We start from the raw sequence: 72,089 nt of genomic DNA on the forward strand, positions 1-72,089 counted from the left end.
GACCAAAATCGTTAAGATCAAACACAACCAATATAGCTAAAACCAAACGAAAAAGACAGCACTATATCTGAAAGCAGCTAAATTCTCCTAAAAATAAACAAATATGATCAACTATGATCGCTACTATTCTTGATCCACAAACACCATTAAAAAATTGACTAACAAAAAATTTAAATTATTACTAAAATATATTACGTTTAAAATAAATGTCTAATTATTACCAGTTACTATAATTTTTGCTACTATTCTTGATGGTCAAACCCTGTCAAGTCAATTAATGACTTGACTACTTCCAACAGAACAAGAATCATTTTCTTCTCTGTTCTTGTTATCATTAAATTTTAACATATGTTGATACGTATTCCATGTGGTTGAAAATGATATTATAAATTTGGCAGCTCATATTCCAACTATAAATAAAATTGATGCTGTTTGGATTTTATAACTTTTAAAAATTGAACCTTACATTCTGGACTTACCCTTGTTCTTCCAAATTTTAAAACCAATGTATGTTAAATCACCAAGAATAACACAAGAATTGAAATATTTTTACTAGAGAATTATTAATGTAACACAAAATCTAAATATTCTAGATTTTTTTGTTGTCTTGACTTGATGTACCGCAATTAGAAAATGAAGACAATACAGTTTATTCTTTTCTATGGTTTATTCCATGCAAATCCTGAGATAAATGTGGAGTAATGTGGCCTATACATCTTGCATTAGATACACTTACTTCAATCTCGATTTACAAATTAATTTATTACAACTGTTCTGTTGTACTTTCATCAACAAGCAAGAAAAGTGCGGGATCAAACTTGAGTATGCATTGAAAAAAATTAAAATTAAATTATATATTTAAAATAATACATCATACTAGTTGATGTGGTTGGATTCGCTTGAATATTCTGATTTCCTGTGCACTGTTCAGTAACTCTATTGGTTTCACACTTCCAAGATTTAGTAACTTTCTGTAATGTGTTAAGATGAAATCTTGAATAACTTAGATTAGATTCATTTGATTTCGAAGTTATCTTGAAGTTTTCGTTGGTTATGTAGTAATAAGCATTAGTGACTATTCGAAGGACTTCGTTTTAGAAGTAATCTATTTTTGCTAACAAATTTACTTAGCATCAAGATACTAAAATCGATATTTTGAGGAAAATTTACAAAATATACTCTAGAAATAACAAAACAACTATTATTTAAACAAAGTATATCAAATACTAATATCATATAAAATTAACATTATCATAATATATTTGTATTTAATCTTTTTATTAATTAACTTGATATTAAACCCTTTCTTAAACATATCTATTGTTTACATTCAAATAATTAGTTGTATTTTATATGAGATTAAACTCACTAACACTTTCTCAGGCATTTCTGTAAAGAGATGAATTTCCAATTAAATCTTCAGAAACAATTCAAGTTCTTCTCATTATCTAAACTTGTAATGATGCGCTATCCATTTTTCTTCTTTTCGAAGCGATTTCGTAGATATCTTTTGACATATACTTTATCTCTGATTCCAGCAAAAGCACGGGGCTATGACATAATGATCGGACAAATACAGAGAATTCTACCCAAGAAAAGCAATTATAAAGCTCATCAATAATTATTATTGATTAATGCAATATACTGATTAAAACATATCCCGGATGAAAAGGGCTGAAGTTATGACTGCAAGTCTTACCGACCAATTACACTATTACTAGTAATATCCAAACCATATGAAAACTCCTATTAAAAAAGTTAAAACCAGTCATAGAAAAGATCTAATAACTGTGCCCATTTATATTCTTATATAGGAAAATGTACTGGCTAATTGGAAGAAAATCACAATTATCAGTACATAATAAATTGCTATTATATAAGCAAATATTGAAACCTATATAGACATACGGAGTTCAATTATGGGGATGTTCTGCAAAGAGTAACATTAAAAAAATACAAATTTTTCAGAACAATGTCCTGAGAGGTATTGTGGATGCACCCAAATACTATAAGACTGATTACCTACATCGAGACCTTCAGATACCCACAGTCAGTCAAGAAATCAAGGGAATTGCAAGGGGGAATGAGGAAAGACTACATTCTCATACTAATATTGAAATATTGCAACTTTTGGATACCACCAGAACAGAACACAGACTCAAAGGAATCAAACCATCTGATCTTATGTAGTGTTGTGTAGTGAGGTGCATATATTAAAAAATTCAGCAGTGACATGTATAAACATTATTTCACCAGAGACTGAGATATGGCCAATGGGTCCTCCTAGTTATATACCTAGATTTAAGTTAGCATAAAAACATATTGTAGGTCAGACGGAAACGACTAGTAACAATATATTAATTAAATAATAATAAAATCTATATTCTTGAACGTGATGCAAGCTTTCCATATAGTCTGTCATAAGAGACTTATGAATAATTTCATAAAATGTTGCCGAAGCAACACACTGAACTTTTAAGCTCCAACATCTCAGCCAGGATCATTAGAGTTGAACAAGAAGAACCTTACTCGACAATGAAAGAAATAAAAACAGATGTTCTGCAAGGCAGTATTATGGGTCCTGTTCTCTACCAAATATGTAGATACTATGATATTGGATATAATACCTAAGTATTAACAGTCAACGAGGGTATATCAGCATACTAAATTCACCTAGAACCAAACTGTTCATATACAAATAAATATATTATATTATCTAAACTAGTATATTATCCCATACAGTAACAATTTTTCTTGCTAATTATTTGAAAGGAACATATCAAACAGAAAATAACTTGAACAAATTGTTTGGACCATGAAATTCAGTTATAGGGATATTCTGCGAAAAGTAATATCAACATGATATTTATTTCATATTATAGTTTTGAGATGTATTGTGGATACATTCAGAAACTATCACTTACACCAAAACCTTCAGGTTCCAATTATTATAGAGGATATTAACATATTAACTCCCATATGAACACTAAAGTGATACAACTTTTGGAAAACAGTAAAATAGGACACAGGCTCAAGAAAGTCAAACCGTATTATCTTGTGTAGTTGTTTAGTGAAGTGTATTAAAGAATTAAACACTGAAAAATGATACTAACCTTTACTTTATTAGAGACCAAGTAACAGCCAATGGGTGTTCCTAGACAAGTATCTAATTGGTAGCTAAGTCACTCTAGGGACCAATTATGAGTACGACTAGTAATAATATATTATAATAGTATATATATATATATATATATATATATATATATATATATATATATATATATAATAGCTTCATTTTATTTATTATAACTTTGATAAAATATAAATATTATTAACAATGTTATCAATTTTACCTGAAAATTTTTATTAAAAAAATTCTTAATATTGACGCAAAATTAAATTTTTTTTATTTTTAATAGTCTGTCAAACCATAAATTGATAACTAAACTAACTTTAATCTAGTTGAATATTCCTCAGGTTTCTATTTTATATTACTTCAACTTTTATTGCTTCCGTGGCAGTTTACAAACACAAAAACATTATTTGAGTCATTATTCCGTACGCCTACCCGTACGTAATGATAGGTAATTTAAAAGTCCCCACGGCCTACTGTCAATTCGACGGTAACCTTTACCTGCACATTAGCTCCCGACTTGTTTGTCAAAATCACGCAATGGGGGCGCTCTTGCGCCCAGGATCGTGACCGGCAAAGGAAACTCTCTCTCTGACTGACAGGTGTCAAGGATTCATGTATTATTCAGCCCGCGATATTTTATATCGGTTTTACGCATCTATTACGCTCGGCGAAGGGATTTGGGGATTTTTTGCTCGCCAAAGTGATTTTGGTTTTGTTTCGTACATTTCGGGTGTGCTGGGCCGGTATTTGTTTACATTTCGGGAAGTTTTAAACTGTCAAATGTCATGTTCATAGAGTAATTTCAACAATGTTAACAACATTTTTAGGAGAACGTCATTTCATTGAATTTCATTGGTTAGTTTAAATTACCATTACAGGCACCTGTAATGAAAATACTCTATAAGGAGAGCATTTTATTGGTAGACCATTCTATACCCATCACGTGACCTCTGGCGTCACATATTACTGTCCAATTAAATTACAAATCAAAACAAAATGTAATTTTTCAAAATTATTTATTGATATAAAATTCTATATAAATACAAATATTATACAATATCATAAAACAAAAGAATATATATAAAATGTATATAAATAAAAAATAATGAAATATAAATATATAAATAAAAAATAATTAAATGTGGACATAAAAATGGCTGCAACCTAATTGAAAACATAACATATCTTGTGGCAAGTATAATCAAACTTGTCTATAGATCTTTTTCTCTTTTTTTATATTTTTTTAGTGTTATCAATTCAAATAAGATGTATTAAAGTTTCTATTTTTTTGTTCCCTTAGACTGAAAACAAAGCAGCACAACTGAAAGTCTGTGTCTATTAATATTTTAGGCAAGTTATTATTATTTTTACAATGTTATTGTGAAAATTTTGAGACGGATAATTAAAACAGTTAAATCGTATGATATATGTCAGAATGGAGAAAGCACACCAAAAAGCAATACTTTAAAAAACAGCAACAAAGCCTTAAAACATTCGATATATTACAAAATTACTGCTGTGCTCTTAATCGAGGAGTTAAAAAACAGCTTAAGCTAGATGCTGTGAATACAAACAATATAATAAAACAAGCATGATAATCTCTTTTCCATAAAATCAAGCTCATCTTGTTTGTTTGCAAATTGTATTATATTATTTTGTATTAATTTGTTCTATTAACATCCTTGTTGAACATCAAAAAAATGAAAATCTCTGTTAAGGAACCTACAGCCAAAATATTAATTATTAGTATTTTAACCTATATACATTTGTTTCGAGTAAATGAACCCCTTTAAAATAATTAAGTTTTAAATTGTTAAATTAAAAAGAACTTTTTAAAGGGTAACAAAAACAGTCATGTAGTATAATTACATTTACCTTCAATGCAATTTTATCATTGCCTCATTTGGACATATTTTGGTTTTAAAGTGTGGGTAATATTTTCATGATTTCTTCTGTTGTATTCCTGTAAATAATAATATATATGAACACAAATGCTTTATATAAATAATTGTATACACACATTCTTAATCTAGCTAACTTGGGATGTTTCTTCCAAGGAAAACTACGTCAGGTTTTTTTATTTCCACACATAAAGTGGATACACAGCACTTTTTAGGATGAAGAGACATTATGTCAAATAATAGTAATTATATTTAAGACACAAGAATGCTGATGGTACTTTATGACAGACACACAAAAATAACATCGTGAACAAACTGAAACAAACAATCGCGTTATAGAAATGAGCCAAATAAATGCCTTTATAGGCCAATTCAAATGAACCAATCAAAAAAGTGGTCTCAGAGCCAGCATTAGTTGGACCAGGCAAAACATTTCCTCGGTTTTCCCTATTTAAGTAAAACCTCTATATATACTCTATGGTCATGTTATGTCATAATATTTACAATATCAATATTATTAGAATTCTGTATCAGAATTATGAATTTAATTTTTCAACGAAATACAGCGACTATTTTTCATCAAATACTTATCATGAGGAAGGCGCTAACACAAACCAAAAAGCAACTGACTGAAGACTCTTATTTTAGTTACTAAAATTCATATATTATATCTGATTTGGTGAATTGTTTTTTACGATTTTGCGATTAAATCATTTCCATCAACTTTTGTTGATAGAAAAAGCTAAAAGTTCACAAATGGTGTAATAATGAACAAGTGCTTGATATATTATCAGAGATAGGAAAGTAACAGCTTAGTTTTTGACTCTTACTGAATAATGATACTCTATGATACTCTCTTACTCTATGATAATGACTCAGAAAGTGACAGCGACTAAATTAAGCTTTTCGGATATAGTAGAAAGTAGAAAACTCATGTTTATAGCATACAATTAATATACGATAACTGTAGAAAATTATGTTGCAGATATTGTCTAATTTTAATAAGAAAAATATATACAGAGAGTAACAAAATAAATTAAGGAGAAATACAGTGATATCAAAATGACTTGGCAAAGGAAATACAGCAAAGAAGGAAACAATAATTAAACGTAGAAAGAGAAATATGCTCACTAATAAAAGTAAAACATATTACTTGAATATATAATTGTTCACTAACTGGATTAGGTCTCCAGGAGTTACCACTACATAAAACATTCTTCACGACCAGAATTCTACTTCACAAATAGTGTGGAAAGAGTTCAATTAAGTATAATAAAACATTTTATGTGTTATAATATTATTTATTTATTTAGGAACTGTTATAAGATGGATATACGAGGGTCACTATTTATATTTCGGGAATAGGCAACACTGTTGTCATGTGAGCCCTTCTGACGGCTCCATCGTAAAATTTGATATTTTTGACGATATACGTACTCAGAACATTTCGTCGCACAGCCACTATTTATTTAGTTTATATTTAGTTGAAAGTTTCGTGTCGGCAAAAAATGGAACTGAATCGTGTACCTTTTTGTGCGATGATTTTTTACGTTTTTGACGTGGATTATCACAAAAAGAGTGCATCAATCAACTTAATTTGACTTTTAGCGATGAAGCTCCATCAAAAACCACCGTGTATCGCTGATTTAGTGAATTCAATCGTGGTCGTAGTTCGCTGTCCGACAAAAATATATACAGAGAGTAACAAAATAAATTAAGGAGAAATACAGTGATATCAAAATGACTTGGCAAAGGAAATACAGCAAAGAAGGAAACAATAATTAAACGTAGAAAGAGAAATATGCTCACTAATAAAAGTAAAATATATTACTTGAATATATAATTGTTAACTAACTGGATTAGGTCTCCAGGAGTTACCACTACATAAAACATTCTTCACGACCAGAATTCTACTTCACAAATAGTGTGGAAAGGGTTCAGTTAAGTATAATAAAACATTATATGTGTTATAATCTTAAAATAAATTAATTTTCAATAAATCCTTTCCATTAATTGATTAAACAGATATACATACTACTTCAAAGCCTTATCCAGATTTAAACTTTTATTGTAATTCAACGCTGATTTAAAATATAATATAAATTAATAACAACACAAAAATGTCGCACAAAAGAGCCCATTTCATTTGTTCCGATGGAACAACCAAGATTTAAAAGGAAATCCTACCGATGACGACGAACGCAAATAAAAGAAAACGGACCGGATCTCTTGCTATCGGCATACGAGACAAAACAATACCCCAACATAACGAATCGCGTTTTTCCTCCGAACGATTTTCCATCTATGCTAAACGGTCCTTAGCGCGCAAACTATTTCCAATCACAAATACCCCTTCCGTTTCGTGCGTTTTTTTTTTCGCCAACCGCCTCCACCCCTCCCTCTCCTTCCCCCCCGACGCCGTCCCCAAAAAAACAAAATTCAACATCGTACACACCGGCACAGCGCGATCCCGCGCCCGTTGCCCTCGCTTGTCGCCCGGACTGTACTATGATTGAATTCTGCTTTTGCCGGCGACTGTACAAAATAGACATCGGGCGCGGGGCTCGTTAATCTGCGTTTCCACAGCAACGGGGGATAGCTATCAACAATACCGGCCCGGGGCGGCGTCCCCCCGCGCCCCCCGCCTCGCCCGGGGGATCCTCAAGACGGTGTACGTACACTGCCACCGATCAGAGACGGAGAAAAGATGATATCGACGCGCGACTTTTTTTTTCCTCCTTCCTCCTCTTGTGTTTTTCGTCTTCGTCCTGTGTGTGGGTTTTTTTCTTTGTTTTTCGCTTTTCGCGTTCGTTTTCCCGTTAGGACCGCGCCGATTTGCATCTGATATTTATGAATAGTGAATGACGGGTCGAGGTCGCGGGGGGTAGGTAGATCTTGTCGATGATGAAGTGATAAGTTTTGTCGTGCGATGGGTACGAACTGGGAGCTCGGTCGATTTCTCAGATCGCAGTTTTACATTGGAATTAACGTCATATTTTATTTTTCTTGTATCTCAATCACTTAGAATCTTCGCAATGTGATGAAATATACGAATATCTCCATATTTAGTGCCTACTGCCGTTTGTACAATCCTATATCACGAAGTACCATCAATTGAATTGTTTCTAATTTTCAATAAAATTCCATGATAAGGCGGAAGGTTACAGATATGCAATTTACTTTTTTATTTAAAATATTTTATTGAAAATATTCTTAACATTTGTCCTGTATTTAAACGAAATATACTGAAATCTCATTAAAACTCGAACGACAATAATAACCAGTTTACATTTTTGACAGAAACAACAGATTTATTGCATTACTAGATGCTTAAATATATATTTATATCATTGGTATACTGACGCTAGTCATGGAATGCCTAAAATATCATTTTTCGCATTCACTGTTGTTTGATTTGATGATATCTGCTCTAGAAACTTAGGGTGATGTTGCCCTGACAATTTAAATATGGTCATTTTGATATCAATGACAAATAGCGGCTGGAGAGACCAAAAAACTCCAAAGACAATGGAAGGAAAGACTAAGACAGAGATTATATAAACCCACCTCAAGATGTCGTTATTAATAAAAGTTATCAGATAGCTTAGAAGTGAAGCAAATCTTTCCGGACCTTTGTATACGATGGGAAAGATTGAAAGAAAGGAAGATGGCAACCACGCATATCAACTTGACAGTTTTTCAATTTAAACATCCCAGTTTCATTATTGGCAATACAAAAAAAGAAGAGTTTACGGTGGAGTATTGTGACCTGTGTTGAAAAATTGTTGAAAAAGTCCTGGGGTAGTCCAGGAGGGTATATGAGGCAGCATCTTGCTGTGCGTATGATAACACCAGCAAGGTGTATTACGAGATAAGGTATCACCATGTTGCTAGTTAGAAAAATTAATTGAAGAATAAAATACTTTTAACAAACAAATTGAACTTAGATTTTAGACACAAAAAAACTAGTACATTATTCGTTGCCGGCTAATATACAATTTGCTTTGCAGTAACATAAAATATAAATCAATGTGCTGAAGAAGATGCCCTTCATCATGTTTTAGTATGTTTTTCTTGATTTTCTGCAGTATAGCATTTAGATATATCTACGATCTCTCTAACACATAAGACATTATTCCTGTAAATATTAATTTTGTAAGTCTTAAATTTGTAATATATTTGAATTGATTTTCTCGAAACTTCCCCATAATTGGATTTTTATACATTTTAATTCATTTCAATTACAGTTCTTTTCATTTGTTGTCTGCGTGCTTCATAATTGAACTAAAGAAGGAAGTTCTCTCAGACAAAAAACGACCATTATACCATTATTATTCAAATAATTGATAAAAGAATTATGCTCTTTGAAGCACCACATCACTATTGTCTATATGACAGTCTTGATATTCATACTGATATAATATATTTACATTTTCTAAAAGGTTTTTTTTAATATATACTGTTTCGTTCGATATATATAAATAACACTCGTTTCCAAATATATTCATAAAAGTTTAACAGAGAACATTCTTCGTACTAACATCTGTCGAATTGGTAACACTACAGTGGTAAAGGCGAATGGACTATCTTAATATTGCGATAATCCCTGGTTCAAATCCTAACGGAGCATGGATATGAATTTATGTTAGGTAGAGTCCTTAGGTGAGAGTGTAAAACTCAACCTGGAAACCAGAATTCAGACGCGTCATTGAAAAAATTACTCAGTTCTAAGCTTCCTTATACTATTTAGGTTAACGTTATGTATAAGGCAATATATTTCTTTAAAATAACGAAACTGACAAGATTTCTAAAAACTGCATCAAAATATTAGTTACGTTTAAGTTTAAGTGCGGACTTCATAGTTAATTATTTTGCATAATAACTAATAAATTAATAAGCTAATTGTCTCTCACTAAGAACCATTCTATTATAACCAGAACTACACAATTGTAATGTAATACCTTAGCCTATTGTATATTTTTATAACATTTTGTTTCTGTTGAAAGGTACTCTATTTTATTCAAATTATTCATTGTAATTCAGTTATAATATACTTCATAACACAAAATCGTGGTTTTCTTATCAAGCAACAACAACTATTGAACACTGTAATTCTTATGTAAAACTATACAATGAGCTTGTAATGTTCATTCATTTGATATAGGACCAGCAACTAAAGATAGTTGCATCCAAAAATAAGAAAATGTACTGTTAGAAAAAATAAGAGACCATTAATAACAAAAACATATTAATAACTACCGAAATTATAATTACGAACCGTTTTATAGTGACGACGCTGACACCATCCATCACCCGATGTTGCTCACTAAATTCCCTTCCGTCATCCCGTCCATGACTGAAGACGTGCCTTTCCAACGTGCGGTCGGGTCGGTGCATTCCAACGGGAACAGAATTATTGTCCTGGTGCCGGTGTTGGATGGTCTCGGATAGATGTGGTGACAGCGACACATTGGAATAAATGTTTTCTTTCTACCGACTGCGCAATCTAATCAACCCTTCTCTGACCTCTAATGAAAATAGGTCTCGGCCCAATGTATCTTCATTTGCAACGTCAGACGCTTTCGAAACTCGAGAGTTTTTACGTGTGATCCTTCCACTAGGGTATACGAATGTGGCTCGATTTTTATCATAGCCGGTGGAATTGCTATAGTCGTCTGAATTAACAACATAAAAGAATAATAAATATAACTAAGTTATATATACATTTTTACTACTCTTACCAGTTCCACAATATATATATATATATATATATATATATATATATATGTAAAATGTAAAAAATCACTTCATAAAGTGATCTGTATAAAATACTATTTTAATTAATTACTCTTATTCTAAAGCTTATTCCAAAGTTTTAGTCTACGCACTTCACTGTCACTTCGCATATTTAGCTGATTAGAGATTACATTCGGATGCACTGACACTCTTTCGAAACACTTCAGACAGACACATTGAATTACAATCGTTATTGGTTCTAGAGAAATATCGCGTTGTATCACCTCATTTGAAACATAGTCCGGTGCATCGACAATGGCACGTCACACTTTATTTAGGAACTGTTATAAGATGGATATACGAGGGTCACTATTTATATTTCAGGAATAGGCAACACTGTTGTCATGTGAGCCCTTCTGACGGCTCCATCGTAAAATTTGATATTTTTGACGATATACGTACTCAGAACATTTCGTCGCACAGCCGCTATTTGTTTAGTTTATATTTAGTTGAAAGTTTCGTGTCGGCAAAAAATGGAACTGAATCGTGTACATTTTCGTGCGATGATTTTTTACGTTTTCGACGTGGATTATCACAACAAGAGTGCATCAATCAACTTAATTTGACTTTTAGCGATGAAGCTCCATCAAAAACCACCGTGTATCGCTGATTTAGTGAATTCAATCGTGGTCGTAGTTCGCTGTCCGACAAGTTTCGCGAAGGTCATCCAAAATCGACTGTTGTGCCAGAAAACATCGATGCTGTCTGCGAAATGATTAAGCAAGATCGTCATGTCACCTATTTTGAAATATCTCACTATCGCATCCTCCTATTGTGAGGCATCTTTAAGCATTAGTTCCACCAGCATATATCCGATTCTACATGGACACTTAGATATGCGAAAGTTATGTTCGCGTTGGATCCCACTCAACTGGAAAATCGCTCAAAAAAGGCTCGTGTCGATTGGTGCAAAGCAACGGTTAAGAAATTCAATGGCGGTGCGTCGAAAGACGTTTATAAAATCGTGGCAGGTGGCGAATCATGGATATATTCGTATTCGATGTCGAATGTATGGATGTTCCAAGATGAACCAAATCCAACAAAAGTTGTTCGCGCACGAAGAACTTCAAAGAAAATGGTGGCGTGTTTCTTCGGGAGTGTATCGATCATCGTGGCGAGTACTTTGAAAAACAATAAAAATATATTCGCAGCTTAACTGTTTGTTTTTTTTCCTATTCCCAAAATATAAATAGTGACCCTCGTATTAAACTTGCTAGCGGTTCCCCATAGTTGGATTCCATATGACCAAATAGGCTTGAGTATAAATTTATACAATAATATCTTGTTATCTAATAATAACTTGGATATGCGCCCTATATGCCAATACATTTGGTAGAATCTAAGACCAGGTTGTTTCCGTTTAGCGGGTATGTGCTTCTTCCAAGTTAGGCATCGATCTAGGTGCATACCAATATATTCATCATCCTCCCCTTGCGGGAGTTGACAATTATTGATATAGATTGGTGGATATATTCTTCCACGGAGCGTAAAAGTTATATGACTGGATTATGTTTCGTTAGCTTTTATACGCCATCTTTTCAGCCACATTTATATTTGATTTAGGTGTGCTTGTAGGTTAATTGATGCTATGGCTGGATCTTCATGAGAGGCTAAGATTGCCGTGTCGTCTGCGTATGTTGCCACAGTAGTTATTTCTGTGGTAGGTAGATCGGTTGTGTACAGAAGATATAGTACTGGACTCAGTACTCTAGCTTGCGGAATATATTGCATGTAATTCAGTATGTTTATCGCCTTGTTTTACAGTAAAATGACTATCTGTGAGGTAATATTTTAGTAGCTCGTAATCCGGATGAGGAAGAAGTTTCTTTAATTTAACCTGCAATCCCGTATGCTATACTTTATCAAATTCCTATATATACATAATAATAATAATTTTTCTCAGAAACACCAATAAAGCTACTTTTATTAATATCTTAGAACGTCAACAATCAGCCTTTGGGCAATAAGTATTATCATATGATTTCCGTTATATAATATAACCATCCTAACATGTAGAAGATCACTTCAGTAAGTAACTTATTTTAAAGTTTATCCTAACTTATTCTAAAGGCAATTCTAAGTTATTCTAGAGATTATTAAATTTCAGTTCAATGGTTCTCTAATCAGTTCGTATGGTAGTTTGCGTTTGCACTTCACTGTCATCGCGCACATTTCACTATTTGCCCAGTGCATTAAGATGCACTAATAATCTTTCACAGTACTTCGCACTAGCACTTCGAATTACACTCCTTATGGGTGCTTCATGTTATGGGTTCTAAGGGGTTATCGAGCTGAATCCGTTTATTAGACACGCAATATGGGGCATCGACGATGACTCGTAACACTTTATTCTGATTTTTAACTAATAAAATGACTTCTTCATCTCTAGACACAACTTTTGATCTATGTGAGCATAATATGACCAGTCACAAATACAAGGTCAGAAATATTTTCTTTTCTTTTTCCCTCTATCTCAATCATAAATACTTGAGCCGGGTCTAATACATTGATGTACAATTTTGAGGGAAATGTGAAAAACATTGACCTTCAAAAACACCTTTTCAATTTAGCCTGCTGTCCAGTGTGCCACCCATGTTGAAAGCTTGAGATATATACATTTATCGTTCAAGTTTTTGTTAATTTGTTTTAGTTGACTAATCTGTATATTTGTTCTGTTATTCCGTGTTTATTACGGAAGCCAAATTGATGGTCTGGAATAATATTTCTCTCTTTTGTGATTATTTTGAGTCTCTTCATATATAGTTTTTCAAAAACTTTGGAGCTCACAGGCAAGAGGCTTATAGAATGATAGGAGGAGCTGCCAATTGATGATCAATTGATGTTTTCTACAAAGGATGGAGTTTATACATGGAGAACCACAAAAGAAGCCTACGAGCAATACTTCCTGCATCCCATCGTCAAGCACTGAGGATGTTTCATTATGATTTAAGCGGTATATCGTAATACTAAATTGAATATTGATATTGAATATATGGACACCCTCGGATGGTAATGTAACCATATAAACAGCCAAAAAGGCTCAGTCTTGGTTTGAGGAGCCTCATAACAACATCCAATATTTTCCTCAGGCATCACAATTACCGAAACTCATTATAATTGAACCGATATGGAGAGTTTTCGAACAAAAACCGAAAACTATACTCCCATCTACAACATTATTCAAGGAATTGGCGGATATTTGAGTACAAGAATGAGACAACATTCCATTGGAAACTATTCAGACATTCTACGAATCTATTTTGCAAAGAACTACTGTTAATTTAAAAGCAACTGGTGGCTCTACACCTTATTAGTGATCAAATATTCTGAATCAATCAGGTGTTCATATTATTTAGTCCATCCCATGTATATCGAAATACATTCCCGACTTTCCACCTTCTGATTATTACTGAGTTTAATCAATATAGCACACACGTTCCTTGAAACACTTCAACAGTTATAAGGCTTTCTAGAAAACGGTCTGCGTTATTGTATGACATTAAACGTGCTTAGTCAGAAATAAAATCGTATGACGAAATGACAGCTCTCGAGGAAAACACAACGAAGCCAAACGAAAAGGAAAAAAAAACGAACACCGTGAAAAAATCATAGACCATCTCCGAACTACCGCTTATTAAATTACAACCTTCCGCCGAGATGTTCGCCGAGGAAGGCCTCGAGGTCCTTCGAGCCTCTCTCGAAAATATAATTACGAAGTGGGCGTGCAAAAACACGAAGCAATTACGGCGCCCGGCGAACTGTTATTATGCGGTGGCAGGGCTCGCAGCGCTTTCCAGTACGGCCCTGCTACCGTAGAGAAAGCAACAGCGTTAGAAATATAATAATTTGCGGAAAAACACGGCACCGGAGCCGAGGGAGAAGATTTAAATCGGTAGTGGCGGGAGGTTTTAATGCATTTTCCATCATCAATCTACTGGGTAGCTGGATATCCGCGTGCTGACAAAATTGTTTGGAGATATTCGTAGCTATGTAGATTTTAAATACTTAAGACTACATTACCATTAGACCAAAAAATTACTTAATCGAAAATATTTATAATGTTATATCTTATAAAAACTATTATATACATGACATGATGAAAATCTCTTGATTGACTAATCTTCTATGTAATATCTTACTATAAATCTTACACTAAAGTCTATACATCTATATGTCAACTAATCAGATCGCATTAGCAAGCACTAACATAACAGGTCAATCGAAAAGTCCCCGACCTGACACATAGATGGCGCTACTAGAATGTAATCCATATGTTTTTTAGTTAGATAACCTAACCCTCAAAAGATGCGTGTATAAATTAGACCGCTGTCGGATCCTTAGTTTGTGAATTATAGCATTTTGATTGAGGCAAATTTTGTTACTGTGAAAAAAATGGATGAAATGGAATTTCGTGTGTTGATAAAATATTGCTTTTTGAAGCGAAAACATAGAGTTAAAGCAAAAACTTGACTTAATGTAGAGTTTCCGGACACTGCCCCAGGAAATTCAACCATCAAGGATTGGTATGTTAAATTTAGACGTGGTGAAATGAGCACCGAAGACGGTGAACACAGTGGACGCCGAAAAGAGGTTATTGAAACATTAACAAAGTCCACAAAACGATTTTGAATGACGGTAAATTAAAATTAAATGAAATAGCAGACACTCTAAAGATATGAACTGAGCGTGTACATCATATCATTCACAAATATTTGGGTATGAGAAAGCTCTGTGTAAAGTGGGTGCCGCGCGACCTCATCGTTGCTATTTATATTTTGAGCCTTATATATATATATATATATATATGGTATATATATATATATATATATATATATATATATATATATACTATATAATGGTATATATATATATATATATATATATATATATATATATACCATTTCCAATAGCAAGTTTAACAACCTTTACAACCATAATTTTCTTCAGAATATTTTTTCATTTGAACTCATGAACATATTTTGCTATACTTTTTTACGACTTTAGACGTGGACTATTAAGATAATAAAGCGTCGTTCAAATTAGTTCAATTTTAATGATGAAGCATCCATTTTTGGCCACTGAAAAACGTTGGTATAAGAAATTTAATTTCTTATAATTTCAATCCATAAGTCATGGCTGAAGTTCGCTAAAGGACGAAAGTCGTGAAGATCGTCTAACTAATTTCATTAAAAAATTAATTTTCATTATTAGGCTCGACATGTAAATTGCAACCCGTATCTTGACGTACAGACCGCCACATAAGAAATTAAAAAATTGCAAAGAAATACAGGCAGAAGCTCCACCCTAATATTAAGGCCAAAATATTACTATAACTTTTGGAACACTCCAGTATAACACAGACCCAAAATAATCGAACTATTTGATATTGGGTAATGCAGTAGAGTATTTTTAATAGATCAAAAAAAAGTATTAGTTAATACATGAACATTACCACCACATAAAAGACTGCATAAGAACAATAGGTCTCCTAGCTAGATAGCTAGTTTTTAAGCTATCATAAAATAAATTGTAGGTTAATCGACAACGTCTAGTAACAACGTATTAATAAAAAGAAACTCAAGTTAGCAATGTCAGTATTATTCAAAACATAAGGTCTCTATAATATTTTCATCATAGAATAAATAATTTAAAATTTGAATAATATTATATAAAAAAAAGTATTATATTAATAGGTTTTTTCTGACCTTTGATAAATCCAATTAACGAAAAAACTGGAGTCTTGAAAGTTTTTCTTTTGTTTCTGATAATGAATGAATGACGAAATGAATGTCAAAATTCTATCTGAGATAAGTTTCAATGGCTTTATTAATTTTTTAGAATATAATATGATCAATAATTGATAAATTTGCTACGGGCTGATAAGGCGTGGCAAATTATTAAAAGGTTTAGCAAAAGTGTTTATTTATTAATATACTTATTTTATACATCACTTAATTTGTTTCCTTGAATTTAGTTCGTCGAGTTTCTCTTGTGGTAAAATATTTACATATAACCATTTAATAATAACAAATGTATTAAAATTCTATTAAAGTTTTTTAAAAGAATTTTCTGATTTGCATTTGCAGAAAGTGATTTGGGATCTGCTTACGTAGTATTCTGAGAAATCTAATGAGAAGGCATTGTTTTTCTCTTTTTTTTCTTATATATTATAAATTATAGCATAACATTTTATGTCCTAGTAATTTTAAAAGTTTGCAATACTAAATTAATTTACTGTAAAATGTCCTTTCATAAAATATTTTTTTAAAGACTGTTAAAATATTATATTATAATCATATTTTTATGACCTTAATGGTATGTACCACTTTATCAACCATTATATTTCTTTTGAAGTATTGCAGCTTTTGGAGACCATCATAATAAGACAAAGACTCACCAAATCTGATCTTGTGTACTGTTGTGTAGTGAGGTGCATATATTAAAAAATTCAGCAGTACCATGTATAAACATTATTTCACCAGAGACTGAAATAGGGCCGATGGGTCCTTCTAGTTATATACCTAGATTTAAGTTATCATAAAGACAAATTATAGGTTACACGGAAAGGACTAGTAATTATGTAATAATTAAATAATTTTAAAAATATATTTCTTTTATACTAAAAAATTTTTTAAAAATATTCAAATAAACATCGCATTAGAGGCTAATCGCTAATTAAAAAAATGGAGAAAATATACCATGCAAAATGGAACGTCTCAGTGGTATCAGACGCTTCAGAGAGATCCTCAAGATTCTTCCTATAGGAGAGAATGTACAAAGAGGAGCCTCACTGGAAGAAACGAAAAGTATTGCTACAAAAAAGACTATCAATAGTGAGTAGCGAATACTGAAATCCCAACAAAATGAATGAATAGTTTCAAAACTAAAAAGCAACTGAAACGCAGATTTCCAATATAAATTTTTGAATCCAAAGAACTTTCGCATCAAAGAGGCATTCCTGATTCCTCCAACAAGCGAACATGTACAGAGAGGAAACTTACTGGGAAAAAGAAAAAACTTTAATATATGCTAGTGAACGTCTACAAGATAAAAATATGTATCGCTAATGAATTGTACATATAGTCTATCCAAACAAGTTTTGTACATACGTCATCAGGATGCTTAATATTTTTTTAAAGACTGTTTTTTAAAGACTGTTATTTTTATGACCTTAATGGTATGTACCACTCTATAAACCATTATATTTCTTTTGAAGTATTGCAGCTTTTGGAGACCGTCAGAACAAGACAAAGACTCACCAAATCTGATCTTGTGTAGTGTTGTGTAGTGATGTGCATATATTAAAAAATTCAGCAGTACCATGTATAAACATTATTTCTCGAGAGACTGAAATAGGGCCGATGGGTCCTCCTAGTTATATACCTAGATTTAAGTTATCATAAAGACAAATTGTAGGTTACACGGAAAGGACTAGTAACAATGTAATAATTATATAATTAAAAAAAACATATTTCTTTTATATTAAAAAATATTTAAAATATTCAAATAAACATCGCATTAGGGACTAATCGCTAATAAAAAAAAATGGAGAAAATATACCATGCAAAATGGAACGTCTCAGTGATATCAGACGCTTCAGAGAGACCCTCAAGATTCTTCCCATAAGAGAAAATGTACAAAGAGGAGCATCACTGGAAGGAACAAAAAGTATTGCTGCAAAAAGACCATCAATAGTGTGTAGCGAATACTGAAATCCCACCAAATGAATAAATAGTTTCAAAAACTAAAAAGCAACTAAAACGCAGATTTCCAATATAAATTCTTGAACCAATCCAAAGAACTTTCGCATCAAAGAGGCATTCCAGATTCCTCCAACAAGCGAACATATACAGAGAGGAAACTTACTGGGAAAAAGAAAAAACTTTAGTGTATGCTAGTGAACGTCTACAAAAAAAAATGCATCGCTAATGGATTATACATATAGTCTATCCAAACAAGTTTTATACATACGTCATCAAGATGTTTAATGTATTGCCTGCCGAAAATTGTAAATTCGTTTTAGAATCACACAAAAATTTCCTTCTCATTTTATTATAGTTAAAAAGAGACACAATAATGTCTGATAAATTCGAACGTGTAACCGAAATAGCTTACCAAAGTCGTCTTTTACTTTAACGTCAAACTTTAAAACATTAATTTGCTTAATTAACATTAATCATTATTAACATTAACAAAACATTAATTGAGATTAACATGGACACGGTTACTGAAATATCTCAAAAATTTAAACTACTATTACAAAATACATAGGAATTAGAAGTGTATCTCCCATGTATTACGTGTGAAGAATTTTGGCGCTCATTTGCCCCCAGAGGGCGCGACTGATATTATAAGTACCGGGTAATTTAAAACATTTTATTAATAATAATAGCAATAATAAAAATACAATAAAAGTTTAAAAATACATTTTATTTAAATATATGTAAAATTTACATTGTAAATATTATTTCAAATGAGATTTCTTAGAATTTTCTATGTTTAATGACAATATATTATACTAACATATAACAGATTTAACTCAAAACGTGTACTTGACGTAAACTATTGAATGTGGAACATTTTATATTATCTTAAATATAACTCGGTCAAATACAGAGTACAGTAAAATATACATGCATCACGTTAGACAAAAAGCAAAACACATTGGAACCAAAATAAAACAACTATACTGGTTAGTCGGAAGATACTCTCAACTTGATCTAAAATCAAAGAGATCGATTTATAAGACAATCATAAAGCCAATTTGGACCTATGGCTTTCAAAACAAGGTTCTTCGATTGATTACCAATGCCTATCGCTATGTAACCAATGAAGAACTGCACGATGACCTAGAAATCAAATGGATTTTCGTTATACAAGATTTCGCCTTGAAACACGAAAGGAGATAACTAAATCATATTAACATGGAAGCAATACAACTGCTGGACAGCGCGCAGGATGTTAAGAGATGAACTGAAACGAACAAAACCATACGAACTTATATAAAGTGTATACATTTAAGTGTAAACTATAGCTATAAGTTAATAATTAATAAATAATCATAATTTTATAATTGAGGAATACATACTGATGTATTTTCTCGCACTCGTCTTGCGTGTTAATTAATCCTAGTACATAGGAAAGGTAGTAATAAATTAATTGTAAATTAAGATTGTACTAAGAGTATGATGTTATAAAAAAAAGTAAAATATACATGTTGAAGACTGATTATTTTGAAATATCTTTTTAAATATTTTTTGCCAAATATTTATTGTAAGTATATAATTAAAACTTAATGCATAAAAGCTGTGTTATCAGCTTGTTTCATTTTTGCCTTTTGCTATATTTTTCAATTTTCTCAACCACCAAAACAAACAACCCTTAACTATACTATATATATAGTTTTGAAAAATACAGGCATTTGGTGATATAAAATATTGGACAGACTGCTTTTCAAATTACGTTTTGTGCATAATCTGGGAAATAAATAAAACAGTCGAAATATTATTTACCAATAAAGTAAGAAAAGTCTCTGGCTTGGTAAATTACCTATATTATACTGCCGGACTTTCAATGTTTCCTTCTTCTATGCCAGAGCTAAAATAGAAGCTTATTGTATTTTACAAATCGGTTTCATCTAATTAACATTATAAAAGACTTACAATTTCAATAACAACTAGAAACCGTATCCCCATTAAGCAATACTCTTCCACATTTCGGGTTGTACTGAACTAAAACTCTGAAAAAGAGTTGGTGCTGCAACATATCGACGTTTTGACGTCGCAAATTTAAACTACATATGTATAAAACTTCTTTGGATAGACCATAGTCGCATTTCTCAAATCTATTCCGTTGTATTTTAATGTAATAACAGAAATTTCCCAGAAACGTGACGTCCTATGACAAAAAGGAAATCATTTTCGAATTCAACAAACCTAAAACCACAAAAATTGCAAAACATAAATAGTTTTAGAAAAATAAATTGTAGAACAAATGTTGAAATTAGTTTTGGGAACTTTCGACTGAAATTGACTATCGACTATTTAGTATTAATTTACTACTTTTTACTATCGACTGTTAAAGTCCCTTTTTTTGGTTCGACTAATTTTACTACTTTTTACTAGTGACTGTTTTAGTCGATTATTTTCAGTCGATATTTTTAACCGTTTCAGTCGTGTACTTTTAGTTACTATTTTCGGTTTCGGTACTACTAATTTCATTGTACTGATTTTTAACATTCTGGCTCTGTCGTCCTAGCCGCGACCTTGATAAAATTATATACTATAATATATATAGTTCTATGTTTTTTTGGTAGTGTAAATAACAATATATTGTAAATTAATATAGCATCATTACTGAACGACATTTTTCAAGATTGTAATATGTAAAGCGTAATAGTGTGTGTAAAATGTAATAAATGTAAAAAAATTAAAATTGTGAATCATAAATGTCAATTGAAAAGTACCATAGTAAACGAAATTTTTTGGCAAAATTAGTTTTTTTATTAAACATAATTCCCTTCAAGGGTGATACACTGATTATAGCCACCCTTCAACTTTTTGATACCTTTTTTGTAGTACAATTTGTCCCTTGCTTCAAAATAGGCCTCAGTTTCGGCGATCACCTCTTCATTCGACGAACATTTCTTTCTAGCGAGCATTCTTGTGAGATCTGAGAACAGGAAATAGTAGCTGGGGGCCAGATCTGGAGAATGCGGTCGATGAGGAAGCAATTCGAAGCCCAATTCATGGATTCTTGCCATCGTTTTCACTGACTTGTGACACGGTGAATTGTCTTGGTGAAGCAGCACTTTCATTTTTTTCAAATGCGGCAGTATTTGGCGATTTCTTCCTTCAAAACGGTCCAATAATGCTATGTAGTAGTTGCTGTTGATGGTTCTTCGTTTTTCAAAGTTGTCGACGAAAATTATTCCATGCGCATCCCAAATTATAGACGCCATAACATTGCCAGCCGACTGTTACGTTTTCCCACGCTTTGGAGCCGGTTCATCATGTGCAGTCCACTCGGATGACTGTCGATTGGACTTCGGAGTGAAATGATGGAGCCATGTTTCATCCATTATCACATATCGACGCAAAAACTCGGGTACGCTTGATCATCTTTAAACACTGCTCCGAATTATCAACTCGTCGTTGTTTTTGGTCAAAAGTGAGCTCTCGCGGCACGCACTTTGCACAGAGCTCTTTCATACCCAAATAGTCGTGAATCATATGATATACACGTTCAGTTGATATCTTTAGAGTACTGCTATATCATTCAATTTCAATTTACAGTCATTCAAAATCATTTTGTGGGTTTTTTAACGTTTTCGTCGGTAACAACCTCTTTTGGGCGTCCATTGCTTTCGCCGTCTTCGGTGCTCATTTCACTACGTCCAAACTTAGCATACCAATCCTTGATGGTTGATTTTCCTTGGGCAGTGTCCGGAAACTCGGAATCAAGCCAAGTTTTTACTTTAACTGTAATTTTTCCCTTCAAAAAGCAATATATTATCAACACGCGAAATTCCTTTTTATCCATTTTTTTTGCTATAACAAAAGTTGCTTCACTCAAAATGCTATAATTCACAAACTAATAATCCGATAGCTGTAAATTTATTCACGAATCTTTTGAGGGTTAGGGCTAACTAAAAAACATATGGATTTAATTCTAGTAGTGCCATCTATGTGTGAGGGTGGGGACTTTCCAAATGACCTGTTATTTTAATGTAAAAACTCAAATTTCCCAGAAACGTATCGTCCTATGACAAAGAGGAAATCATTTTCGAATTCAGTAAACTCAAAAACATAAAAATTTCAAAACATAAATAGATCTAAAAATTTTGCAAAAAAAATTTTGAAACCAAATCCAGTAGAAAAATATCTCCTAAATCTTTTTTTAATAGTACGTAGAATGTCTTTATAGCGCCGTTTCGAATATGGATACATTTTACCATACTTAAAACCTTTACGACAACATCCAGCCAGTAATTGTGAAACGTATAAAACGCAAATGTCTGCACTCAAATAACGATTAGCCCCCGAAGGACCACACACACCCGACGGGGCCCGGAACAGACGGACGAACCGTCGGAACAATGAACGTATCTCGTCGAACAGAAGGGCAAATAGGCGACCATATGGCGCGAATCTAAAAAATCTCTCTCCAGCCGATACCGCAATAACAGCGTCCCGATACGATACGCCTTGCGGTCGGAGTGCGGTTTGCAGGTTCCTGTGGGATACTTGTGTTAAATAAGGGATGGAAATAATGAGTGGACACTTTGCGTGATGAGTTGTGTCAACGGTTTTGTTTTGATGGACGATTATAATGTGTGCGGGTCTCGGACTGTTCGATGGCCAGGGGGATGGATGGATATATTGTCCCGCTACGTGGAGGGTTGCCGATTTTAACTATACGACCGTCCACGAAGAGCATGTTACTTTGTTTTTTATTTGTGCACGTCTGCAATATCAATATGGTGACGGTTAATCGATTCCATTGCGGTTTTGGAACAATAAGGACGATACGGTAGCTCACCGCGTGACTGATTTGGGGTTGGTGTGCGTTGATTTGATTGATGAATGAATAATAACCTGGACACTATCTTTAAATATTTTCAATTTTCTATTTTCTAATTTGTTCATTAAAATTTGTTTTTTATGTATTTTCGATATCAAATATATCCCGTAACAGCAATACCTATTGGTAAAATCGCAAAGTATGAATGTAAATAACTGTTAAATAACTTAGTCTAACTAACATAATTCCGGTTTTGAATTCTCTACATAAAATAATAACATTCTATGCCAAAGCTCATCAAATCATTTTTGGCTTTAACGATTTCATAAAGGATCCAAATGGATGGAAAATGGCTCCCAAAAAATTTGACTGAAAATGTAATTACGAACTGTTTTAACATCCTGGTTTCACTGCTTTCCATACAAAAAAGAAGAGTTTTTTGTAGCGTATTGTTACTGATGATGAAAAATAGATCATCAGCTATCCTTAAAAAGTATGGGTTAGTGTAGCACGGCCATCCACACCGACACCAAACCAAAATATTAACAGGTTATTGCTTAATAAGTTATTGCTGTGCATATGGTGGAAACAGCAACGTATAATATATAACGAGTTCTGAAACCGAATAAATTGAACAACGTATTGTTGGAATTGGCAACACGTTGCAAGAGTTCTGAATACGACACAGTTGCAACTCGAATAGAAAGTTCTATCGCATCAGGCATACTCACCAAGCATAGCGCCTTCCGATTACCGCTTGTTCAGATCGATACAGTACGAATAGGATGGAACATACTTTCGAAAAATAAAGACGTGCGGAAACATTTTTTCAAAAAAATGCCTTTTAAAATTAATTGATTAATTAATGAAGTTTGAAAATGAAAGTGTAATGATCCCAATTGAGTAAACATGGAACGCCCTAGTCAACCAAAATACTTTAAAGATATGAAATTGAAAATATAATAATGAAGTACAATATACATCTATATCTATATCTATATTAGTTGTACTTCAGGGCCATGATAAGCTATGAATATCATATTTACTTATGCAATTAGCTCAATAGAAGCTATTGATTTGTGTAATCAACAAATATAAACAAGAATTGTGTAAACAAGATTAAGTGAAGTTAAGAATAACAAGATTTGTGTATTCTTAATAACGCTCTCTATTATAAACATAGACACAGTTTTAAAAATAAAGTTTCATGACATATGTTTCATAAATAAATTTACATGTATATATTTCAAAGTCAATATATCAGTTATCATCAGTCATTCTTATATATATGTTTCTTTCAAACCTCAATTCACATACACCAACAATATAAAAATCAACAGTTAATTGTGTTTTCTACGGTTTTCCAATGGTTTTGTTGAGCTTAAGTTTTCCATTATGTTCCATTTCATCTTTAAACTTTATTGGTTGATTAAAAATAATATTTTCCCAAAACGTTATTAAAATTATTATCTCTAAAATATATAAACCAATACCCATACGCTTAAATAAATGAACTATGGTCCCCATGCATTTCAAAGAACTGTTTTATTAAAATCTCTTCGGAATTAATATGACTTTTACCAAAATCGTTTAGCTCTATTCATTTTTCTCAAGCAGTTTAAAAATTCATCTTGAACTATATTAAATGCTTTCCAGAAAGTTGTAACTTTGCTTTCTAGAATAGTCACCAGTACCAAAATAATTAAATTGTACTTGTTGGTGTTCTTTTAGAGGGTGCTCTGCATAATGGTAATTGATCTAATGAAACTAAATGTTTTATTTTTAACATTCCAGCAGAATAACTACAGCAACATAAGTCTTAGCAAATTTTGAGGTACTACCAGAAGACTTTTCGAATGGTAATATAACAACTAGAAACCATTACTTATAAATATTTTAATAAAAGTAATATGTTGAATATATCAATATTAATTTACAAACATTGTTCTTATCACGACATCATTCTAGAGTTTGTTTGTATAAAAAATACATTTCTTGTTCATCTTAGTAACGTCTTAGAAGAACTGCAACATCGACATAAGAACGTTTTTATTGCAGCGCCTGCTTGCATAGTGGAGATTATGTCAGTAAAATAAATCAGGATGACATTAGGGACACTATCGGCACCGTGGATCAGTCGTTAACGCAGATGGTATCTGCGAGAATGGGCGTCGGGCCTGACCCTGGGAATCGATTGGTCTGACGTTGGCAGGAGAGCAAGGATCAAAGGGGTCCTTGGGGATACGCGTATATCTGCACTTACAAGGTAATAGAGTGGGCCAGCTTAATGCCGCGCACGTGATCTGCTTTGATTTCGGGAAATACACAGCCAAGAATTGGCTGATATAAAAATCAAAATTTTTATATATATATATATATATATATATATATATATATATATATATATAATACTGAGTAGATATTGATGAGAATTATTGTGTCTTTGAATGGTTTCAACAATTTGGCCAATGGGGAGTAACAATTTCTTATGATTATATCATATACATGACATGTAGAAAATCGCTTCATTTAGTGATCTCTTGAGTAAAATGTTGACTTAAAAATGTTGTTAAATATCTTAGTCTACGCAATTCACCATTATATCGCACTTTTAGCTGATTAGGAGGCACATTGTGGCGTATAAACACTCTTGTAAAGTACTTAAGACTTAAAAGGTTACCTTCTTGTATTACTTCATTAGAGATATAGCACAGAGCATCGACAAGGACACGAAACACTTTTTTGGAACCACTACGTTATGGCTAGATTATAGACTTGCTAGCATAGTTGGATTACATATGCCCAAATTCTCCTGAGATTCATCCACATAGAGATACTTTGTTATCCAATGATAACTCAGGTTTGCACCCAATAAGCTTATTAATTAATTGATAATATATTTTTCACCAGGAATTCCTAATATCAGGAATTCCTAAGGTCAATTGAAAAGTCCCCGGCCTACATTAGTAAAGGATATTTTTTATTCAACATAATTCCCTTCAAGGGTGATACACTGATTATAGCGATCCTCCAACTTTTCGATACCATTTATGTAGTACAATTTGTCCTTTGCTTCAAAGTAGGCCTCAGTTTCGGCGATCATCTCTTCATTCGACGAAAATTTCTTCCCAGTGAACATTCTTTTGAGATCTGAGAACAGGAAACAGTCGCTGGGGCCAGATCTGGAAAATACGGTGGATGAGGAAGCGACTCGAAGTCCAATTCACGGATTTTTGTCATCGTTTTTACTAACTTGTGACACGGTACGTTGTCTTGGTGAAGCAGTACTTTCTTTTTCTTTCGAAAAGCAGCCGTTTTTCGGCCATTTCGTCCTTCAAACGATCCAATAACGCTTGTAACAGTCACTGTTAATGAAATTATTCCATGCGCATCCAAAAATACAGACGCCATAAACTTGCCAGCCGACTGTTGCGTTTTCCCACGCTTTGGAGCGGGTCCATTATGTGCAGTTCACTCGGATAACTGTCGATTGGACTTCGGAATGAAATGATGGAGCCATGTTTCATCCATTGTCTCAGATCGACGCAAAAACTCTGGTTTATTACTCTTGATCATCTTCAAACACTGCTCAGAATCATCAACTCATCGTTGTTTTTTTGCACCCTCTTTACACAGAACTTTCTCATACCCAAATATTCGTGAATGATATGATGTACACGTTCAGTTGATATCTTTAGAGTGTCTGCTATTTCGTTCTATTTCAATTTACGGTCATTCAAAATCGTTTTGTGGATTTTTTAAATATTTTTATCGATAACAACTTCTTTTGTGCGTCCTCTGCGTTCACCGTCTTCGGTGCTCATTTCACCACGTCTAAACTTAGCATACCAATCCTTGATGGTTGATTTTCCTGGAGCAGTGTCCGGAAACTCGGCATTAAACCAAGTTTTTGATTCAACTGTATTTTTCCCTTCAAAAAGCAATATTATATCAACACGCGAAATTCCTTTTTATACATTTATTTCACATTAACAAAAGATGCTTCACTCAAAATGATATAATTCACAAATTAATGATCCGACAGCTGTCAAATTTTTACAGACATCGTCTAAAAATGTATGGAAGTATAATTGTCACGGGGACTTTTTAATTGATCTGTTATGATACATAATACTTTTAAGTCGTGTATTTAAAATACAAAATACAGTATCTTATCAATTTAAAATATAGTAACTAAGATGGTAGAATGACGCCAATATGGCTCCATTTATTTCAAGTCACAGATTTAATAAAATTATCAAATCTTCTGTCGAATTTTTTTTTAGTTCTGATGCAATAATCGTAATATGCCTCAAAACGGCCGTATTTGAAGAAAAAGAAAGTGCTGCTTCACCAAGATAATGCACCGTGTCACAAGTCAATGAAAACGATGGCAAAAATCCATGAATTGGGCTTCGAAATGTGTCCTCATCCACTGTATTCTCCAGATCTCGCCCCCAGCGATATTTCCTGTTCTCAGATCTCAAAAGAATGCTCGGGAAGAAATTTTCGTTAAATGTAGAGGTAATATCCGAAATTGGGGCCTGTTATGAAGTACAAAGAGCGTCGCTATAATCAGTGTATCACCCTTGAAGGAAATGATGTTGAATAAAAATACTAATTTTACCAAAAAATGTCTTTTACTGTAGTAGCCGGCCCTTGTTATTTTAATTGACCTGTTATTTCGTGTTTTAAATACATGCGAGATATTAATTTTTAGTTTATATTTTAATTAAATCTGGATATGGCATACAATACCTAAATTATATAGCAGTTTATTTGATGAATACTTGACATATAGTAAAATATTTTAGCCGTTTTTTAAATATAAGGTTTTTGTTTTAATCAGACTGGGATATGGGCCGCTCGTACTATCGGAACTTGTTTTTAAGAATCAACATCAAAATGCAGATTATGGTTATAGTAAGCCCGGGGCACACATGCGTGCCTTTCGCAGGCGACGCGTGCACGTCTATTCCAGATATCCGCGCCATCAGACACAGAACGTCGCTCACACGTCACCGGCGCCGAAGCCGCCACCGCCTACGTCACATCGGTGCATGTGTGTGAATCACGATTTCAACGAAAACAGAGAGGTACAAAGGAAACGACAATTATGTGATTAAAAAATCGATGGGAACCCTGCACATGGCTGTTTATAGGGGTTCTCCCGCAGACAGATCACTTTATTTTACAGGTGGTAATAGTTTCATGAACATAATAACAGTAAAGAGAGAGTGTGCGAAAAAGAGAGAGACTCCTATATAATATCTATTATTAGCTCCTAATTATTTAATATTTTAATTTCATATATAAGGGAATTTTATTGTTGGTGATATTAACGTTCATTTTCTAGGATTTCGGTTACGGAACCTATCATCTAATCTTAACTGCGAATTGTAGAACTAGGGCATCACCAAGTACACCCTCATTGCTTGATAATTCTTGGCTTTAAGAGACTTTAAGTGATTGACAAGTTACTGAAGTAAAGTTCCCCTCTAAATGCATCCTTGCTATCCATGTTCTAATATCCATGATCCAATTTTATGCTTATGGATAAAATGGATGTCTCATAGTATTTTCTATTTATATTCAATTTCTTTAAATTAAAGTTACTTTCTGAAAATGATATTAAAATAGAAAGAAATATATTCTCCTATGATCTGATGAATACACCAAAATATATTTAGATTAGTTAAGGTTATATGTATTATATTTATTTAATTAAATATTTAAGTTCTAGCTAGATACGAAACAATACTCTATATTATTTTATATAACCGATCTTGTTATAGAAATCAAAATAATTAACAGAAACCATATTGGTAAAATAGCTTCTATATTCATATCATATCACCTTATGGTCGATACTCGACCACAATGTATTAAATTAATTTCTCTCATAATAGTAAATGTAAGTTAAAGTAATGTAAGTAAGTGAGTAAAACTTGTTTTCGCAGTATTTTCAATATAAGATCAGTAATGCATTTGATATATAACATTAATTAAGATAATAAATGTCCGTATATTAAAACATATTAAAATATATGCAAACTATCTCAAGAACTAACATTTTAACACATACTAACATTTTTTAAATTGCATTTAACTAATCTAATTTCCATTAACTTTCAATAATTAACAAAGTATTAATAAGCGTACATTACTACGCCACTGAACATTATTACAAAGTATCATAGGTAAGCTTATTTTCAAAACTATAACAATTTAAGAACATCAAATATAAGTATACACGATCTTTATTTACACTTATACTATAAACATAAGCATGAAATAATAAATTAAGTAATACATGTCTGTATATTAAAACAAAGAATATATGAATAAAACAATTTTGAAATTGATTGACTTTAGAATGTATATTGAAACAATAATGAACAAAATTAGGTAATTTATTTCTTACAATTTAGAAATGCATATTAAAAGAATGTTTTTACAAAAATTAAATAACTATTGATTTTCGAAAACTTAGGCCTATAAACTAAATAATCAAAATAATTGATACAAGGTTAAAAAAATAAAATATCATATAGTAGTCACACATTGCATTAATCAACACCTTAATATTTATCAATGCATTAAAATGTTTACAGATGTACTGTTAATAATTCATAATTTCTTCTATTTGTCCTATGTATTCCATCTATGCAAATTATGTAGTTACTTTCATTTTAAATTCTATATATTTTCATTATTTTATTAATGAATTTATATATTCCTTACCTTCTATCCATATTTCTCACCCAAAATATGTATTACAAAACCAGTAAATACACCAAGATGTTTAAAAGAATAATTTCTCTACCTAAATAAAATTTCATTATTCTTTGCTTGTAGATTTCACTCTTCAATCTCGCCCGTTAGATCATCTTTAGTTTGTCTTCTATGGCCTTCATTTATTTATTACTTTTTTACATTGTCTTATGTCCCATGTATCCCAATTAAAATTCGATGAAACTATTTATAGTTATATTAATATTCTATGCAATATTCAATTTAGATCTTGATGTACAAATTAACGTATTCATTGACGTCAATATTCGGTTAGTGCTTTGGTAAGAAATGCATTTACTAAAGAAATCTGAAATTAATCAGAAGTCAATACTATTAAAATTTACACAAAAACCTTAACAACCTTTGGAATTAGCTTTGATATACCAATGATATACTATGTCTGGAGAACCAATATCAATTAATAACAGCAAGAACTTTTTTTTTCTTTTTTTATTTTTCACCAGAGAGTAAATTAATTCAAAAGCTAATTTCGAAAATTTAAATATCTTGTAAGCAAGGAAAACTGACGATTCTTGTTATTATTGAATTTTGTTAATCTATGTTGGCATAAAATTTTCACATATCAGGCTTTTCTTTCAAAACTATATATGTCTTCCGATAAAGCGGCCACATTAATTTGTGCTCTCTGTAACAAATTTAAAATATAACTTTTAGTGACTCATAACTCTTTAATAGTTCCAACAATTTAGGATTTACAGAAACAAAACACTGCTTAAAATTAAATAACTTCGTTTAATAGTATTTTAATGACTCCATTTCCTTGTTAATATCGTTTCAGATGGAAAAAAACAAACATTAACTTAATTCTAAACACTATCCTTTATTCTACTTTAAAAACTTTTAAAAAAGTTATCCCAGCCAGATCCGATCCTAGTACGTTGTTCTCGGCCAGCTAAACTCTTAACCCGCACCGCCTACCACTCTGTTTATTTATAGTAAATTCAAAATAACAGTGACACGAGTGTCAATATGTGTCTATCTAAAGTTGTAAATTCGTTTTACAGTCAGACAATATTATCCTTGTCATTTTATTCTATTTAAAAAGAGATAGAATGCTGTTAGAGAAGTTCAAACATGTAACTGAATGAGCCTGCAAAAGTTATATTAATGACGCTGTTTTAACTCTTTGTTTTAATACATTTGAAATCGCCGCGGTTTTTATTGAAAGTATTTTTTTGCGCTTTGCAGCTGTACTGTATATTAGTACAGGCACAGTCACTGACATATCTCAAAAAATAAAAACAATATAACCTTAAATTCGCCAAAAAGAAACCGTGTTCATTCGAAACAGGTGACGAATCAAGATCAGCTTGGTGTTTCAGAGATCAAATATACGAAATGTATAAAACAGTAAATAGTTTTTTCAATCGAAACATAATTTAATACAATTATTTGAGAGAAAATTGTTAGTCTGGAAAGTCTCCATAAAAAAACAAAAGACATACAGCTCTTTGAGAGATGTAGAACATTGGTTCATACATTGTTAGATAATATAGGATTTCAGTGATATAAAGATAACCCACGAAGGGGTATAATGGACTTTCCAGACATTGCTTTTAAAATAATACAATTTTTAAAAACATATAACAAAATCAATGAAGAAATATATCAATTTATAAATTTAAATGAGACATGAATATTCCAGAATGGTACATTGGGTTGCTCATGGCAAGATGATAATGTAATGTAAAGATACAAATGTTGGAATAACTATCGATTAGGTTTTGTTAGTTATAACATTTGTTCATTGCAGACATATTCAATGTTTTTCAGTTCTTCATGCTGTTACTTGATAAATATAAATTGAATATTTAAGTGCATTTTATAAAACTTACTTTTTTTTGAAATAAGCCTAAGGAAAAATACATAGTAGATCAGATTACTGAAAAATATGGCCACAGAGTATTACATCTTCCTCCCTATCACTGTCTTTTTAATCCAATTGAGTTGATACGGGGTATTGCAAAGAATTATTACAATAGATATTCAGGTCGAAGAGGACCTTCAAACCATAACTGTCTGGATTTCTGGAAAGAGGCATTGTTTAAAATAGCATCTTTGGTTTGTGTAAGCTCAGACAGATCAGACATATTGAAGAAGAAATTAACAAATGGTAGAATCTTGAAAAGTTTTTGAGAGATTGGAAATAAACAGCTTAGTTATTTACTTGATTAGTGTTTCTGAAAGTGACAGTGATTCAATAAAACTTGATGAATGTTGGTTTATGATTCAATGCTGACCATTACCAAGACAGAGTGATGAAAGAGGAAACCACAAGAGTCAGTATACAATTAATATACTTTAGTTGTAGGGAATTGTATTATAGAGTGTAAAAGAATTATGAGCATGTGTGTTGTTTAGAATATACATGACCGTTTGGTTAACATTTATGAGGAGAGAAAAAACACTAACTGTTTTGCAGATATGGCAAATGCATTGAGGAGAATGCAGTGATTAAATGTAGTTTTTCCAGGAAAGATGTATATAGATAGTAATAGAAAAACCAAAGAGAAATATAGTAATATAATAAGGATTTTACAAGTATACATTGCATCGAAAGAAACAAGAACTAAGCTAAAAACATAAATATGCTCTCTAATGAAAGTGAAATACATTACTCAGATACACAATTATTAATTATGTAGATTAGGCCTTTGGGGGATACCAGTACATACAAAAATGCGTCTAGAACCCTACAGATAGTAGTGCGTAAAAAAGCTCAATATACATAATAAAACAACTCTAACATATAAATTATTGCGGCTGTAAAATTATTTGTAGTTCTCTCGATAATAAATGTATTTGATGTACTATGATGTTAAAATAAATTATATTTAATAAAATATTTGTTCAATTATTTTATTTATATTAAAATGTTGTTATATGTCAGAGCCAAAATGTACTAAAACTCAGAGTTGATGCGGCAACATTGCGGCGTTTTAACAGTTCTCCCGTGTCACTGCTACTTTGAATTGACTATATATATTTTGTCTTACTGATCTGACAGCTATTCCTGGTTGCTTGATTTAGGCTAAGCTTTTTCGTTAAGCCGATTAATATATAGATCTAGTCAAAAAATATATGGTAAAAATATTTGTTTTTTATTTCATTTGGAAAAATATTTAAAATTCGTGCCTCTAGACTAGAATAGGGTGTATTCTATTCATTAGATGTGTTAAAATAATATTTTCTCTCCTTAATTAAAGAAGAATAGCAAAAGAAGAGCAAAGCAATATAACAGCCACTATTACAACTACAAAATTAACGAAATCTAAAGAATACAGAAATAATTTTGAAATAAATCTTCGGCTTTATAATAAAATCTTTTCCGATACAAACAAAAAAAAAACGAAAATCTAATGCATATCTCATCGTATCCATTTCCGATGTTCCGGAAAATGAAAACGAAATAAATTATTCGCTCGATAAAAAAATAAATCAACATACGAAGGCTGTATGATCCATATATCATCGTTTGCCGTGCAGGATTCCCCGTCCTGAACCGGCCTGCCCTTGCCCTGCCGGTCCCCGAGGCCCAGTTGACCGAATGTTCGTTCCTGCTGACGTTGAACGATAGTGTTATGTCTCGACCGGCCCTGTTTGGAATCGGTCCCGGGAGGCCGCGGGGATGTTTAAGGGTGAACGAGGGGTTGAATTTTTGATTCTCTGCTACAACGGGTCTGTCGAATATCTACACATGGCTTTTATTATCCAACATGTACTTACTATGCACGTATACGACTTTCGTAATTTTTACAACCATGATATATCATTCTTTTTGTTCAACTTCTTACGATATTTCTATAGTCCGTTCCATAAAACAGTGAATTCACGTCATCTTAATTGATGACGTCAACACGTCACAGTGTTGCCTCATTAACTCTGAGTTTTAGTTCATATTGGCTTCGATATTCACCACTGTATTTTCCTTAAAGCATTTCTGTCTGGGAAATTGTCAGCATTGAATCATAATCCCATATTCAAAATTTTCATTCATGTGAATAACTAAGCTGTTAATTTACAATCTATCTAACTTTATTCATTATTGCATCATTTGACAATTTCTTCTTCAATGTGTCGAGTTCATCCAAACTGAAGATGTTAACTTACCTGTTTCCAGCATAAAAAACAATATATCTGCAATGAACTATTAATAGATGTTATGACTAATATAAACTTATTAATTGTTATTCCAACGTTTAGCTTTTTCCATCAACTTTTGTTGTCCTAACACTATTTTTATTATCATCTTTCATGAGTGACCATTGGGTATAATGGTCGCATTCTAAAATATCCATGTCTTATCTAAATACACAAGTTGAAATAATAAGTCTTCCTTGGTTTAATTATATGCTTTTGTGTGTATGAAAGGATGTTCTACACCCCTCTGAGAGCTGCATATCTCTGAAATTTCTATGAATACTTTTCAGACCAACAGTTTCCTCTGAAATAATTAAATTAAAAATACTACTCACGGTTTTCATACATTTCATTTCATCAAGCTGATCTTGATTCATCATTACTTTTCGGTAACATGAATTTAAAATAAATGTCTTCCTTAATATGAATAAAACTGTGTATTTTTACTCTAAATAAGTTTAACTAAAACTTTTCACGAGTAAAACATTCCTAAAAGTTTCCAATAACAGAAGTTTACGATATCGCCTTACAAAATAAAAAAATATTTTCATTTGTGACTTCCATTATAGAACATATAACTCCTAATATTTATTATTTTTGTCTAGACTCTGTTAGGTTTATATAACAAAGAAACCAACAAATACCATTTTCATTTATTACACAATTGGCATAAAAACAATGACGGTTTTAAGATCTTTTACAGATATACTCAATTATGACCACATAGTTATATCTTATCATTTGAAAACCGCTATTTATTACGAAAAAAAAAAGAAACGTTATTTTCCGAAGAATTTAATAGCATTACTAATTATTTTATTCGACTTATTTGGCACGAAAGTAATTATAATCGAACATTTTGTAACACTTTGTAAATAGTAAATAATTTCGCAGAATAGAGGCGGAGAAATTTTATATCGTTAATAAAAGTTTTTAACAAGAATCAGTTATATTGATTCCAAGACTCGAAAAAAAAAACAAGTTAATTAAGTTTAGTTTTTATAATTTAATGATTATGAAATGAAATATACATCCTATATTAGATAACAGGTCAATTGAAAAGTCCCCGGCCTGACAAATAGATGGCGCTACTAGAATTAAATCCATATGTTTTTTAGTTAGCCCTAACCCTCAAAAGATGCGTGTATAAATTTACAGCTGTCGGATTATTAGTTTGTGAATTATAGCATTTTGAATGAAGCAACTTTTGTTATTGTAAAAAAATGGATATAAAGAGATCTCGCGTGTTGATAAAATATTGCTGTTTGAATGGAAAAAATACAGTTGAAGCAAAAACTTGACTTGATACCGAGTTTCAAAATCAACTATCAAGAATTGGTATGCTAAGTTTAAACGTGGTGAAATGAGCACCGAAGACGGTGAACGCAGTAGACGCACAAAAGAGGTTGTTACCGTTGAAAACATTTAAAAAATCCACAAAATTATTTTGAATGACCGTTAATTGAAACTGAATGAAATAGCATACACTCTAAAGATATCAACTGAACGTGTACATCATATCATTCACGAATATTTGGGTATCAGAAAGCTCTGTGCAAAGTGGGTGCCGCGCGAGCTCACTTTTGACCAAAAACAACGACGACTTGACGATTCGGAGCAGTCTTTGAAGATGATCAAGCCTAACAAAAAAAAACGAGTTTTTGCGTCGATATGTGACAACGGATGAAACATGGCTCCATCATTTCACTCCGAAGTACAAGTGAGAGTCATCTGTGAGTGAGTCATTTTTAGTGAGTTCCTTACATAAATATTTTGAACTCGGTTCAATTTTTTTGTTAAAAATATTTTATTTTTTCTTTTTACTGTTAGATATTTACTCAATAAACGCAGTTATTTTATTAAGTATTACAATGGGTAGAACAAAGGTGCAGCCCATATGAGGAAAAATAGGAATAAAGAAACATTGATTGAAAACAAGGAACGTTTCAGGTCTCGGAGTCCGCTAATGTTCTAACCAAACTAGAATAAGAAGAAAAAGCCATTGCCACCGCCAGTAATCTAACCCGCGAACTGACCAACTGAACGCTCTAACCACTACACCAAAGAAGCACTTGGCTGCTATATTTCTGCGGTTTCTCATATAATATGGTTAGAGTTTAAAAAGCAAACTGAACGGCCTTTGCAATGAACGACTTCCAGTTGCCCGTTACATCAGTTCAGCAATAATATTATAAACAAATATCTGAAAAAACATGTGAAAACTTGTGCGTGCCTTGGGGGCTTCCCTCAATTTCTCCCCCTTCCCCAAATCAGATCCTGACTCGTTTCAATGGGACCACTCTTTCGAATAAAAAAAAAATTTTTAAAATTGCTTTATAAATGACGGAGAAATCATATCATAGATACAAAATTCTTACCCTTACAAATCAGAGCCATTACCAACACCTAGATCAAATCCAAAATGGCTGTTGTTGTTCATTATCGTAATTGATTTTAAATAGTTAAGTTTAAAAGTTTAAATACCTGTTAGAATTCTCCACCAATAGCCACTACTTGCGAGATCCCATACTCTCTATGTTTTGTGATTCCATCTATAAAACAAAATACGAATTGGTTTCCAAAAAAAATAATATCCCAAAACAAAACATGCCTTATCCCGATAATAAATGATCTCAAATTTCCCGGTTCCACTCCCTAAGATTTACACCGCGGTCGTTTCACATACTCGAGCCTCTTCCTATTCTCCTTCTTCGTCTTCTTCCTCGACGGTCCGAAAAAGCTGCGACCAGAAAAACCGCAAAACCGATGTCGTCCCCGTCCGCGCTTTTTGATGTTCGCCGCCACCAGAGGCAGTCATTACGCAAAATCGTTTTCGCGATTGCCTCCGGGCCAGACGAGCCGTGACTCTTTAATTCCTCGTTCGGCTCACTTAATTGTCCCTTTCAAACGCCGGCGTTAGGATAAATTATTATCATTAGACGTTGGACGGGACGGTCGTATGTTCGATGATGGTATTGCCGGCTTTCTCGGTGGATTTCTCCCGCAACGACTTATTGCCCTCGCTTGAACACTTACAATGTTTTATACTTAACAGGTCAATTGAAAATTCCCCGGCCTACCATAGTAAAACACATTTTTTCGCAAAATTAGTTTTTTTTTATTCAACATAATTCCCTTCAAGGATTATACACTGATTATAACGACCCTCAAACTTTTCGATACCATTTTTATAGTACGATTTGTCCTTTGATTCAAAATAGGCCTCAGGTTCGTCGATAACCTCTTCATTCGACGAAAATTTCTTCCCAGTGAGCATTCTTTTGAGATCTGAGAACAGGAAATAGTCGCTGTTGGGCAGATCTGTAGAATACGGTGGATGAGGAAGCAATTCGAAGCCCAATTCATGGATTTCTGACACGGTGCATTCTCTTGGTGAAGCAGCACTTTCTTTTTCTTCAAATGCGGACGTTTTTCGGCTATTTCGTCCTTCAAACGGTCCTATAACGCTATGTAATAGTCGTTTTTGATGGTCCTTCCTTTTTCAAGGTAGCCAATGAAAATTATTACATGCGCATCCCAAAATACAGACGCCATAACCTTGCCAGCCATTTGTTGCATTTTCCAACGTTTTGGAGCGGGTTCATTGTGTGCAGTCCACTCAGATGACTGACAATTATACTTCGGAGTGAAATGATAGAACTATAATTCATCCATTGTCACATGTCGATGCAAAAACTTGGGTTTATTACGCTTGATCATCTTCAAACACTGCTCCGAATCATCAACTCGTCGTTGTTTTTGGTCAAAAGTGAGCTCGCGCGGCATCCAGGTTTCACAGAGCTTTCTCATACCCAAATATTCGTGAATGATATGATGTACACGTTCAGTTGATATCTTTATAGTGTCTGCTATTTCATTCAGTTTCAATTTACGGTCATTCTAAATCATTTTGTGGATTTTTTAAATGTTCTCGTCGGTAACAACTTCTTTTGGGCGTCCACTGTATTCATCGTCTTCGGTGCTTATTTCGCCACGTCTAAACTAAGCATACCAATCCTTGATGGTTGATTTTTCTGGGCCAGTGTCCGGAAACTCGGCACCAGGCCAAGTTTTTGCTTCAACTTTGTTGTATCCCTTCAAATAGCAATATTATTTCAACACGCTATATTCATTTTCATCCATTTTTTTTTCACAATAACAAAAGTTGTTTCACTCAAAATGCACAAAGTAGTGATCCGACATCTATCAAATTTATACAGGGATCTTTTGAGGCTTGGCGGTGGGCTAACTAAAAAACATATGGATTTAATTCTAGTAGCGCCATCTATGTGTCAGGCCGGGGACCTAACACGGAGTGTTGACGTTCTTCATAAACCATGGGGCACTGAGTAACACGCGGACTTTTTTGGATTGGAACACTTGGAGTAGTTCAAGTTGCCTCTCAGAAACATACCTGTACCACACCTGTGCTCCGTAGAGGCAGACTAAACGGACTAGCATTTTGTACAGAACCGCTTTCGGGGGGATTGGATTACTTTTTCTGCAGAAGAGTGGAAATAGTACTGTACACGCCATTGTATGAAGGTATGAGGTATGAACATCTCTGGAGCCAGGGGATGGGGACTCTTTTAATTTGGAAGCGATAAGCGCGGAACTCCTTCTTGCTGTGGAACAGAATTGCCTGAGTTTTGTTTAGTTTTTGGATATTTTTTAATTTTTATCGAGTTCCTTATTTATTTTTTAAAGTCGGTTCAATCTTTTTGTTAAAAATATTTTATTTTTTCCATATTCACGTTCACTAAAAAGATAATACCAAAGAAACTAAAAGTAATTAATTCACAAAGGCGACAAAAAAACATTCATCATTCTGCCGAACCTCTCGCAACAACGAGACCGTAGTCCACCATCTTCGCCTCCTCGGTACGCCTCGCCCTCCCCGCGATCCCGATGGTCGGTCGCATCGCGACGTCTCTCCCCATTCCCCCGACGCGTCGTTTCGTTCGTGCTCCCCCGGCGCCGCTCGGGCCCGTTCGGCCCGCGCCATGCATTTAAATTGCCTCATTATCGGGCGCCCGGCCACCTGTGATCTTCGGCGCGTCGGCCGGAAAGCAGGACAAACGGGCCCGGGGTGGATGGGGCGAAGGTATGGCGGCGGGAACGAGGGATGCTGGGGGGAGCGCGCGAACGGGGGCCGGGGAATTTTTTTCGCGCTACGAGCCGGCAACTAAATGTGCCGGTTAAGTGGGTGAAGGATGGGTTTTGGAAATTAGGCGATTTTGGCTTAAGGCCGGTAGCGGAAAAAGAAGAATTCCGCCGGAAATATGGGAGGACGTAATCCCTGGGCGAATAAAAAAGGCGAAAGACGGTGGGATAAGGTCAGGCCAGCGGTCGTAGATAGAATTTTAACTATTTTCTATTCTAAGCTCGATCTAGCAGATCTACTGAGGCCTATGTGCATGTGTTTCGAACTAGAAAATCTCTGGTGGTAGCTTTTGCTCTATTTTGGTTCTAAAATAATTTAAGCAACTGTAATATATCTAATAAACTAATTGAGTTCGTTAGAATAAATTTAAAAAGTTTTTTAATTAATTACATCGCACATTAGATATGGTTAATACAATCATAATTTACGAAGTGATTTGAACTACTATTCTGTTGTACTTGTATTAATACGCAAGCAAGGTGAGTACTGGATTAATACATCAGCATGTATTTCCCAAATTAAAATAAAAATAAACCAAGCTAAGTTAAGAATACACTTATACACTATACAAGTTCGTTTGGTTTCATTTGCATCTTCGGATTTCTTCTATTGCTTCTACATTGCTGTGATTTAGTAACCTTATTCCATGTTTTAAGGTGAAATCTTGGATCAATTCCTATAACCATTTAATTTCGGGATCATCGCGCAGCCCGTAGTTAGTTAGCGATTAGAATTGGTAATTAATCGCGTCGTAGGCTGCGTGGGATTACTAGTTGGTTTGACGTTTTGGTGCAACACCATATTTGAACTTATCCAAATTGGTTTTATGATTGACTGATAAACCAGTCTCTTTGATTTTAGGTGACGTTTAGAGTATGTTCAGACTAACCACTACAGTTGCTTGACTTTGAGTCTAATCTGCTCTCCTTTTTGTCTAACATGATGTTTCTAATTTAACCTATCATCGATATTAGTTCCGAGATAATTAGCTGATTCTGACTGATGAAAGGCATCCGTCAGGTTTTTGTCATTTCTCTTCATCGCAAAATTAAGGTGGACAAATTTGGAGCTATTAAGTTATATTTTCCGGCCTCTAATTTACTTGTAGATCTTGTTCACTGCTACTTCTACGTTTTCTACAGCTTTACCCAGGGATATTTTTTTTGCTATAATAACTGTGTTCTCAGCAATTATTCCTATTACTATTTATTTTGTTGTTGAAATATCAGCAGTGTGAAGCAAATACAGATGTGGTGCCAAAATACTCAAACCAATAGGTTTAAGTGTTGAGAATGCCCCTTTCAGTGAGACTCTAAATTCTCTTATATGATTTCAGCAGTCGACAGTAATTCCGCGTTAGCAATTCGCTCATTTTGTAGATTAATCCCAAATGGTCAAAGGCTTGTGAGATGTCCAGGAATATTGCAGGGCAGTATTTCTTTTCTTCGAATACGTTTTCAACGACCGCTGTTACTGTGTGCACTTGATCGATTATTGAGTGGTGATTTTAAAATCCAAATTGTAAATATCGTATTCTTATAAATGGTTTAATGCGTTTTAACAGTAGTTTCCTATATAATTTTGATGTCGTTGTTTTTGTCATGCTTCAATCTCAAACAGGCATTGAATATATATGTCAACATGACCAAGCTCTTTCGCTTTGAATATTAGACCGTTGTGCCAAACTTGATCGAAAGCTTTGGAAACACATAAAAAGATGGCTCAATTTTTTCGACTTTTTTTAATGTCTGGTGGATTGTTTCTGCGACGCGGAGATCTGGATGAAGGCTTGAGAGTTTGCCACGGAAACCGAATTGTTTGTTCGAGACCATGTTGTGTGCGTCTGTGAAAGCGTGTAGTAACGCTTTTCGGCAAGTTTGGAAAGCTTGCGAACATCTTGGTTCGACCTATTTAAGGTGGTGTGTATGTCACACCCACTCTAAAACTATACGGTATCTGACAATCAACTTTTCTTGAAACCAATAGTCCGCTTATAAGGGTTTTTCTTTTCCTAGGTAAACTAGAGGCCACAGCATGGCACTAAAATGTTCTGCCAGATAGACTCAAAATACAATCATAAGCTGTAAGAGGACAGATGTTATAAAAACGATATTTTTGGGAAATAAATATGAGAATTTTATAAATATATTTAACAATGTTTCTAAATTATCTCTCTGACATCCTGAACAGTACCCCATAATAGGATTCCACAGGGCCAAAAGTATTAACTGGTATAGCAATATCTTGTTATATAAAGTACTAAAAATAATTACTTCGATTTGTGTTCTTGCTAACTTCAAGATGCCCAAGATATTAAGCATCGTCCGCCCGTAGTTTACTAGTATTCACAAGTGGTCAAGTTTTTCTACGCGAGATAAAAGCTACATGAGTAGATTTTATTTTATTGACCTTTATCATCCAGTTTTCAGCTAGAACAATATTTTATTAAGGTGTGTTTGAAACCTCCTCGATACCATCATTGGATCCCCGTGAGACGCTAAGATCACCGTTTCATCTGCATATTCTGCCACACTATTCATTTTTATAATACATACAATACAGAAGATACTATAATGGACTCTTGTTTTGACGATGGTAGACCTTGATATTTCCAAATTAACCTCCTATCGAGATTGATTCCAAAATATCACGTTGATTCCGCTGAAGGAATTGTGCTTTTTCACCTAATGTAATTAGTAGTGTTGGTATTAGTAATTAGTAGTAGTGTAACTATCGACTGAAATCGACTGTTTAGTAATTGACTACTTTTTACTATCAACTTTTTCAGTCGCTATTTTTGGTTCGACTGATTTTGTTACTATTTAGTATCGACTGTTTCAATCGTGTACTTTTAGTTACTATTTTTGATTCTACTAGTTTCATTCGACTGATTTTTTACGTTCTGGCTCTGTCGTCCTAGCCGCGACCTTGACAAAAATATGCCGAACTTAAGCTTTTATAGATTCATATGTAATGTATATAGTTTTATTATTTTCTGGTAGTTTTCTTGTAAATAATAATATAATGTATATTAATATAGCACCATTTTGGAACGATATTTTTCAAGATTGTTATTGTAATAGGGTAAGAAGATTAAAATTGTGAATGATAATTAGTAAACTACTTTTGACTGTTTTTATGGCAATAATAGGTAATATTTCGATTACTCTCTCGATTTTTGTTAAAAAATATTACCGTTCAATAATAAATAAAACATTTACTTTATTTAAAAAAGCTCTAGTAGTTTTTGTGCGATCATATTTAATTATGTCATGAATTTTTTTTTCTATGATTAGGTACATGTTTCAAAACAGCAATTAACATATTAAAACACGATAAAACATTTTTGGGGTATTATTCCATTCCATAGAAAAATTCTATTCCTACCTACGGATCCACGGAACATTCAAATATAAAAGTAATTCTACTTCGTTTAAAATGGATTATTAATTGCATGTTAATAGTATTCAGCAATTAATTTTTTTCCTTTATTTTTTAAAGTTAGTACGTGAAAGAATATCTATATCTCCGTCTTGCTTATACAACCGTTGGAAAATATATAAACACATATAAAATTAATAAATAAATCTGTTAAGCTCTAGTCTCTAGTCCTACAACTAATATTTCATCAGCATCATATACTTTCCTCATTTCTTTCATCCGAGATTCATTCATTTGAAAAAATCTGCAGATGAAACACAGATTATTTTTAAAACAAATAACACTTAAGACTGTCGCTATCATCAGTATCATTACCAATCCATAACCTGTGAGGGAGAGTGTTTATCTATAAAATAATAAGCTGGGGTTGTCACAGGACTTCGACTATATTCTATTTAATATATTTCATTATATCTTAGTGTTTCCTTTCTACCAACTAAAGCTTATCAGGACCTACTGTTTAACGTTGTCTCCGAACCACAGTCCTCGGCACTAAGTCTACCGACTGGTAAACTACCAACTTGGAGATAATACCAGAAGATATCCGGAGTTATCCAGCCTGGAATGTACAAGTTTTTTTTTTTTTGGAAGATGCTACCTAGATTTTATCAATACTAATTATTTTAGGCAAATTTAATTGAGGAGTAGCGTTAATGTACAATTAACTGTACTGTTTATTTTAAATAACTTAATTAACTATTCGATTCAGAAGATATATACAATTCGTTCTGGTCTGCGGTTGATATAAAAATGAAAATTCTTTATTCTCAAGTCCATTCATATCGACCATAAGACGCCTATAGTTACAAAAATTATATTCCAAAAGATTATTCAAGATAACAAGACAAGCTCAAAACAATGAAATAAACAATATCACTAATAGAAACAAGTATTATGATCGAAATGAAGCAAGTTCGCTTTTATACTAGTTAAAAAAGATATAATACTATACTGATACGTTCCAACATGTAAACGAATCAGCCTACAAAAATTGCTTGGTTGTCAAGTATTTACAAAATTCTTCAAAACATTTATGATTATAATTATAGGTTATAAACTGGCAAATATTGTTTTGATGCTTTGCTTGTTTTGCTAAATTTCAAATTGCTGCCTATTATTACTCTGATACATTAGATGTACTATAATGTTGAATTAAGTTATATCGAATTAATTTGATAACTTCATATTTTTTTCATTATTTTAGTACATTTAGAATGTCAATATAATAAGTCAATTGAAAAGTCCCCGGCCTGACACATAGATACACACATAGGCGCTACTAGAATTAAATCCATATGTTTTTTAGTTAAACCCAACCCTCAAAAGATGTGTGTATAAATTTAACAAATGTCGGATCATTAGTTTGTGAATTATTACATTTTTAGTAAAATAACTTTTGTTGTTGTGAAAAAATTGATAAAAAGATCCACGTGTTGATAAAATATTGTTTCTTGAAGAGAAAAAATACAGTTGAAACAAAAACTTGGCTTGATGCCGAGTTAGGAAAATCAACATACTAAGTTTAGACGTGGTAAAATGAGCACCGAAAACAGTGAACAGAGTGGACGCCCAATAGAGGTTGTTAACGACGAAAATATTTTAAAAATCCACAAAATTATTTTGAATGACCGTAAGCTGAAATTGAATGAAATAGCGCAGACACTCTAAAGATATTAACTGAACGTGTACATGATATTATTTACGAATATTGGGGCATGAGAACTTTTAACCAAACACAATGACGAATTGATGATTCGGAGCAGTGTTTGAAGATGATCAACCGTAATAAATCCGAGTTTTTGCATCGATATGTGACAATGGATGAAACATGGCTGCATTATTTCACTCCGAAGCCGAAGAGACAGTCATCCGAGTGGACTACACACGATGAACCCGCTCCAAAACGTGGGAAAACGTAACAGTTGGCTGGCAAGGTTATGGCGTCTGTATTTTGGGATGCGCATGAAATAATTTTCATTGACTACCTTGAAAAAGGAAGGACCACCTACAGCGACTATTGCATAGCATTATTGAACCATTTGAAGGACGAAATCGCCGAAAACCGCCGCATTTGAAGAAAAAGGAAGTACTGCTTCACCAAGACAATGCACCGTATCACAAGTCAGTGAAGAACGATGGCAAAAATCCATGAATATGGCGTCGAATTACTTCTTAATCCACCGCATTCTCTAGATCTGGCCCCCAGCGACTATTTCCTGTACTCATATCTCAAAAGAATGCTCACTGGGAAGAAATTTTCGTCGAATGAAGAGGTGATGTTATGTCAAAGTCAAAATAAGCCGAAACTTAAAATTCATGCGTCAACATTGCGAAAACTTGGCGTCATAAATTTAAATGACGTAAGTTCACTTGTTTTAGTTAATGGACTATATACCGTGTTATCTGGAGCTAATAATTTTATTGTCATTCGCCTTTGATTTTCATTTCTTTGGTATGTCAAAATTATGGTGTTTTTATTGTTAATTTGCACGTAAACTTTTATTCAACGTGTATTTTTACTGACAAGAAAGAAGTTTTCCTATAAACTCCGTATAGACGGCCTCAAAAATCGTATCAGACCTCTAGAATTGCATGTTTATTAACTAACATATGAACTATAATATTAACTATAACCAATAAATAATAAAAATAAATTAATTTATACTTTCAATACTAGTAATAAATTTCTTAACTTAAAAATATAAATCACGACGGATATATACTACCATGATTGAAACATAAATAGTAAGTATTTTTATCAAATCAATCATATTTAATATAAAAAACGAAACAATACACACAAGAAAATACAATACACATCAGTAGTACCATTTTTCTGTCATTCGATATAATTGATTGTTGCGGCCTCCTGTATTATTGAATATACCGTAATAAACCGTACTTTTATCAATCTCTTTCAGACAGTAGTTACAGTGCAGTGACTGGTCTTACTGCCAGTCCCCCTGAATAATTCTAACATCGAGTCAAGACCTTAATCCCATTGATAAATTCTTTTCTACGACATTAAACAAGTATTTCATTTGGGACCAGGCATTGTGATAAATGTAGCGACAAGACCCCTGGAATCAGGACATTGAGAAGTATTACAAAATGTTCAGGCCTAGGGTCAAATAATTATTCGCACATGGGACTTTATTATGTAATTACTGTACTGAGTATCTCATTTTCGCTCAAACGGTAACATTAGTAAAGAACTAGTATTAGTAGTTTACAGCTATGGCAGCACGATATTAAATAATATTTAAATAATTAAATTTATAAGTTATTATATTAAATACAATAAGATTATTTATATAAAGTATATCCAAGATAACAAAATATTATATTTATCAACCGTCGAGCTTTATTAGTTTTTAACAGCGGAACTTAAAATTATAACAATACAATTATTTCATTTAAAAATTATTTAAGGTAAAATTACTTAGAATTCAGAATATGCCCTTCTTGTGCCATCTATTGCGTTAAAAGCAAACTATAGTAAAAACTTGAAGATAAGTTAAAGGAACCTCTAAAAATTCTTATTTCCAAATTATAGTGTAAAATACAAAATTTCTTAGCATTTCATATAGATATTATAATCAGGATAGTATATATATTATAAACTATATACTTAAAATAAACAATATCAAAATACAGTTATCTGTAAAAATTACTAGTAATATAATGTTCACATAGATGACCCATTAAGAGAAATTATATTTTTTAGGTTAGGAATCTATTTGTTTTCTTTAATGCATGGATGTTCAATTATATCTTAATCTAATAAACTTATTTGTATTTTAATAACATTAATTTAAGGAATGCCAACATGTCCAAACAGCAAGTAAAACTAAGGTAAAAACGGCTCAATAAATTAAGCCTCTATTTTTTAGATACGGATTAATTCTACAAAACAAAGAGAAAAAAGGCATAGTAAAAAATATTGTTCGTCCTTCTATTTTTGATGAAGATTCTGATTCAGATGCACCTGTTCCATCTAAGCCAACAGGGTTCAGTAGAACTCGTAAACAGGATGAAATAAATCAATTCAAGGTATAAAATATTAAATATTCAAGGTATTGAATATTTGACTTGACATAATATAATAACATTTTATCCCATAATTTGTTTAGGCCTTAGAAGAGGATCCTACTGTATATCAGTATGATGAAGTATATGATGAAATGAATGAAAAGAAGGTAGCATCAAAATTGGCAAGGAAAGATATAGATAAAAAGCCCAAATATATTACCAAATTGTTAGCAGCAGCTGATAGAAGAAAAAGGGAAAATGAAAGGAGAATTGAAAGACAAGTGCAGAAAGAAAGGGAAGCAGAAGGTACTATCTATATATAGTATTTATCTTATACTAAAATACTATTTGATGTAGGTGAAACCTTTAAAGATAAAGAATCTTTTGTTACATCTGCATATAAGAAAAAATTAGAAGAAATGAGGGCCTTGGAAGAACAAGAAAAAAGAGAGGAATACTTGGAAGCCATTGGTGATGTTACAAAACAGGGAAACTTGGATGGATTTTACAGACATTTATATGAACAAAAAGTAATCTATGAAGACAAAATTAAACAGGAGATTGACGAAAATCAGATAAAAAAAGAGAAAGAAAGTGATAGTGATGAAAATGATAAAGAGATCCCCGAAGAAAATGAGAAATCAGATAGAGAAGAAACTGCTACAATCAAAAAGAACAAAACAGCAAAGAAAAGAAAATATAGATCTAGAAAAGAATCAGAAGCACAGCAAGAATCTGATTCCGAAGGAGAAAAAGAAATTAAGAAGGAACACTTGCCTTCAAATCTAGATGCTGATTCAGATTTCAGTATAGATTCAAGTTCAGATAGTGAACCAGAGGAGAAAAGCACCGATGATAAAAAGGATGAAAAGATGGATAAAAATACTGAGCATCAAGGAGAAAAACTTCAATTACCAGAAAAAGGAAATGTATTAAGTGATAATGCAGCATTAGCAAAGAAAAATGAGGGTAAAGATGATAAAGATATACCAAATGGTAAAAGTACAGAATGTGATGTTAAAGAAGAAACTGAAGAACCTAAGGCTAAAAAACCCAAAATAGATATATGGAAGAAAAGAACAGTTGGGTTAATTTTTGATGAGGCTGTTAAAAGGTACTTTGAACGGAAAGCTGAAAGGGAGGCAAGACAGGGATAATATAACATTTCCTGTGTATTATGTATAGGTTTATTATAGTATTTATTTTATTACATTATTTCTTCACAAAGGTTGATTTTTTTAAACATAACATGTATGTTTCATCAGCTGTAAAAAATTAAAATATAGATATAGTAGATACTTTTATTTTAGATTTTTATTCTCAGGAACAAAATACATTTTAACAACTAATTTATATGCGTAAAACATGGAAACTGAAATGTTCAGCGGAAAGTGCATTCAACTTTTAACTCTCTTTTGCTGTCTTTGTCGATATATATCATTAGATGGTGGTAAATGCATATCTTCATCATCCGATCCATCAAAAGATAAACCAATCTTTTTTCTCCGCTTAAGACCAAGACCACCGTTTTCTTCTATTATCCAATGAACGGATTTAGCTATATCGAATAAGCGAACATCGCCATTTTCAGTGGGAGATGGAACTGTAAAGTGAGTTAATTAAGAAAACAAATGGCTGAATTGTGAACTATACTTACTTTGATCAGGTAAATGTATTCTATTAAATATGTCCATCATTATATCAATGTGGACGAATGGGCCTCTAAAACAATGTGGCGGAGGAAGTAATGTACATAAGTGAGCAGCGGCAGGTGGCATTGGAAATGAACCACCTAAAAACAACAGTAATAATACTGATATATATTTCATTATTATTTTGAAAATGTTACCTGGGACAGGGTGCTCGCCGGGCAAAGGATTAGCTTTTGGTTTATATGGAATCATTTGAGAATAATCTGGAGTCGGTAATGGCATTTCAATATCCTGATTAATGATTGACTGGAGAATATGGCTCTTTCCTGCTCCGGTTATATTAATAACTTCGGTATATCTAAAAGTTAAATAAATAACATATATTTTTGATAGTTTCACATCATGTTATAAATCATGAATAAAAACTCAACTATATTAGAAAGATAAATATCTGAAGCAATTGTTGAATATGCCACGATAGCGAATACACGAACTCAATGGAGAACACATCGAATGAGAACGGATACGAGCAAAACTCATAGGTTCCTATAAATGCCCAAAATCAAATCCAGTACTTACGCAAAGGTTACAATTAGAAAGAGAATACTGGAATGATGTTGCTGTTAACATTTAATAAGTGCCGGGAATCTTCATAAAATAGCATGATGGGTACTATAGGGGGTATTGTTAATTCAGCTCCAAAATCATAAGCCGCCAATTACTGTTATTCAGAAAAGTTTTTTTAAGACCTCTATTGTCAGGGTGGAATTACTTCTAACAAAAGGCTAATTAGTTGATACGAATGTTGAGGAAAAGTAATGAGATTTACTGATTACAATTGTTTGAACATGATTTATGGAGATTTGACATACAATTTTTCACGAATCAAATGAAAGTTGATCGAATAGTTTAGCAAAATCGTTTTGAATAGACGAAACAAGCTCTATATTTAGAAAAGAACATTTGAACGATTTCTGAGGCATCGACAACAACAGCACCTCATTGGTTGAGAAATACAACAACTGATGATAATATTCATGATTATGACATTTTTATAGGACAAAAAACAAGAACATAAATATTATTATAAATTATAAAAATATTTACCCTATACTTTTCAATTCCTGTGGTGAACATGGAAATAGATCCAAAAATCTATATCTGTCAACAAGCTGTGCGGTTTCTTTGCCTTCAAACTCTTTGATCTTTGACAACACCTCCGACCTCCTCTTCTCTACTTTGACGATTGATTGTAAATCTCCAATATTACATTCAAACTCCAAAAATCTGTTCCATATGTCTCTAAAATAATAAATCATATAAGAATACAACAAATATTTGCTACAACTCCACATACACGGATTTTTCGTTTTCCAAACTTCCAGACGATAGTACCCTTTCAAATAACACTCTCGTATTATTGTCTTCATTCAAATGAGACAAATAATCAATATAACAGGTGATGTATTCCGGGATATCTCCAAATTTTTTCAAGCCCAATTCAAAAATCCTAAAATAATATTTACATGAAATGTGGAATATATGGAAATAAGTAGGCCGTGGAAAATGGCAAACATATTATATATGCACCTGAATGCGATGTTTTTATCTTTTGAACAGTAATATTCCATCAGTGCGGCACAAACGAACATATGGTACTTGGCTCGCGGATCCTCGCGAGCTTGCTTAAAAACAGCACGAGCTGACTTGATCCCTTCAGCTCTTCTTGCAAATTTCATGTATTGTATATATGCCTAAAACATTTTTAAATTAGAACTTAATCCAACAAACCCCAAATCCAAGTATGTACCAAGGTAGGGTCTATATCTTGTATTTCTAAGTATTTAGAATATATTTGATGGACTTTTTCATATTTTAAACGACCTTCTTCGTAATCGGCATACGCAAAATAAAGCAACATATTTTTACTCAATAGTGAACTTGTTGCCCTTTCGAATACGTTTGCCGCTTCTTCGCTAAAATGTTTGGATGCATTTACATCCTAAAAATAAAATATAATAAAATGATGTTTAACAATTATAACTAAAAATATCTTCTTACTCCTTTCTCTGCTAAAATTTTACTACTATGTTCTAAAAATTGAGCTGCTTGGTACCATATATCTGGATGATGACCTAAACACAATAAACATTGTTCTAAAGCAAATATTACTCTTTTAGTGTGCAATGCTGTATCTTCAGTTCGCAGCGGATTACTTTTCTCCCAAGCTATATATTTTTGCCATAATTCAACCTGTTCAAGTTCCAAATTTAATAATACAATAGTTTCTCAGTTATATATAACTTAATCTTACTTGTTTTCTTTCTTCTGGGCTTCCATTAGGGGGCACACTAGGAGCATTTCGGTTAATTCCCCTGATTTGAACCTCAAGTTCTTTAGCAACTCTGCGAGCATTCATGTAGTCCCTACTTCTCTCTATACTCATTTTGTCCGCAATGATTTGATTAATACCCTAAAATTGAATTAAACTCTTTATCGTTATTTCAGTAATATATTATTTCTGAAGATATACCTGTTCAAAAGCGATATAATCCTTCCAAAATGTTTCCATTCCAGTCATTGGGTTGATAATGCCTCTTTGGTAAACTTTTCTAACGGCAGAAATTTTTTGATTTTCAGCATATGAACCAACTGCCTCAACACCCTTTAGTAAATTAACATAATCATTCCAGATACTGTAGGAATGGATATCCATTCCAATTTTGTCCAAAGCAAAATCATAGGCTTGTGCCATTTTTTCTCTATAAATTTGAAAATATTGCTGAATTGTTTTATTAATAGTAATTCTAAATACATACTTATATGTTGGCAGTGAAGCTTTAGTTTCTTTAACATAGGTAAGATATAACTTCCACAATTCAATATTCAAAATCTTCATTAAACATCTTTGAAATAGCTGTTAAAAAAATCTAATTATGACTAAGACTATTGGTTTTTTTTAAATTGTATTATAGTAATGCATATCGATGAAATAAAATATTTAACGTTACTAAATCTTATTAAATTTTAAATAAAACAACCTTTGGCAAAAAACACAACACTAATTTCATTGATAATAATTACCAAAAAATTTAACTTGACATTATGGGGGTCAAACCAGAAAGAATGCTTTCAATCACTACTTTTGATATGCTTATGCTGATTAATAATATACTGCGATTAAAAGCTATTCCTCCCAGTTTTTAAACACACATGGATAAATAGGAATAAAATTCATTTTTATATAAGAATTTAAATTTATTTAAATTACTACTAAATTTCAGTGTGTCAAATGCAAAACACTTAATCATTTTGTTTACCTTCTCAACCCTTTCAAAGTTTCTGGCTTTGATCTGAAATGAAGTTGTGATATTAGGACAAAATATACTTTCTTGTTTTAATTATATACCTCATGTTCTATGTATATTTTCCAATATCTTGAAGCACTTGGAAATATTGTTATTAGATGTTCATAAAGAGCTCGAACTTCAGATATATGCTTTGTCTGGGCCTCCCTAAGCAGTATTGACCAAGCTTCCAAGTCGTATGGAGTTTTTTCAACTTGTTTCTGAGTTCTGTAGAGTTTGTCATTACCCCAATCCTAAAACACTGGAAGTTAAAATCGATGTTATTTTATTATAAAAAACTTACAATGTGCAAACGCTCTTCATTCATTCTGAATATTCCTGGGAATGTTCAGTTACTTATTCAACTTATCAGTTAATTATTTAACAGCAATCTTTAGATATGCAGATAATAAACTAACTTTCAAAGTAAATTTTCAGAATTTACCAACAAACAAATGAAGTAAACTGTACAATGTGTATTTTACATTCTAGATAGATTAAAAATGACATAAATGACAGTTCACAAACTCATGTACCGAAATTCATTATAATTATTGGCATTAAAAAATAATATATGCTATAAAGAGACAAACAAATTTCTTTAACATTAAAAGTTCATCACTAAAAACGTTATTGTATTAAAAAATCATAACAAATATAAATTAATTGTGTATGACTGGTTGCAGATAATGTCATATCATCAGCTGACTAACAACACGAATAATAAACGTTTTCTATTATATAACATAAAAATAATAGGTTAAATTTAGTGTTATGGAAATATACAACATAATCGATTATATTTAATGAATCAATTTATGGTATATCCTTTGTATTGCTGGTTGCAGAACAACAAATACCTTTTGTATAAAAATATAAATTTTATTGAAAAACAGATCAATAACATAAACAATGTTAATAATATTTTATTTTTAAACTTTTGAGTAATATCTTTATTTAGCTAAATATTTACATGGGATGTTGCTCTTTTGTAGTTCATATCTAATATTTAAACGTTAAAAAGGAATTTCGATTCTCCATTTGATATTGTCTCTTTTTAAAAGTATTTCCAAAGAATTCGATAAAGGCCGATTCTTACCCGAAACCGAACTTGTTTAGAAGTTCTCCGAAACAAATTTGAAATGTATTCGATAATGGTATGGAAGTTTCAATATATTCAATTTCAAAGTTTTTTCAATTTCCTGAAATATATTTAAAGCATTTTAGACTAGAATTTTATATTATTCTAAAGGATACAGGTATTTAAAATCTGTCAATATGTTGACAGGTGCCATATTTCAATATTAACTGTCAAAATTTTCTAGTTAATTTGTTTATTTTGTTATTATCGCATTATTTTAATAATTATTTCAAAATTTAAAAATCTCTTTTTTTAATTATATGAAAATATATATCTAACAAATACATTTCGATTGTCTTAACACTCTGAATCGTTTTTACCGATATATCCACGAGCGGCAACTACAAAACAAACATAAATTTAATTCGTTTCTGTTTACAAGGAGTATCCGTAAATCTAATGTTAAGGATCCTACATAGCGGAAAGTTAAACATCTAAAATAATCAGAACAAATTGTAACTCCCGCAGGGTACAAATCTAGGCATCGAGGTTTGTCCACTAAGAAGTTAATTTGGTATCAAAGAGAACGTCGGCTACAATTTGCAAGTTTACTTAGGCCAAACAAATAAATTAATTCTGTCTTAGGGACCGCCGTTGAGGATAAATATTAATTTTCGAATTGACCAGAGAGACCGAATAGCCGGACAAAAACAGGCCCCAGACATTTGCATGAATTTAATTTGGAAATCTAAAAATCAAATATTCATGACCAAGCTATGGATTCGGTTCGGTCTTCTGAGATTTCGCTAAATATCTTTCATCAACGATAATGTGTTTTATTTTTAATCTGGTAAATGCAGTTAGGAACTATCTTGCGTTACTTTTTTTAAAGTATTCTTAAATCATATTAAATAAATATGTTTTTTAGACTAGGTTTAGTGAAAGATAACTTAACATATGGATTTTTGTTCAAAATTATATAACCGATAAAAAAGTAATAGTTTGATAAAAACCAATAAATGTTTTTTGTTGCTTTTTAGTGTGAACCCTTTACATCATCATTACCACATCACGGTTCTTTAGGTTTTACATTAGGGATGAAAATTTTTATTAGGGAATCATATATCATTATTATAATTAGTGAACAACAGTCCTGCAGACGACAAAACCAAACCAATTTCTTTGACAAATTTATGTTTCCTTTCTCACTGTAGTTAGTTTGTTGTTTGTGCCAGTAAAATTAGCTATGAACATGAGTGATCTTTAAAAGCGGTAGGATATATTTTTTTGTAAAAATGTTAAAATGATTCCAAATTCGTAAAAGATTTTTTCCTTCCCATTATATCCTAGTTAAGAATAGATATAATGCTGTCTGATGTATCGAACATGTGGACGAATCAGCCTATAAAATTCAATTTTGTTTGGTATTAATCAGGCGTGTTGCCAAATGTCTGCAAAATTATTTATAACATGATAATAATTATAGGTTATATCCACGCAAACGTTGTAAATGAAAAGTCGAATTTATTGCGGCAACATTGCGACGTTTTGACGTCATAACTTTTGATAACTAGCATTGGCACCTAAATATCAGATATAAAGTCATTATTTAAACTATTACACAAAATATCATCTTACCATGAGTGACCATTGTGTATAATGGTTCCATTCTGAAATATTCATGTAATAAGTTTCTCTGATTTTACTAATTGCTTTTAAAAATTGTTTTCTTTTAAAAACAATGTCTGAAAGTTTCATGCGTCATGTGCTTGGAAGGACGGTCTCTTTTTGATGAAGCCAAGATAAGATTTTTTTATTTTTTAGGATATTTCAGTGACCGTGCCCATATTAATATTCAGTGCAGTTGCAACACGCAAAAAATATTTTTAATAAAAATCGATAACGATTTAATCATTAACAGTAAAGATGTTTACCTCTCTAACGATTTTACTGGCAAGGGGGAGCCTCCATTATCTCGTTCCTGTTCGTAACTAAGACGAAATCTGTTCTGTCTTGCTTCGACATTTTTAATCAGAATAATAATAAGCAGCGATTTAAAAGATATTAACACAAGCAAAACGTTAAAACATGTTAAAATATGATGGGCTTGATGAACGGCTGAGTGTTTGGTGCGAAACCCGAATATCTGATCTGAAATGCTCTTTCAGCAAGCTTTGAAATGGAACTTAGTAGACTAACAGGTCTATAATCAGAAGGTGATAACTTAGCTCCTGCTTTGGGTATAACTGCGATGAATGCATGTTTCCATGTGGATGGGAAGTGTTGCAGTCTCAGAATGGCATTGATGTTAGTTCGGAGAAACTGTTTGTAGGGAAGCTTTCTGAGTTGGGCTATCGAGATATTATAGAAATCCGGGGCGTTTCTGTTTTGTATCTTGCTCATCATTTGAGTGAGTATTTTAGGAGCAACTAGGTGGTCTAGAAGAAAACTTGAAGGCACTTGGGAGTGAACGCGGAGTTGGCCTTCTCCACGAGGCTTTTAGAGAGTCGCCGGTAAGTTGGGGGGCCATCCAACCTTTGGTCCGCTAGAAATAAGTTTCATTGCTTCGTCAGGCTTTAATGGTTTCCTTCACTTCACGTTTTACTCTATTGACCTCCCTTTTGCCTACCGAGTTAAGGGTGGCACGAGCTCTATCTGGCTCACTTTGAGAGTTTGAATAAGATGGAACTTCGAATGATGAATTTTGATAGGCAGACTGGATGTTTCGAGTTAGCTTCAACACAGCATGCTCTGGTTGGTCAGGTCGATCAATCTTCGGATTAATCTGAATTCTAGGAGAATATCCTGATATCTCTCTCAGTCGGTTTTCTTCCTGACTTTCACGCTAGGTGCTAGGAGCTTGCAGTGTGAAGGTAGTTGGAAGGTCCGCTGGCAGTGCAGGAAGTTGCATTGGGCAGTGACTGGGATATTGGCGGGAACCACCCGGTTATAGAAGGCCAGCTTTTGACCTAACCTCTTGAGCCCCTAGTTGCTCCACGCAGAGTTTGTATTAGCAGAAGCTTGTCTGGATTGGGTTGGTCTACGATTCCTGGGAGTAGGTCGGCAGCTACAGCCTGTGTAATAATCTGTGTGTGTGTCTCCACAATTGCTGCACTTGGGTAAGTCTTCGCGTACCCTGCTGGACAAACAACATGGCGACCGACATACCAGGTAGGCGCTCTACAACGAGAGCTGGAACGGCCAACAACTGGCAGTTGTAGCACTGCACAGGCTGGCCGTTGCCTTGATGAAGTTCGAATTTCACGATTGAATAGGAAGATCTTCGTCTGATTTAAGTTTCCACCTTTGAAGAGATTTTGGCTGAAAGCCTTGTGAAATAAGGTCTTCTTTAACTTCGTTAACCGTTACAATCGTTAGAACGTTGCGGATGATGACTCGTATTGCTCTTTCAGAAGGTGGGCAGAAGGAGTGAAGCGCATGTTTCCTGTTTTTGAGAAGCCTGATTAGTTTGCGGAAGTCGTTTGAAGTTTGTACAAATAAGCGAGTTCCGTTCTTTCGACTTAAGGTTCCAGTAATCTCAATAAAGTTATCTCTTGAGATTCGAAGGATTTCTGCGTATCTCTTCATGTCACGAAGAACGATGGGTAGGATTATTTCCCTTTTAGGAGCGGTGGTCGGATTTGTATTCGCCGAGGGATTTGGCATAGGTAGAAGGGTTGGAAGAAACAGTTCCCAAAGAGTTTGGCACTGTGGTTGTTGCAAGAGAAGTATTTGGCGGTTTAATGGCCTGGCTAATTGGTCAATAGACTGACGGTATTTCTGAAGGTGGATGGTTGCGAGTTAACCTTGGCTCTCTGCTGGCTGGGTTGGGTAGACAGCTTGGCAGCCGGCTTGGTTGCTGCTGCCTGTTCCACCTTATTGACGCCCTTCGACAACTGACTTGGTTGTGGCGGCTTATCGACTTATCTGTCTCTTTTTAAATGGAATAAAGTGAAAAGGAAATTATTGTCTGATTGAAATGTACGTATAATTTGCAATAATTAACAATGTTGCAAATTCAAATTGTGAGGCCTAAAATGTACACATAATTACAAGAAAGTGGCAAAATCAAATGTTATCACGCATGTGAGTAGACAAGAGCTTTATATATTTATTCAATGATAATTCTCTTAAAGAGCTCAAAACTTTGCAAAGTTATAATCTGCGAATTAAAGAATATAACAAATAAAGGGTTGTAATAATTAAACGATGAAAATCGACCAATTAATTAATAAAAATAAGCAAACAAAAGGTTATAATCGCCGGATTATCGAGAAAAAAGCCGATTTAAAATCGATTCCGCTTTTTAATTATTTTCGCCATCCAGCCAGCGCCGTTCCTCTCTCGCTTCCTTCGCCATTATGACGAAAACAAAATCGTGGCCGGGACTTGTTAAACTAATTTAAAATTTAATTAAACATTTTTGTAATTTTATCCGGGTGACCGGGGCACATCCTTATTTTATTGTTCGATAGTTTCCCTTCTTTGAGCTACGTTTACGGGACCGGAACTTTTCCCGTTTCTAAACTGCAATTTCGTTTTGTACGGGCGGGCAGTTAAATATTTAAATTCAATTCGTGGATTCAATGGGTCGAGATAAACGCCGCACGCTCTTAGGCAAATAGTTCCGCTGGTAAAATATAGTTCCCGACAAGGAATGAAATGCGAATACGGTGATTTACTGGAAACAGTGTTGTTATTCCTTCTATGATTTATTTTTTCTCAAAGATACGAGGGTCAATATAAAAGGCTAGATTTTTATTAATTTTTTAAATCAAGTACATCTTACATTGGATATGTTTAGTACTATTTTATTTTACAAATTAATTTTTTATTATAGGTTTGTTGTACTTGCATTAATATACAAGTAACAGTATGTATTTCTCAAGTAAAAATAAAACTAAACCAATTAAGCTAAAGTTATAATTATACTTGTACACTATACAAATTCGTGTGGTTTGGTTAACTTTAATCTTCCGATTTCCTGCGTGTTGTATAGTAGCTAATACAGCTAATAAGCCACTTATGATTCGGGACATAGTATTAATAACACCACTTATGGCTTTGGAACAAAAGATAAACTTTATTTCATAGAGAAATGGAGATGTAACTTTATATGAAATTTTGGAGAAATGTTTCGCGATGTCTAACATGTAGATGTCGCTACCTTCAACATATTACTTGTTTTATTCGCTATGCTAAGAGCCGCGACGGGATCACATTGGTTCATTTCGTTCTATGGTTTGTGCATTTTGTACACCATTTTCAATGTGCCTTATATAGAGAACAGTGTGGTTAGCTTTTTATAACGCTTATATATTAAATTATTATTTTATTTTATTAGCATATAGAAGTCGGTAGTAGAAATGCATTTTCTAGGTGTTGCACCCGGATACACAGATAGTGAGGAAATGCATCATCGTTTTCCGTTAAAAGTACCCAGCGAAGTTTAAGAAATGAGTAGAAAACATTAAAAATCCAAAACTGATTGGGTTAAACATGAACTAGATTTATGATCATTACCATGTCAGACATGTTTGTGATGCATTTAAACTTTCCTTTAAGTCCTTATTAACAATTTAGTGATGGTGAAAATAATACCACGAGCCCAGAATATGTACAAATGGAAGTGGATCAAAATCAAAATGATATAGAAGGTAAATTGAAGGAGTCAGTCATATTTCTGTTCATAATTCTTACCATTAATTTCTAAACTGTCTTACTGTATTTGTAGTGCCTATTTCTATCTTTCCAGGCCCACAACCAGGGTGTTCGAAGCAAGTATCATCGACATTAGAATATACTCCAGAAGGTAATGGTAAAGTTTGTATTAATTCATCCGGTATCCCCCTTTCTGCTCATTCTTACTGTTAATTTCTTGACTCTATAGCTTCAGTCCAGATGTTCCTATAAGAACAAACAAAGTTATACGTTGTACCGTTGTGTACATCTCAGGTTATTTAGTAAAACTTTTGAAAAAAGAATTTAAGTGTGATTTTTGTTTATATACATTTATGAATAAATCAGTAGACCCACAAATGGAGACTGATTTTATAGAGGCAAGACAATATCTCGTGCCCCGGACTCCAACAAAATAGTTTTATTGTACTGTCAGTAGGTCTTCGAGCTATGTCTTATTTTATTCAGAGATTTTGCCACGTCAATAATATAACCACATTTTTGTCAAATATTTTATAAAAAAAATAAATTTAAAACCCTTCAATTGTACATTCTATAATGATTCATTGGTTTCAATAGTTTTTATCTTATCTGTAGCTCTGTTGGACTCACGTGTCTAGTTTATTAGTGCTTCACTGATTCTTATAAATTAAACACATCTGAGTTACTAAACTATTCTCCATTGGTTACAATGTTTCTGTTTTATCCTACCGATAATTCTGTTGCTTCCCATGTTTCTAATTTTTTATTGCTTCGCTAAACCTTGTAAATTATTCACGGCTACGTTATTCTTGACTATCCTGACTCTTGACGCTCTATTACCAATTACTCTATTGATTACCATGTTTATTTCTGCGATTGAGAGCTATATCTACATTTTTTATTCTCAGGAATAGTTTTAGTTCTCAGATCTGTTGATTTAGCTTATTTGTCTCTTTCTATATTGTATCCTTCCCACTGCATGTAAACGTAGATGCAAACAATTGATTCATTCACTGCTAAGTTTTATGAAATTTATTTGAGAGCTTGAAATGGGGTTTCGGCCAATAAGTCTTCCAATTCGAGTCGATCGTTTCCGAGCTTTTTTGCCCCTCCAGACCATTCTGTGTTATTAATATTAAAATCAGTAATTTATATCGTTGAAATCAAAATCAACAATTTGATAGAGAAACGTCACTTGGATATCAATATGTTTCTTCGTATTTGTTCGACACCATCTGTGTACATTTTCGTTGTAAAATTATGCCAGTTTCTCCTTCATCTTCTGATCTAACCACTGCATCAGAGTCCATTATCTCCTCATACATTCTACTAACAGCTACCAATATTTCTCCTATTAGTAGTGTCTGAGTCTGTATTCTAATTGACAATCTTCAATCTTTCAAGAAGTGTAATTATTGGAGTCACGTAATATTTCCAGTGGGTTGTAGCATATGGGAAAAATTCAAGTCAGTAGTTGACGTGTGTTGACCGCTACAATCTAGGTTAGTGATATATCGATAAAAAATATCGATATACCGATATATCAATATTTTTGTCATTTTTGGAATATTTAAAGGAAATCGATATTTTTTTGTCGATATATTTTTTGTAAAATATTAATATACTAGCGACCCGCCCTGGCTTCGCACGGGTGCAATGCTGATACTAAATTAAATACACTACAGAAAAAATATGAACGTTGTATATAAAAACATAGCGGCCCGCTCCGACTTTGCAAGGGCATAAAATATATATGCCTATGTCACTCAATGAAAACATGATTAAAATCGATCCAGTATTTTTGGTTCATTCATTACTGCCCTTGGCCTGTAGGCATTAAATTTGGAGTAAAACAATTCCTCTTCCCCTATACTTACTATGAAGATTTCCTGCTATCTTTGGAATATCTAAATTCATACAATTTTTATTACATTACACATTTTTAAACGCAAATTTTAAATTTGTAATATCTCCGAAAATATTTGTTTAATTTACATGCTGTAAGAAACCATATTGATCTATATTAATTGCACACTGTATTTAAGGTACTTAATTCGATAAGGATTAATGCCGTATTGCTTAAAATAGTTTCGTAAATAAGCCATTTTCTCACGTAAAAAGTAAACAATAAAAATGGTTAATGTGGGTTATCCCTAAAAGATAAACATATACCATCGCTGACTTTTTTGTAGACCTTTTTATGGTGTACAATACTGTAGTACATTAATTTGATCTAACTCGTAGGGTTAGGCTAATTTTTTTGCTAATTGCTAAATAAGCCTAAAAAAATAGGTTAATTTACGACATCACGTTATAAATCTCTAAAATTAGCAATGTTGCCTTAGTATATTATGCATGTATTATACATATAAACCTTCCTCTTGAATCACTCTATCTATTGAAAAGAACCGCATCAAAATCCGTTGCGTAGTTTTAAAGATTTAAGCGCACATAGGGATATAGGGACAGAAAAGGCGACTTTGTTTTATACTATGTAGTGATTTCCTAGTTGTTACCAAAAAAATTCGATATTTTTTAAAGAATATCGAAAAGGATATATAGATTTTTTTTAATATCGATATATCGAAATATAGATATTTTTCTCGGCGGCGGACAACCCCATTGTGATGTGCCCTTTATTAATTACTGAGCTACGACTGTTTGTGGTTAATTTTGATGACTAAAAAACATAAGATACGTGTGAAACGAAAGAAAAGTTCTATGAAGGAAAAGAGGAAGTATACGAAAAATAAATATGAACTAAAATAAAATAAATAGTAAAAAACCTTGACTTAATATAAAATATTAATGTAAAACAAAATATGGAAGGTTTGTTAACATCAAACTTGAGTGCATACTTATTTGTATATCCACATTAAGAAACCAAAAAGGATGACTATCACATGTCCTTTCAAATGTCATATCATCATACATGTTAATATAAAATCGTGATTCATCACTATTCGGTTTTCCTTATGCATTCGAGATAAAATGTCAGCGGTACCATTTCAGGCGCTGTCATCGATAACTATCTCCGATATGCAAAACAGGTCAATACTACCAATAATCTTTGTATAGATTATTGATAATATTTAAATGAATAATTGTTTATCATTATAAAATCAAGCTAACGTACATTTATTATTAAGATATCAGTAAATTGGCTAGGATGACAATGGCAGCACGCATGCAGCAGAAAAAATGTTTTGTTTTTAATATTATGATACACAAAAGAGTTATTGATTTCTCAGTGTTCTGGTAAAAAGGGGGTTTTACTTAGATAATACTATCTTTAGTAAATAAAAATTCTTTATTTATCCAATAGATGACTTTTTAAATTGTAATTCGTATTATAAATGTTCGATCGGTTTACGCTAGATGGCGTTAGACAGCTGTCATTGCGGGTTCTATGCGATGCAACCCACACAATAACTCAGTAAAAACAAGGACCACGTGGAATTCTTTGTTTACAGACAATGGTCCGGCACGACACAAGGGTAGTTCTTCTGACAGCAGAAAAATGAGAAAGAGGGATTTTCGAGGGTTGCAAATTGGATTTATACCTGGCCGAATGCGATGGTGCCAATTACACCAGTTGGCAATCAGCCAGTGTAAAGTATAAGAAGAAGAAATACCCTTCGCTGTTGTCGGTTTTATTTTTGGGCTTTGCGCGTTGTGCAGTATGGCTGGTTGTCTAAACCGCCACAACATTGTGGCGACCGTCACGACCCTTTAGGCCACCACGAATTCACCAACAACGAGTACAAAGGTTGGCAACGCCGGTGGATTGGTACCATGCAGTTCCAGGCTATAAAAGACCATCACGACGACGTCTCGTTCTCTTTTCTTTTCTCGATCCTGTCAATTCTCCCGTCGACCACACGTATAATTTAATATTAAAATAAACAGTATTTCTTCAACTAGTGTTTTTAATTCTTGTGCATATTCCTTCCAAAAATAGTAGTGAGGGTTCTGACAAATAATCGCAGCGGCAGCCAAACATTTCGACCGACTGACCGACCCGACAAACATTCCCACAACATTACGCATGAAAACAACTCATTAGACAGTTCGAAAATGTTTTACTCAATTTTATTCACAGAATATAGAGACTCAGAACGCCATTTCCTATGTTTCAAGTTGTAACCATGTTTTGTCTGTCCGAGTCATATGAGGGTGTGCAAAGCAAGTTTATTTACTACAGAGGGAAATTAGAAAATAGGATTAAAAATATTACTTATATTACACGGGAAAATTATAAAATAAATTTTAATAAAATACCAATTCATAACAACAAATTTTCTTACAAATTTATACACAAAAATATGAAAAAACAAATATAACCTGTCACAAAGGTGTCGCAAAAATTCAAATCAATAGATAGGAAAGAAATTTTTAATCTTTTTGCTACCGAACTTCTAGCGTTTGGAACGCGTAAAACATAGCTACAGGTGTGCCAATTTAAATTCCTATTCTATATTTCTATATTCTGTGGTTTTGTCTGAACTCATATTAGAAATGGGCACCATAAAGAGAAAATACACGATATTATAAAAATTTTCTTCATTGAAGGAGAAAATTCAAGCGGTAGGAAATACAAATAATGTTTTTAATGACTTATATATGTAGTTTCAATATTTCCACAATTTTTCAAGTTTACAGTCGATGAGTTTAAACATGATATGATGAAAGTACTTTCTAGATAAACTATAAATTTATAGTCTTACCTCACTTAACTACAGAATGGCTTAAAAAAGTATAATTAAAATAATCAAGTAAAAGTAACTAAACCCCAGATGAAACCGAAATAATTTTGTCTGAAATAAGATTTCGTATAAATTAAGGAACTATGTCCTAATCATTTTTATTACAAGGTAAACCTGTACAGTAAACGACTTAAGAACGGTTTGTTACTTTCAAAACATATACTTTTGATAAATAAATTGAGAAATCTTATATTATCAGACATCGGTTTGTTGTAGAAGAACACCAGTGAACACTAGAGTTGTATTAAGGAACATTTGTTAAAATGTTCAGTTTTCAAACCTATTAATTTATCTCTTTTGAAAAATATATTTGTATTTAATTCTAACTCCTTTTAAATATTTTCATGTAGACTAATTATGTGCTGTTTCACATTTGGATCTATAATCATTCTATTTAAAAGCCAAATGAAAAACGTTCCTGTATATATGACGTTTATTTTTAAAGCCATTTCTGAGCTAGAGAGAGATGGAAGAAAACATACGCTATTTGAGTCCTCACATCTTGGAGCAGCACAACGTTTTTGTTTCGTTTTTACTTTTAGACAATTATTTTTTTTATAAATACTATAAAAATGACATAACACAAATTTCATTAAAATTATACCTAAAAATACAGATAGAAAACTATAATATAACCAAAGATGTTTTACAGAATTTCAAATCAAAGACAAGACAAAAAACAAAACAAATCCAGGTGTCTGTTGATTTTATATCTTTATACCGCCGGCCCTCTGGTGGTTTTGATGCACACTAGGTGACTAGCCCTAGTGACTTCTATTATATCTGTTTCTATTAATCGACAGTTCAGTTATCAATCATATAAAGCATTCAACAATTGACCAGGTTCACAGAATAACAGAGGTTATTGAAAAAGCTTATGAAAGAAAAAAGTATGCTCAACTATATAATTAGATGTAGCACAAGCCTTCGATAAGGTTTGGCATGAAGGCCTTGTTCATAAACTACAGAAAATGCTACCAAAACAACACACCGAACTATTAAAATCGTACATTACAACCAGAATGTTTAGAGTTAAACAAGAAGAAGCTTACTCTACAATAAAAGCTAGAGCTGTACACAAGGAAGTGTATTGCGACCAATGCTTTATCTGCTCTACACTTGTGATATACCACAACTGGAGAATATTACGATGGCTACATTTGCTGATGATATTGCGACTATAGCTGTCGGAGACAATAGTGAAGAAGCCTCACAAAAATTACAACAGACAAGTGACAATATAAATAATTGGACACAAGCTTGAAAAATAAGAATTAATGAAAGTTAATCAGTACGTGGCAGTTCACCTATAAATAGACCGTACAAGCACCAATAACATTAAATAATACTATCATTTCATATAGCAACAACGCTAAATATCTCGGAATGATTCAAAACTTCGCTGGAAGGAATATATAAAGAAGAAAAGAACTGGAATTGAAATGTAGGAAAATGTACTGGCTAATTGGAAGAAAATCACAATTATTAGTACTTAATAAATTGCTATTATATAAGTAAATACTGAATCCTATATGGATATATGGAGTTCAATCATGGAGATCTTCTGCAAGGAGTAATATAAATAAAATACAAATTTTTCAAACTCCTGAGAGGTACTGTGGGCGTACCCAAATATTACCTACATCGGGACCTTAAGATACCCAATGTCAGCCAAGAAATCGAGAGAATTGCAAGGGGGCATGAGGAAAGACTCCATTCTCATGAGAATATTGAAATATTGCAATTTTAGATATCACCAGAACAGGACACAGACTCAAAAGAATTGAATCATCTGATCTTGTGTAATGTTGTGTAGTGAGGTGCATATATTAAAAAAATGCAGCAGTGACATATATAAACATTATTTCACCAGTGACTGAGATAGGGCCGATGGGCCCCCCTAGTTATATACCTAGATTTAAGTTATCATAAAGACATATTGTAGGTTAGGCGGAAACGACTAGTAACCATGTATTAATTAAATAATAATAAAAAAAAATGGTAAAATAGAAACATATATATCCTATAATCATTTAGAAAACATGTTTATACATATGTATAATATTAAATGCGACAGGGACATACTTGTTCGATAAATATTTACTAAAAGCAGATTAGTGGCGGCTTGTGCCACTACCACAAATTTAAATTATAGAATTCCAATTTAAAACTTGATGTGCGCGTAGTTTTGAAACAAATTAAACTTGCAAACTTGCCAATAATTAAAATTGAATTTAGGTCTCACTTCATCGTGTATAGTTAGTTAATTTGATCGGCGTTTGTTTTATAAAACAGTTCCAGTTCGATGTATAATGATTTTCTGATATGACACATGTGTAGATATTAAAATGTCACTAGGGTAGCATGTTTTATGACTTGAACATAATTTTCTTTTAATTTGGGTTTCAGAATCTACTTACATTTTTGGCTTCCAACAACTATTGTTTATGAATCGAGTTTGTGTTCTGTCTATTCATAAATTCTGTTGAAATTGACAAAAAATTGCTTTATAATAATTTTTCACTTAATATATTTTACTTAATTTATTCTAATTCTTATTCTTAATGTTCTGGTGTACTTGCATTAATACACAAGCAAGGCAAGTACGGGATTAATACGTATGTATTTCCCAAATTAAAATAAAACTAACCTAAAGTTAAGATAATGGTCATAAGCTCAATCCTCTGATTTCCTGCGTGTTGTCCATTAGCTGTGTTGCTTCCACGTTGCTGTGATTTAGCATTATTTCATGTTTTAAGGCGAAATCTTGGATCACTTCGTGTACCCATTTGATTCCGAGGTCATCGTGCAGCTCTTGGTTGGTTACGCAGTGTTAATTAATCGTAGAACTTTGTTTTAGATACGTTGGATTACTAGTTGGTTTGATGCTTTTGTACAACCTCATATTTACACCCCATAGGTCTAAATTGGTTTTATCATTAACTGATAAACCAATCTCTTTTATTTTAGGTCAAATTGAGATTATTTTCCGACTAACCTGTATAGTTGTTTGACTCTGAGTCTAATCTGTTCTGCTTTTTGTCTAACATGATGTTTCCAATTTAACCTACCATCGAGATATATTCCGAGGTATTTAGCTGATTCTGCTTGAGGAATCGGGCATCCGTCAAGGGATATAATTAGGTTTTTGTCATTTCGCCGCAACGCAAAATTAATATTGACAGATTCTGAATATTGTAATAAATAAAAGTGTTATATAAGTTGCGGATATTTTAATAAACGGCTTTAAAGTTGAATATTTATATTCACATATGAATATGATGATGGCGATTAGGTGATGATAGTGTCGTTTGTTTTGACACTCAAAATTTTGGAAGGTAACATGTTTTGCTTTATTATTTACCAAAAACTAAAACTAATAGAGGTCACTCATGACTGTGAAGAATTTTTGTGCAGTCTAAACAGTAACCAGGATATCCAGGACATGTAGTGCACACATAAATAGTGTCTTTTCTTTTTTTTGTAAATGACAATTTTTACATTGCTTTGTCATTACCTTTCCTGCTTTCCTCTCCGCTCGAATTTTCAAAACATGTTCGCTGATAACTGATTTGGAAGTTGGTTTGGACGGAGTCTTTAGCGAACTTTTTATGACAGACAAACGAAAGTCGCAAATTGGAATACGATTGACTGAATATTTATTGTAAAGTTAGGGTACGTTTCATATCTATTTTTCCACTTTTAGGACGAGAGGGCAATTCTGTAATACATATGAATCAAAAAGGAAAAATCGAAACCAAGCACGTAAATGACCATCCTACAGACTTCAGATAAAGCCGATACAGCCGTACGAGCACACTGCTAATGAAGAATTAAATACAAGACCTAGAAAGACCAGCGCACATATTGGAGCGTAATTGGCGTTCAATGAAAGCTTCACATTACGGCAATGAACGTGCTAATGGAATTTGGACAGAAGCCTGTATTTCATAGTGAAGTAACACTAAAGACAAATGGCAGTATCTCAGTTTCTTAGCCGTAGATTGTTGGAATCTGGAGTCACCAACATTTGGAAAAATATTTCGTAGAGGGGTTCCATGGAAATTTGGGTAGAATCAGAGACATTTTGCAGATTTTCAAAGGCAAATTGGCGAACAAATATACAGAAGATACTCGAACGTAATTTTTAGTGTTGGGAACTATCCACTGAAATCGACTATCGACTGTTTAGTAATTAACTACTTTTTACTATCGACTATTTCAGTCGACTGATTTTTAGTTTTAATATTTTTTTTGGTAGTTTACTTGTAAATAACAATATATTGTATATTAATGTAGTAGTATTTTGCAACCATATATTTCAAGATTGTTAATGTAATGGGGTAAAAAGATTATAGCAATAATAGGTAATATTTCGATTACTTTCTCAATTTTCCTATGATTAGGTATATGTTTAATTTTTGGTTAGTATTTATGGTTATTATACAATTTTACACCTATAGTTATTAGGTTTTGTTTAAGTTCTATTGTATTGTTTATATTTATTATAGTATGTTATTCAAAAATAGCAATTAATATATTAAAATACGATAAAACATTTGTGGGGTATTATTCCATTCCATAGAAAAATTACATTTCTTTTTTACAGATCCACAGAACATTCAAATATAGTATAATTAAGTTAAAGTTTTAAAGTTACTACGTGAAGGAATATGTACATCTCTGCCTCGCTTATACTACCGTTGGAAAATATAAGCATATATAAAATTAACTGCTCCAAGCCATTAACTCTGTCCTTTCCTCTCCCGAAATTTATACAGGAAAATATTGACTCAAAAGAGTAATTACTATTTTTAGTCGCTAATTTTTTGACTATCGACTGTGTCGACTGTTTTACGACTATCGGCTGTTTTTAGTCGATAGTCGTAAAACAGTTGAAAGGCGGAATAACGATCACGTATATCCTTGTGGCCGTTTCTTTATGAGGGAGGTATGATGTAACACGGCCGAAAGAGCCATCTGTTTTTCCAACCACCTGATTGATGAACGAATGAGACGGGTTGGTCTGTTTTAACCTGTCTCGTTTTGTGCAAATGTTCAACAAGTCGCCTCTTATTTCCCTTAAATAAAATAATATTTTCAAGTAAATTAGTAGTCCTTGTTTTCTAAACTCTTTAACATAATATAACTTATGTGCTTTTTGATGTTAAGTAAATATTCAGATACACTGAGTTTTTACCACAAAGTATCTGTGGAATAAATTTGTGTCAGGTTTTTGAAGTAACTTTCGGGTTTCGGTTCGGCCCACCTTATTGAGATAAAGTTTATTTGTCAATTGAGAAAATCGAGTTTTCCTTTGTCTATGAAGCTGCTGCAAAGTTAAATGAGATTTCTGCAACGTTCGGATCCAGAAAACGAAAGCTCTCGCAGAAGACGGCACGAAAACGAATAAGGAGAAAAAAGTTTTGTGCATCAAAAAGAATACAGGGGTATTTCATTATACAATACTACAATTGACGTTTTATTGTGTATTGAAGATTTTCTATTCAATACTGGAAATCGGGCGGCTTTGTTCTTAATTATAAATATTCGGAATTAAATTTTCTATAGATGTGACGGGTAAAAAGATTTTATATTAACATTCAATAACGATATTACCATGTTGATAATTAATTCGTTAAATTTCTCTGATTCTGAAGCTTTAACGGACTGTAAATTATGAAAATTTAAAATAATGAGGACTTATGGATAATTGGAAAATAGGAACATTTGAGAGATGTTTTTATTAAATAAAATTCAACAAGTTGAGAGCATGGAACAATTGAACAAGTACATTGATTTGTTAATGGATTATAAGCTACAAAAATCTCACAGATCGTCATTTTATAGTAAAACAAGGCAATGACATACCAAATTACATGAAATATATTCAGGAGTTAGGTAGTGTACTGGGTCTAGTACTATATCTTCTGTACACAGCTGATCTACTTACAACCAAAATAACCACTGTGGCTACATATGAAGACGACACGGCAGTCTTAGCCTATCATGTAGTTCCAGTCATAGCATCAATGAACCTACTAACACACCTAAATCAAATACAAATGTAGCTCAAAATGTGGCCTATAAAAGCCAACGAAACAAAATCCAGTCGTTGTCTAGAAGAACATGTCCACCAGTATATATTAATAGTTGTCAATTCCCGCGAGCAGAGGATTCTAAATATCTTGTTATTCGCCAAATGGAAACAACTTGGGCTTAAATTATATCAAATGTATTGGCTCATCAGGCGCGAATCCAAGTTATCATTAGATTATAAGGTATTGCTGTATGAGTCTATATTCAAGCCTATTTGCTCATATGGAATCCAACTACGGGGAACCGCTAGCAAGATTAATATATCCATAATGCAACCGTTCCAAAATAAAGTGTTGTATGCCATTGTCAATACTCCGTACTATGTGTCAAATGAAGTGATACAACGCGATATTCATCTATAATAAATAACTAGTGTAATTCAACATGTTTGTGTGAAGTACTCACTAATCAACTAAATATGCGAAGTTACAGTGAAGTACGTAGACTAAAACGTCTACACAATAAATTAAAATAATATTTTGTGCTGGAGATCACTTAATGAAGTGATTTTCTATGTGCCATGTATATATAATATAAACAAAAAATATTAATTGCCTCTGGGCAGATTGTGGAAGTACTAACAGTAATATTAATAAAAAAATATAGTACAAGCTATCTAAGCTTATGGATTATTCTCATATTGTTCAAGTGATTTGAATTGGTTTCTTGTGTTACTCCTAATCATTCTGTATATTCTTCTTATACAGTCTTCGGTGTCAAAACTACCACCTTTAGAAAGCCCAAACCAGTATACATATGTTGAAACCGATAGTGCATGGTTGTCATTAATTTTACACAGCATTTGATGACCTTCAATGAAAGCTTCACATTACGGCAATGAAAATGCTAACGGAATTTGGACAGAAGCCTGTATTTCGGAATGAATTAACACTAAAGACAAATGGCAGTATCTCAGTTTCTTAGCCGTAGACTGTTGGAATCTGGAGTCACCAACATTTAGAAAAATATTTCGTAGAGGGGTTCCATGGAAATTTGGGTAGAATCAGTGACATTTTGCAGATTTTCAAAGGCAAATTGGCGAACAAATATACAGAAGATACTCGAACGTAATTTTTAGTGTTGCGAACTATCCACTGAAATCGATTATCGACTGTTTAGTAATTAACTACTTTTTACTATCGACTGTTTCAGTCGATAACCGAAAACCGAAGCCGAAACCAGTATATGGAAACCGATAGAAATGGTTTCCTATATTATTCCTAATAATTCTGTATATTCTTCTTGTAATTCTTTCATACAATTTATATATTATATCTTCAAATTTATTTGACACTCCAGAATGCTGTAGTGGTAGCCAAAACCAGTATACACATATTGAGACCGATTGAGCATGGTTGTCATTAGCTTTACACAGCATTTGATGACCTTCAGTCGCCCTTTTCTTAGACTTGAATAAAAAAGTAAAACTTCTCGCAAATGCATTTTCAATACAACACAACGAAAAAATGTTTTGTCACTCAAAAGTGAAGCTTGTCAGTGAGGCCTCCTCATGAAGTTTCTCACAAACGTAACCTATGCCATTTAATACTTAGTAAAACTATCTGTTGTAGATCCTTTAAAATTAATTTATAAACCTAATATTATAAGTTCTTCTAATTAAAATATGTTTCAAATTATTTTATGTAACAGAAACATATTACATATTTGAAATTGTTAAAATAGTTTTTAGCACATTTCAAATTTTTTTCATTTTTTATCAACATTCCTTGCTATTTCACTCCTTTCTGATTGGGGAGGTATTCTCTATGATGTCATTATATTTGAAATGAAAGTTTATTAAGGTTGACATTAAATAAAAGGACAAAACATCATCCTAAATCAGTGGAACGAATGTAACAGACCAAAAATAATATTTACCTTACAGAAACCCATTTTCCGTCAATCCCTAACCCCCAGTTTATATCATATTTATAGTATCTCGTTTCGATAAATCTCAAAGATTATAGACTTTTGGAATCCATTTCGAAATCATTGTTATGAATTGCCTGAAGCGGCAATATTTTGCACCAATGCCGCGATATTCGGGAAGTTTTATTTATTGTTTTCCCTATTTCTCTTATGAAGTTCGGCAATAAACGTAAAACTGGAATTTTTCAAATAGGCATCTAGTGAGAGGCCGTGGAAGTTCTTCGATTTTGCTAAGTAAGTGAAAATATAATGCGACGGTGGAGATATTCTCTCACATAGTACGAGCTTGTTTGAAATATAAGTTGAATAGAACCATTTCTTTAGGAATATTCGTAATATTAAATTCAAAAGATGTTTTCAGCCACAGCTCCAGTCTTGTTTTTTATATATGCATAACATATGTATTTTAGATTATTTCCAATGAGAGCATATTGATATAACGGGTCAATTGAAAAGTCCCAGGCCTACCATAGTAAAACACATTTTTTGGCAAAATTAGTTTTTATTTATTCAACATAATTCCCTTCAAGGGTGATAAACTGATTATAGAGACCCTCCAACTTTTCGATACCATTTTTGGTAGTACGATTTGCCCTTTGCTTCAAA

The 72,089-nt window shown here is 32.8% G+C and overlaps 2 protein-coding genes across 5 annotated transcripts; one reads left to right on the plus strand and one right to left on the minus strand.

Moving 5' to 3' along the window:
- The first annotated feature begins 46,633 nt into the window (after positions 1–46,633).
- LOC143193956 (uncharacterized) lies at positions 46,634–48,252 on the plus strand. The gene is made up of 4 exons (XM_076400415.1): positions 46,634–46,756; positions 46,810–46,969; positions 47,050–47,254; positions 47,306–48,252. Exons 1-4 carry the CDS (start codon positions 46,746–46,748, stop codon positions 48,103–48,105), a joined length of 1,176 nt encoding a protein of 391 aa, XP_076256530.1. The 5' UTR covers positions 46,634–46,745; the 3' UTR covers positions 48,106–48,252.
- su(f) (cleavage stimulation factor subunit su(f)) lies at positions 48,112–52,568 on the minus strand. Of its 4 annotated transcripts, XM_076400412.1 has the most exons (14): positions 52,252–52,568; positions 52,010–52,201; positions 51,921–51,953; positions 51,420–51,517; positions 51,134–51,362; positions 50,915–51,073; positions 50,662–50,853; positions 50,411–50,602; positions 50,191–50,354; positions 49,958–50,110; positions 49,708–49,902; positions 48,798–48,958; positions 48,606–48,740; positions 48,112–48,551 (listed from the first exon to the last, which is right to left on the minus strand). In XM_076400412.1, exons 1-14 carry the CDS (start codon positions 52,273–52,275, stop codon positions 48,346–48,348), a joined length of 2,133 nt encoding a protein of 710 aa, XP_076256527.1. In that variant the 5' UTR covers positions 52,276–52,568; the 3' UTR covers positions 48,112–48,345. The 4 variants fall into 4 exon arrangements, with proteins under 4 accessions (XP_076256527.1, XP_076256526.1, XP_076256528.1 ...); XM_076400411.1 differs by having other exon boundaries at positions 48,606–48,958; positions 52,252–52,457; XM_076400413.1 differs by lacking the exon at positions 51,921–51,953 and having other exon boundaries at positions 51,420–51,530; positions 51,989–52,201; positions 52,252–52,457.
- Between the last annotated feature and the right edge of the window lie 19,521 nt (positions 52,569–72,089).

The sequence above is a fragment of the Rhynchophorus ferrugineus genome, unplaced genomic scaffold, assembly GCF_030347505.1.
Source record: "Rhynchophorus ferrugineus isolate W39M unplaced genomic scaffold, kcgeb_rfMv2 rfM3, whole genome shotgun sequence".
In the NCBI taxonomy this organism is placed as follows: domain Eukaryota; kingdom Metazoa; phylum Arthropoda; class Insecta; order Coleoptera; family Curculionidae; genus Rhynchophorus; species Rhynchophorus ferrugineus.

Bases quoted from the DNA above. Each gene is read 5' to 3' on its own strand.
- LOC143193956 (XM_076400415.1), top strand. The intron at 46,970-47,049 runs GTATAAAATATT...TAATTTGTTTAG, and splicing joins ATGAAATAAATCAATTCAAG to GCCTTAGAAGAGGATCCTAC. The intron at 47,255-47,305 runs GTACTATCTATA...TATTTGATGTAG, and splicing joins GAAAGAAAGGGAAGCAGAAG to GTGAAACCTTTAAAGATAAA.